Source organism: Henckelia pumila, chromosome 4 (assembly GCF_033568475.1).
Source record: "Henckelia pumila isolate YLH828 chromosome 4, ASM3356847v2, whole genome shotgun sequence".
NCBI classification, from domain to species: Eukaryota; Viridiplantae; Streptophyta; class Magnoliopsida; order Lamiales; family Gesneriaceae; genus Henckelia; species Henckelia pumila.
In genome coordinates this window covers 43,750,888-43,822,976 of record NC_133123.1, presented here as the reverse complement: position 1 = coordinate 43,822,976, position 72,089 = coordinate 43,750,888, and the positions used below count along the sequence as shown (strand labels likewise).

The 72,089-nt window shown below is 37.6% G+C and overlaps 6 protein-coding genes across 8 annotated transcripts; 4 read left to right on the top strand and 2 right to left on the bottom strand.

The window, feature by feature from the left end:
- Window positions 1-27,438: 27,438 nt before the first annotated feature.
- On the bottom strand, window positions 27,439-30,654 carry LOC140864031 (probable receptor-like protein kinase At5g38990). 2 transcript variants are annotated; one of them, XM_073267909.1, is made up of 2 exons: window positions 27,830-30,654; window positions 27,439-27,640 (listed from the first exon to the last, which is right to left on the bottom strand). In XM_073267909.1, the coding sequence occupies exons 1-2, from the start codon at window positions 30,417-30,419 to the stop codon at window positions 27,492-27,494; spliced, it is 2,739 nt and encodes a 912-aa protein (XP_073124010.1). In that variant the 5' UTR covers window positions 30,420-30,654; the 3' UTR covers window positions 27,439-27,491. The 2 variants fall into 2 exon arrangements, with proteins under 2 accessions (XP_073124010.1, XP_073124011.1); XM_073267910.1 differs by having other exon boundaries at window positions 27,439-27,625.
- Window positions 30,655-33,898: 3,244 nt separating this feature from the next.
- On the top strand, window positions 33,899-35,663 carry LOC140866297 (pentatricopeptide repeat-containing protein At5g61800). Its single transcript, XM_073271266.1, has one exon. The coding sequence runs from the start codon at window positions 33,945-33,947 to the stop codon at window positions 35,556-35,558; it is 1,614 nt and encodes a 537-aa protein (XP_073127367.1). The 5' UTR covers window positions 33,899-33,944; the 3' UTR covers window positions 35,559-35,663.
- An 836-nt stretch (window positions 35,664-36,499) lies between these two features.
- On the top strand, window positions 36,500-38,699 carry LOC140866067 (inositol polyphosphate multikinase alpha-like). Of its 2 annotated transcripts, none has more exons than XM_073270936.1 (2): window positions 36,500-36,638; window positions 37,171-38,696. In XM_073270936.1, the coding sequence occupies exon 2, from the start codon at window positions 37,180-37,182 to the stop codon at window positions 38,089-38,091; it is 912 nt and encodes a 303-aa protein (XP_073127037.1). In that variant the 5' UTR covers window positions 36,500-36,638; window positions 37,171-37,179; the 3' UTR covers window positions 38,092-38,696. The 2 variants fall into 2 exon arrangements, with proteins under 2 accessions (XP_073127037.1, XP_073127038.1); XM_073270937.1 differs by having other exon boundaries at window positions 36,519-36,638; window positions 37,095-38,699.
- Window positions 38,700-39,613: 914 nt separating this feature from the next.
- LOC140865665 (ARF guanine-nucleotide exchange factor GNL2) lies at window positions 39,614-43,946 on the top strand. The gene is made up of 2 exons (XM_073270378.1): window positions 39,614-40,647; window positions 40,765-43,946. Exons 1-2 carry the CDS (start codon window positions 39,623-39,625, stop codon window positions 43,844-43,846), a joined length of 4,107 nt encoding a protein of 1,368 aa, XP_073126479.1. The 5' UTR covers window positions 39,614-39,622; the 3' UTR covers window positions 43,847-43,946.
- Window positions 43,947-46,489: 2,543 nt separating this feature from the next.
- On the top strand, window positions 46,490-49,418 carry LOC140865366 (uncharacterized). The gene is made up of 3 exons (XM_073269980.1): window positions 46,490-47,302; window positions 48,711-48,865; window positions 48,944-49,418. Exons 1-3 carry the CDS (start codon window positions 46,705-46,707, stop codon window positions 49,196-49,198), a joined length of 1,008 nt encoding a protein of 335 aa, XP_073126081.1. The 5' UTR covers window positions 46,490-46,704; the 3' UTR covers window positions 49,199-49,418.
- A 1,660-nt stretch (window positions 49,419-51,078) lies between these two features.
- On the bottom strand, window positions 51,079-55,672 carry LOC140860947 (receptor-like protein EIX1). The gene is made up of 2 exons (XM_073263947.1): window positions 52,889-55,672; window positions 51,079-51,330 (listed from the first exon to the last, which is right to left on the bottom strand). The coding sequence occupies exons 1-2, from the start codon at window positions 55,670-55,672 to the stop codon at window positions 51,079-51,081; spliced, it is 3,036 nt and encodes a 1,011-aa protein (XP_073120048.1).
- Window positions 55,673-72,089: the final 16,417 nt, after the last annotated feature.

Sequence of the window (72,089 nt, the reverse complement as noted above, 5' to 3'; positions counted from 1 at the left end):
AGGATGTCTCACCCAAATCCTTCATCGAGAATCTACCTGATAACCATATCTTTGTTGACTGCAACATCCCTACATCATTCCCAATGAGTGGGATGTCATCAACATAAAGTACTAAGAATGTCACAGCATCCTTAACTACCTTTTTGTACACGCATGGTTCCTCCGGGTTCTTGATGAAACCAAAATCCTTTATTGTTTCATCAAATTTCTGGTTCCAACTTCTTGATGCTTGTTTTAGACCATAAATTGATCTCTGAAGCTTGCATACCTTATGCTCGCTTCCCATGGATGTGAACCCCTCAGGCTGCTTCATATAGATTTCTTCCTTAATGTCTCCATTAAGAAAAGCAGTCTTCACATCCATTTGCCATATCTCATAGTCATACCATGCAGCTATTGCAATAAGGATTCTTATGGACTTGAACATTGCAACTAGTGAAAAGGTTTCATCATAGTCAACTCCTTGTCTTTGAGTATAACCTTTCGCCACCAATCGCGCCTTGTAGGTCAATACCTTACCATCAGGCTCAAGCTTTCTCTTGTAGATCCATTTACACCCTATTGGAACAATTCCATCGGGAGGATCTACCAAAGACCAAACTTGGTTTGTATGCATCGAATCTAATTCCGATTGCATAGCTTCAAGCCATAAATTTGAATCCGCATCAGAAATTGCTTCCTTGAAGTTTCTTGGATCCCATCCAATGTCGGGTTCATCTTGACCCCTTCAAGAAGAAGACCATATCGAATAGGAGGTCTAGAAGTCCTCTCGGATCTTCTGGGTACAGGCGTGTCCAGCAATGGTTCCTGAGGTGTAGGATCGTTATTTTGTATTTCGGGTTCTTCTCGAACTTCTTCGAGTTCCATCATCTCGCCTTTCTTATCCAATAAGAACTCCTTCTCCAAGAAGGTGGCATTCCTTGAAACAAACACCTTTGTTTCAGCAGGATAATAGAAATAAGATCCGATTGAATTTTTCGGATACCCTACAAAATAACATAAGCTGGATCGACTATCCAACTTATCTCCCACTGTCCGCTTCACGTAAGCAGGACATCCCCAAATCCTTAAGTACGAATACTTAGGAGCTTTTCCATTCCATAACTCGTATGGTGTTTTGTCCACTGCTTTAGTGTGGACATTGTTCAACAACAATACCGCCGTTTCAAGCGCATAGCCCCAAAACGAAGGTGGAAGTTCAGTGAAGCTCATCATAGATCGAACCATGTCCAACAGAGTTCGATTACGACGCTCAGATATACCATTAAGCTGTGGTGTCATAGGAGGAGTCCACTGAGAGAGAATCCCATTCTCTTTTAGATAGTCTAGAAACTCGGTACTTAAGTATTCTCCACCTCGATCCGATCGAAGTGCTTTAATACTTCTACCTAGTTTGTTTTCTACTTCAGCCTTGAATTCTTTGAACTTTTCAAATGCTTCAGACTTATATTTCATTAAATATAAATACCCATACCTTGAATAATCATCAGTAAAGGTAATGAAGTAGGTGTGGCCATATTGAGTCCCAACTCTAAATGGTCCACAAATATCTGTATGGATCAAATCCAACAGATTTTGACTACGCTCAGGTTTCCCTTTAAAATGAGATTTAGTCATTTTTCCTTTCAGGCAGGATTCACAAGTAGGTAGAGAGTTAATATCAGACATATCAAACATGCCCTCTCCCACTAGCTTGTTCATCCTGCTTGAGGAAATATGACCTAGCCTAGCATGCCAAAGGTTTGCCGGGTTTTGACTATCGATTTTCCTTTTGTTTGTTGTTGCCGATTTATCAACATAATTTATTGGAACGTCTTTTAGTTTTAAGTTGTATAGATCGTTTTCAAGTTGTCCATTTCCAATCAAACATTCATTCTTGTAAATATTGCAAATCCCATTCACAAAATTGCAAGAATAACCATCTCTATCAAGCATAGAAACAGAAATAATGTTTTTAATTAAATCCGGAACAAATAAAACATCTATCAAGAGTAACTTAAAACCGTTCTGCAAAATTTAATAAATATTTCTCATAGCTATGGATTTCACTCTGGAACCATTCCCGAGCCTTGACTGGGTCTCACCCATCCTTAGCCTATTACTTCTTATCATCATTTGCAACTCATTGCAAATATGAGATCTACATCTGGTATCCAATACCCAATAAGTAGTATTAAGAAAAACATTTATTTCAATGTAAAACATACCCTTTGCAGTTCGCAATTGCTCGAGGTATTCCTTGCAGTTACGTTTTCAATGACCGGGTTTCTTGCAATGATGGCAAACTTATTTAGACTTGTCCAATTTTGCATGTAACATTTGGCCTTGAGATCATGGTCCAACCATTTCTCTAGTTCGGCCAACCTTTCGGCAGTTACATCAGCCGGGGCTGTTTTTCGGAGAAGCCTTTTCTAACACTTAGAAAATCTTTTTCGAACTTAGGACAATCTTAACTTATGGAATCATTCTGTATTGTTTGCGCCAATGAGTTTGTTTTGTTGGAGAATAGAAACATGTGGATTACTGAGATGAAACAGACAATTATCGATGATTGTTTAATTAATTTACTAAGACATAAAATAGGCGAAATTTATTTTATGAATCTCACTCCCACTATTTTAACGATTTCACTACCCTCTAGTGAAAACAGGAAACTGTTTTCCTTAGTGAGAACATTGAGTCCAATTGACAAACTTATGGTCCCGAATAATATCAGCCAACCATAATTTTCAAAAGGTAGAGCCCAATTGCTTCCAAAGCAACCTCCATGTATTTACCTCATGTCCAATAAGGGCCCAATAATATGACGCCGATTATTGTGACATGTCAAGATGACCCATCAATATTAAGTTGTGATGGACGGTCGCCATGTGGATCCCCCAATAATATGAGCCGATCCCATGGGAGTTCCACCCAACTTACAACATGTGTCGATCCAATGTACAGCTTTCCGACGAACGGGCCCCCCCAATAATATGAGCCGGACCGTATCCGCGGGTAGCATCTCATACATTGATCGTTGATGGAAGGTAGGAACATTTAAACAAATTTAAATTTCCTTTATTTATCTTGATATCAATTTTAAATCATATTTAAAATGAGGGATTTTTATTTATGAAAATTTGTCTCATCATTTTTCAATTATTGCATGCTTGCCGGATTCACACAATTATTTCTAAAACATGCATACAATCATAATATCATATATTATATAGGATGATCGATTCCATTTCTAATTGACACGTGGTTGCCAATCACGAGTCTTAGTCCAATCCTAGGTAATATGCAGTATGCAATGCAATCCTATTACATTAGCTTCCAATTTACATTTCTTCGTCTTTATTGTCTGCTGGGCCCACCTCCATCTTCAAATCTTGATCTCCCACTATCTAATGTATTTACAATAAATAACAATGACAAGCAGGGGATACATTTTTAGGGGTGGGAACGGGCCATAAACCAAGCCCACTTTTATTACATATGACATTCATATTGGGCCATAAACCAGGCCCATTAATAAAAGCAACAACAATAAAACAAATGTAAATTCCTAACATACACCTACAAAATTGGTTATGGCAATCGATCATCCTTATCCAATAACATTTAATTCAAAATTAATTTATTGGATAACATGCATATGGCAATTTAAATATAAAAGGATAAAATCATATTTTATATATAAAATCTTATTTTACATACAAAATCATATTTTACCTTTTATCAAATAAAATCATATATTATCTATAGAATCCAATTTTATAGATAAAATCATATTTTATTCAATATATCATAAGATCATATCTTATCATCAATTGTACCAAAAATAATTGATTTCAAAATTCAATTTAAGGATAAAATATTAAAATTTTCCAAAAATTCAAATTTATCCAAAATTCAATTTTAAAATTTTTGGACTCGAACAATTCGATCCGATGCCTCGTGGACCAATCAAAAACAATTTTCGATCGGACCAAAAATAGAATTTTAACATATTAAAATTAATTTTAAAAAAATAAAAATAATTTTTCCCGCGGGCCGCCCGGGACGTTCCCGGGCTGCCCGCGCCCCAGCGGGCCGGGCCGGGCCGGGCAGCGCCGTGCGCTGCCCGGGGCAGCGACCATCGCTGCCCCACCGGGCAGCGATCCAATCGCTGCCCGGTTTTTTGCCCGAAAAAAATTATTTTATTTTAAAATATTTATTTTGTTTCAAAAACCGAGACTCAAAAATTTTTGTACAATCGATTAATTTAATCGTTTGATCTGAGAAACCTGGCTCTGATACCACTGTTGGAAAACCGCGGCATTCAGATCAATCAGGATTAATACCCGGTGCAGCGGAAGTTTAAAAAATTAATATGGAACGATTCCATAGTGTGGGTATCAAACCTTACGATTAAATTATGTGTGTGTAAAAATTAAATAACGTTTATTAAATTTTTACCTTCAATCTCGAATCGAGATTTATGGACACCAAACAGATTTCTCTGCTCTTGTTGTATCTCCCTGGAACTGATGGTCGAACATTTCTTCAATCAGGTCCACGAATAGAGGTTTAATCCCTCTGATAGATTGCACTAGAAAATCTATCAGAAGTTTTCTACGAAGAGAATAACGAATTTGATTCGCTATTCCAGACTGCAATTCAAAATCACAGACCGGAATATCTCAGGCAGAGAAGGGAGGGGGGCGGCGGCCACAATGAGTGTGAGGGCTAGGGTTTTCGAAAAACCTGATTCAATTATGACCTGTTGTATGTAATTTCTGTACTGCAATAACTTATTTATAATGTAGGCCACTAACAGCTTAGGGCCCATTAGTCATAAGTTCAGGCCCGACAAGCAAAGCCCGCATGTTCAGAAATTAATATAAAATTCATCGTGACTCCGATTGATGAACCGATTTCACCAATGTGCACAGAAACCATTTCTGCACCTTTTAAAGTCAAGATAAATTTTTCTGAATCCGAATTCAATGGTTTCCAAAAATGTCCATCCCTATGTCATTTTAGGAAATCTTACTCCCTTACTCTTAATTAAGAAGTCCAACTTCTTTGTTCATTAAATTTAACTCTTTAAATTTAACTATCTCAACGGGGATTAAAAATCCATTACACTGTGTGACCCTCAATGGTTCAGGGATACAGCTAGCCGTGGGCTCACAACTCTTTGTGACTCGGAACAACAATTTCCGACTTGCCCATCGAATCATGGTAGAGCGCCTAGCAACATCGCCCCATGATTCCCTAGGTATCACTGATAGTGCCTACAAGAACCAGTAGATTTTGGTTAGCGTACAGTACGGTCCCTTCATCCATATATCCCGATCGAATCAACAACCATTGGTATATCGAGAGTCGCTCAAGATTCAATAACTATGCAATACATCTTGAAGATCAAATTAGTGACATCGCATGTGCTACTAAGAAACCATTTCTTAAATCACATCAAGTACTCTGGCCAGAGATTCGTCACACTAATATCTCCTCAGATCGCATAGGATATCCACACTCGCAAGTATGTGGTGAATCCTTGACAACAATGCATCGACTCCTATATGTGTTGTAACTGTACCCAATCCCGACACCTGATGACCCCAATAGAGTCGGTAAACGAGTCAAAGCACAGTACTAGCATATAGAGTCTCAATGATGTTTCAAGTAGTAAGGACTAATGGTGTACAACCAAAACCGCGGACTTTATCCACTCGATAAGTGATAACCACTTGGAAAGTCCGGATAGGGTAGTTCGATCATTCATCATATGATTATCCATTTGCACGCTTCGAACATCTCCATGTTCCTTACCAATGAAATGTGGTACTCTGCATCGCAAATGCTAGTCTCAAACTCGAGCGATCCTTATCCTTATTATCGGACAGCTCAATCGACTAGGAACAGTTTAGAATATACAGTGACTATAAGATGTGTTTCATGATAGACATCCCCATGTTCTACCACATCTTACATACACTATAGTATATTCAAGGTCTTTATCAAAACAACAATAGTATATCACAATATAACAATATGAAGAAAGATAAAGTCATTGCCTTTAATAAAAGTGTAAATTATATTAAACAAAAGATTGTTTATACAAAGAGTCATCAAAGCCCATAGCCACAAGTTGGCTCACTGGGCACCCACTCTTTCATATCCTCGGAAATCTGGATAATCACATCTGATAGTCCACTAATCAGAGGATGGTATAATGAAATCTCATACAACCAAACACTCAGAACATGACAATCAATGCCACAATCTAGAAAACAAATCTATAGTCTCTATCTCGACAATAGATTTCAATAATTCCTGTAATCTGATCATCTTGCTAAATGCATAACCATTATCTCTTTATGTTTGTATCATGTCTAATACAACATATTTGTGAATCTGTCAAAATCTACTATACTTTAAATCGCAAAATCATGACGATTCTAGTAGATTCAAACTAAAGTCGTTCGCAAAGTTGATCTTATTTCAACTCTTCTGTAACTAATCTGTTATAAAAACCACTTGGGTTCTTCTTTTCTGCTTCTTTTACTGGAATTTTAGTATTGGTACTGTCAATTCTGTCGTATCTGCTTTCAGTTCTTTCACCAATACTGATTTCTAAGTAATGACTATATGTAAGTCATATATGTTTAGACAACTGAATGGATATGTTGTCATATGCCTCTTTCAGAATCTGATATTCCATATCTAGAATATCTGGCATAATCAAACGATTATTCACCGCAAAAATTCATCTTTTCTTCTCTACTGTCTTCTCTTATCGTACTCTAGCATTCTCAATCAATATTCTATTGCTTGATCTAAGATCAATGTTGCTTTTATCTTTCCAAACCAATCGAATTTAGCTTGGATCGCAACGATTCTGATCATTTATGTATCTGTCAAGCATAAAAATTCAACAAGTACAGATCTGTACCCAATAAATCCAGTAATTAGCTAAAACCCATAGTATTCTGAATCTGAATTTCTATCAGTTACGAGCCAAATACTTTAAGATACACTGAATAAATACATCAAATAATCAAAATTCTCAAATCTCAGCTCAAAGGAACTTGCTCAAATCAAGATCATCCAAAATTACATATTCTGAATGATAAAATCTGCTAAGTGATACCATATTACTTGCATCATAAAAATCAAGAAGAATGAATCAAATCAGACTCTAGTAAAAAAAATAAGAGTCCATCAAACTCGATCGAGGTCGAATACAAAAACCTCATATCGATATCAAGAAATTCAAGAATCATGATTTCTATGATGTAATACTTTCAGCAAAATTGAAGATAACGCTCATCTGTAACTGATTTTTCTTATTCTTTATTGACATGAGTTCAGTTATTAATTCTTAGCTGATAATAGTCGAATATAATCTTTTCGACGTAACTTATTGTCATAGAATTAATCATCATTTCGATACTACATAACTTTTTTCTACTCAATCTGCTAGCTGTTTCTGAAGTTCTTCAGTTTAAGTAATGTTCTTCTATACAAGTTGTCATAATACCATTGTACTAGACACCACTCTATAGAGAACTGCATTCATGTTGTAAAAATGTCGAAATATGTCATTGAACTATTTCTGTACATTCTAAACACTGACATAGCTGTCAATTCTAGGTTAATTCTGTACTAGTTCAATATATCGGCTAGACTTCTACTGACATTCTTCCACGGTCATCGTGATATAACCAGTACCGAAATAACAAAATCTAATGTCTGAAACTCATGTCATAAATTTCTATTCATTTCTATTTCTTCATCAGTGCACGGATTCAATCAACGAGTAACTGGTACTCAGTTATTGCATTAATATCTCTAATGCATTCTAGCTTACTATCTCACGCCTGATATCAGCACATTCAATCTTATTTCCTCAATTCTGTATTTCATCTGCTATGACTACTCTTACAAATGTATTCCATCTACTCAAAGGCAAAATCTCAGCAAATTCAAATTAACTTACTTACCTGTAATATTCTTATCTGATACAACTTGAGCCTTTCAGTTAGGGGAAACTATGCTTATATCTCTTCATTTGCTGGCATTTAGAATGACTCAATCTTTGTTGTTATTGTCACTATCGCTTGCGTCATAGCTATACTGCTATGAAAATTATAGTGAAAGTGATGATAATAGGTTTTCACAATTACTGAGGCGTGAATAAAACTTGAACTCTGGATCGTATTACCGGTTCATGATTTCTTTCTTCTATTACTGGCTTGAAATCAACTTATGCTTCTATTCTGCAAAGTTTACTGTTCTATCTTCTTAGCATATACGGAAAGAAACAATTCTGTTTACTTACCTGCCAACAATTCCAGTAATTCTTCTGGCAACTCCACCAACTTCTTGCTAAGTCCTGGGCACCGCATTGCAGATTGTCCAGAAAACCAGGGCAAAGTAACTGAGGCAAAAGGCAGTTCTGCTTCGAATAAAACGAAGGATAACAAGCCGAATGAACGAGTTTTTGCCATAACCCAAGAGGAGATCGAGAATGCAAATGACGTTGTAGCTGGTACCATTATAATCAACAAAACTTATGCTTATGTGTTGTTTGATTGTGGTGCTACACATTCGTTTATATCTAAGAGGTTTGCTAAGAAGTTAGGACTTACTCCTGAGATACTTGTGGAACCTTTTTAGAGTAGCAACTCCCACTAGCAAAACAATTGAAACACACAGGATTCACCGAGATTGCGTAATTAACATCAGTGAACACGCATTTCAAGCTGAACTCATTCAACTAAACATGGTAGAATTTGATGCCATTTTAGGAATGGATTGGCTAGCAAATAACCATGATTTAGTAGATTGTCACATGAAAAATGTCAAATTGAGAGCTGAAAACCTCGACGAAGTCATTTATCATGGCAAAGTCAAGGAGCATAAGTCTCTTTTATCTGCTTCTCAAACTTGGAAAGCTATGAAAAGTGGAGAAGAAATATACCTAGCTGTGGTAGGCAAGGTAAAGGAAGAAGTTACACTTTCATTAGAAGATATTCCGGTAGTTCAAGAATTTTCGGATGTGTTCCCTGAAGAACTTCCTGGGGTAATTCCCGACCGCGAAGTGGAATTTAAAATTAATCTGGTACCTGGTGCTGCACCTATCTCGAAAGCACCATACCGAATGGCTCCAGCAGAGTTGAAAGAATTAAAAGAGAAACTCCAAGAATTGTTGGATAAAAAGCAAATACGACCAAGTGCATCTCCTTGGGGAGCCCCGGTCCTATTTGTGAAGAAGAAATATGGGAGTATGAGGTTGTGTATCAACTATCGAGAACTCAATAAGATCACAATCAAGAACAAGTATTCTCTTCCAAGAATTGATGATTTGTTTGACCAACTCAAAGGAGCGATAGTCTTTTCAAAGCTCGATCTAAGGCTCGGCTATCACCAATTGAAAGTCAAGACAGAAGATGTTCCGAAAACAGCTTTCCGAACAAGGTATGGGCATTACGAGTTCATGGTGATGCCTTTTAAATTAACCAATGCACCGGCAGCATTCATGGACCTCATGAACAGAGTATTCAAGTTGTTCCTCAACAAGTTTGTAGTGGTTTTATTGAAGATATTCTTGTGTATTCACCAAGTGAAGAAGACCACAAAGAGCATCTCCGGCTCATTTTCCAGACGCTGAGAGAGAAAGAACTCTATGCCAAATTCAAGAGGTGTGAATTTTGGCTAAATAGCGTCACTTTCTTGGGCCATATAGTATCCAAAGATGGAGTATCTGTGGATCCCAAGAAAGTGGAGGCAGTTATGGATTGTTCTAGACCAAAAACGGTAACTGAAATTCGAAGCTTTCTAGGTTTGGCTGGTTACTATCGAAAATTTGTGGAAGGTTTTTCCTCGATAGCTATATCTCTCACCAAACTCACACAAAAGAACTCTAAATTCAATTGGGATGAAACGTGTGAAAAGAGATTTGAAATTTTGAAGAAAAAGCTGGCATCTACTCCAGTATTGACATTACCGACTGAAGGCAATGATTTTACCATCTATACCGATGCGTCAATGGGAGGATTGGGATGCGTGCTCATGCAAGATGGAAGGGTAATTGCTTATGCTTCAAGACAACTAAAGCCGTATGAGCAAAACTACCCCACTCATGACCTCAAACTTGCCGCAGTGGTCTTTGCACTAAAGATTTGGAGACACTATCACTATGGTGAAAAGTGTGAAATATTTACTGATCAACAAAGTCTCAAGTACTTGTTTACTCAAAAAGAGTTGAATACAAGACAGAGAAGGTAGATTGAACTATTGAAGGATTATGACTTTACAATAAGTTACCACCCTGGAAAAGCAAACAAGGTAGCTGATGCTCTAAGTCGGAAGAACATGGGTAAAGTGATCTTAGCCTCACTCTCAGTGAAACCGTGTCTTCGGGAAACAGTCAAGTTGAAACAGAACCAAGATCCTTCTTTAGCAAAACTCAGGGAGCATACAGGAGTAGGAAAGGCACCAAATCTTGAAATAGATCAAAATGGAGTTATGTGGATGAAAAGACGACTGTGTGTACCTGATATTGACAATCTTCGTCAGGAGGTACTGTCTGAAGCACACAAATCAAAATTTTCAGTTCATCCCGGAAGCACCAAGATGTATCGAGATTTAAAAGGAAATTTTTGGTGGAATGGAATGAAAAAAGATTTCGCTGAATTTGTGTCTCGATGTCAGGTATGTCAGAAAGTTAAAGCTGAACATCAATGACCTGGAGGATTACTTCAACCTTTGGAAATTCCAGAATGGAAGTGGGAACACATTTCTATGGATTTTGTTATCGGCTTACCCAAGTCAAGGCAGAGTCATGACGTAATATGGGTGATTGTAGATAGACTTACAAAGACAGCGCATTTTCTACCGATCTGTATGAACTACAACATGGATAAGCTAGCTACCCTGTACATGGACAATATCGTAAGATTACATGGCGTACCAGCTAGTATTTTGTTAGATAGGGACCCGAGGTTTGCGTCCAGATTTTGGAAAAGCTTTCAGAATGTCATGGGAACCAAGGTCACTCTCAGTACGGCTTATCACCCTCAGACTTATGGCCAAACAAAAAGAATGATCCAAACATTGGAGGACATGCTGAGGGCTTGTGCTTTAGACTTTAGTGGCAACTGGAGTGAACATTTGCCTTTAATCGAGTTTGCTTACAACAATAGTTACCACAGCAGTATTGGAATGGCACCATACGAAGCCTTATATGGGAGAAAGTGTCACTCACCTTTATACTGGGATGAAGTAGGAGAGAAAGCAATCACTGGACCTGAACTGGTTCAAAAAACGGTAGAAAAGGTAACCATCATCAAGGAAAGACTCAAAGATGCTCAAGATCGACACAAGAGTTGGGCTGATATGAAGAGACGACCGTTGGAATTTGAAGTAGGTGAAAAGGCGTATGTAAAAATCTCACCCATGAAAGGAGTTGTTCGATTTGGTAAAACGGGAAAATTGAATCCCAGATATGTTGGACCATTCGAGATTCTAGACAAAGTAGGAAACTTGGCGTATAGACTGGCCTTACCACCAGATATGTCAAGGATTCACAATGTTTTCCATGTTTCTCAATTAAGAAAGTACATCCCAGATCCCAGCCATGTCCTTGAAATTAAACCTCTTGTAATTGAAGGGAATCTGAATAAGGAGCTCAAATATGAACAGGTTCCAATTCGAATAGTTGATACTAAGGATCAAATTTTGAGACGAATGATCATTCCATATGTAAAGGTCCAATGGTCTAATCACACGGAAAGGGAAGCCACTTGGGAATTAGAGGAGAAGATGCGAAAGCTATACCCATTCCTCTTTGAAGAACAAGCAAATCCAAGTTTCGAGGACGAAACTTCTCCCAAGGTGGGAGGAATGTGAAGCCACATTTTTGTCATAGTTACATGTACTATAAGCAAGAATTGTAACAACCACAATGAGTATGCAGATTAATGCTGCATGTAACAAAAAAGGAGTGTAACAGCCACAATGAGTATGCAGATTAATGTCAAGGATTGTAACAGCTAGAAACCAAGAGTTGTAACAGCTGAAATAATGAGGAATGATGGCTGTTAGTGGCCATGAATGGGAGGCCCTTCAACTGCTGCTTACACCTATAAGTAGTGGCAGATTATGAAGGGAAACCACATCATTTTCGAGCAGACTTCTGTTCAAATTCGAGCATACTTCCTGTTCCAGTTGCAAGCAATCACCTACAACAAGCTAAGCCAAGAAGCTGACCGAACTTGATCCAAGAAGCAGTGCCAAAGTTGATCAGGGAATTGCATTTTCTGTCCAGGACCAAGCAACTCATACTTTTGCACGATTTTCTTACAAAACACTTAAGGTAAGAGTGCTTATACCTATATATGTTTTAAAAACGTTCATGATCTTGTTTGTGAAAGTTCAATCGTACATCTCCTGGTTCATATTTCTTTGAATTTCGTACATGTTTATTCCATAAAAACTCCTTGTTATGCACTGTTAGAATTCGACTTAAGAAGTGGTAAGGAATTCCGAAAATATGATAAGATATGATATGTGAAATAGTGGGTGCCCAGTGAGCCAACTTGTGGCTATGGGCTTTGATGACTCTTTGTATAAACAATCTTTTGTTTAATATTATTTACACCTTTATTAATGGCAATGACTTTATCTTTCTTCATATTGTTATATTGTGATATACTATTGTTGTTTTGATAAAGACCTTGAGTATACTATAGTGTATGTAAGATGTGGTAGAACATAGGGATGTCTATCATGAAACACATCTTATAGTCACTGTATATTCTAAATTGTTCCTAGTCGATTAAGCCGTCCGATAATAAGGATAAGGATCGCTTGAGTTTGAGACTAGCATTTGCGATGCAGAGTACCACGTTTCATTGGTAGGGAACATGGAGATGTTCGAAGCATGCAAATGGATATTCATATGATGAATGATCGAACTACCCTATCCGGACTTTCCAAGTGGTTATCACTTATCGAGTGGCTAAAGTCCGCGGTTTTGGTTGTACACCATTAGTCCTTACTACTTGAAACATCATGGAGACTCTATATGCTAGTACTATTCTTTGACTCGTTTACCGACTCTATTGGGGTCATCAGGTGTCGGGATTGGGTACAGTTACAACACATATAGGAGTCGATGCATTGTTGTCAAGGATTCACCACATACTTGCGAGTGTGGATATCCTATGCGATCTGAGGAGATATTAGTGTGACGAATCTCTGGCCAGAGTACTTGATGTGATTTAAGAAATGGTTTCTTAGTAGCACATGCGATGTCACTAATTTGATCTTCAAGATGTATTGCATAGTTATCGAATCTTGAGCGACTCTCGATATACCAATGGTTGTTGATTCGATCGGGATATATGGATGAAGGGACCGTACTGTACGATAACCAAAATCTACTGGTTCTTGTAGGAACTATCAGTGATACCTAGGGAATCATGGGGCGATGTTGCTAGGCGCTTTACCATGATTCGGTGGGCAAGTCGGAAATCGTTGTTCCGAGTCACAAGGAGTTGTGAGCCCACGGCTAGCTGTATCCCTGAACCATTGAGGGTCACACAGTGTAATGGATTTTTAATCCCCGTTGAGATAGTTAAATTTAAAGAGTTAAATTTAATGAACAAAGAAGTTGGACTTCTTAATTAAGAGTAAGGGAGTAGGATTTCCTAAAATGACATAGTGATGGACATTTTTGGAAACCACTGAATTCGAATTCAGAAAAATTTATCTTGACTTTAAAAGGTGCAGAAATGGTTTCTGTGCACATTGGTGAAATCGGTTCATCAATCGGAGTCACGATTAATTTTATATTAATTTCTGAACATGCGGGCTTTGCTTGTCGGGCCTGAACTTATGACTAATGGGCCCTAAGCTGTTAGTGGCCTACATTATAAATAAGTTATTGCAGTACAGAAATTAGACACAACAATTGGTCATAATTTGAGAGACTGAAATTCGAAAACCCTAGCTCTCAAATCAAAGTGGCCGCCGCCCCCTCTCCCTTCTCTGGCTGAGATTTTCCGGTCTGTGATTTTGAATTGCAGTCTGGATTAGCGAATCAAATTCGTTATTTTCTTCGCAGAAAACTTCTGATAGATTTTCTAGCGCAATCTATCAGAGGGATTAAACCTCTATTCGTGGACCTGATTGAAGGAAATCTTGTTCATCAGTTCCAGGGAGATACAAGAAGAGCAGAGAAATCTGTTGGTGTCCAGAATCTCGATTCGAGATTAAAGGTAAAAATTATATAACAGTTATTTAATTTTTACACACAATAATTTAATCGTAAGTTTTGATACCCACACTATGGAATCGTTCCATATTTAAATTTTTAAACTTCCGCTGCACCGGGTATCAATTCTGATTGATCTGAACGCCGCGTTTTCCAACAGTGGTATCAGAGCCAGGTTGCTCAGATCAAACGATTAAATTAATCGATTGTACAAAAATTTTTTGAGTCTCGGTTTTTGAAACAAAATAAATATTTTAAATAAAAAAAAAAAAAATTTTCGGGCAAAACCCGGGCAACGATTTGATCGCTGCCCGGTGGGGCAGCGATGGTCGCTGCCACGGGCGGCGCACCGACGCCGCCCAGGGCGGCGCTCGGCGCCGCCCAGGGCAGCCGGGCTGCCCCGGCCCGACCCCACGGGGGTGCGGGCCGGCCCGGGAGTGTCCCGGGAGGCCCGCGGGAAAAATTATTTTTTATTTTAAAATTAATTTTAATATGTTAAAATTTTATTTTTGGTCCGGTCAAAAATTGTTTTGATTGGTTCACGAGGCTTCGGATCGAATTGTTCGAGTCCGAAAATTATAAAATTGATTTTTGGATAAATTTGAATTTTTGGAAAATTTTAATATTTTATCCTTTAATTGAATTTTGAAATCAATTATTTTTGGTACAATTGATGATAAGATTTGATCTTATGAATATATTAAGTAAAATATGATTTTATCTATAAAATTGGATTCTGTAGATAAAATATGATTTTATTTGATAAAAAGGTAAAATATGATTTTATATGTAAAATAATATTTTATATATAAAATATGATTTTATCATGTTTAAATTTAAATTTCCATATGCATGTTATCCAATAAATTAATTTTGAATTAAATGTTATTGGATAAGGATGATCGATTGCCATGACCAATTTTGTAGGTGTATGTTAGGAATTTACATTTGTTTTATTGTTGTTGGTTTTATTAATGGGACTGGTTTATGGCCCAATATGAATGTCATATGTAATAAAAGTGGGCTTGGTTTATGGCCCGTTCCCACCCCGTAAAAATGTATCCCCTACTTGTCATTGTTATTTATTGTAAATACATTAGATTTAGTGGGAGATCAAGATTTGAAGATGGTGGGCCCAGCAGACAATAAAGACAGAAGAAATGTAAATTGGAAGCTAATGTAATAGGATTGCATTGCATACTGCATATTACCTAGGATTGGACTAAGACTCGTGATTGGCAACCACGGGTCAAATTAGAAATGGAATCGATCATCCTATATAATATATGATATTATGATTGTATGCATGTTTTAGACATAATTGTGTGAATCCGGCAAGCATGCAATAATTGAAAATGATGAGACAAATTTTCATAATTAAAATCCCTCATTTTAAATATGATTTAAAATTGATATCAAGATAAATAAAGGAAATTTAAATTTGTTTAAATGTTCCTACCTTCCATCAACGGTCAATGTATGAGATGCTACCCGCGGATACGGTCCGGCTCATATTATTGGGGGGGCCCGTTCGTCGGAAAGCTGTACATTGGATCGACACATGTTGTAAGTTGGGTGGAACTCCCATGGGATCGGCTCATATTATTGGGGGATCCACATGGAGACCGTCCATCACAACTTAATATTGATGGGTCATCTTGACATGTCACTATAAACGGCGTCATATTATTGGGCTCTTATTGGACATGAGGTAAATACATGGAGGTTGCTTTGGAAGCAATTGGGCTCTACCGTTTGAGAATTATGGTTGGCTGATATTATTCGGGACCATAAGTTTGTCAATTGGACTCCATGTTCTCACTAAGGAAAAAGTTTCCCGTTTTCACTAGAGGGTAGTGAAATCGTTAAAATAGTGGGAGTGAGATTCATAAAATTAAATTTCGCCTATTTTATGTCTTAGTAAATTTCTTAAACAATCATTGATATATGTCTGTTTTTCTTTTCAGTATTTCATAAGATGAATTCGCGTAATCCATTTTTCTCGATCCTCGAACAAAACAAGTTGACTGGCGCAAACTATACGGAATGGTTCCGGAAGTTGAAGATTGTCTTGACTTCGGAGAAGATGCTCTACGTGTTAGAGAAATCTCCTCCGAAGGAAGCACCAGCTGACGTAAGTCCAGAGGAGTTGGCCAAACTTGATGCATGGTGGGACCATGACATCAAGACCAAATGCTATATGCAAGCCTCGATGTCTGATGAACTCCAGAGGTGATTTGAGGACACCGTGAATGCTGCTGACATTCACGCTCAACTCAAGGAACTTTTTGGGGCTCAATCGAGGGCTGAAAGGTTCGCTACTGTTAAGGATCTGATGACGTGTCGCATGCGTGAAGGGACTTCGGTCCGTGATCATGGGGTACGAGTGATTTGGCTCATACAAAAGTTGGCAACCCTTGATTTGGTGTTGGAGCATGAACTCAACGTGGATTTACTGCTTCTGTCTCTTCCTTCTTCGTTTGACGGATTTGTGGTAAATTTCAATATGAACAAGATAGAGGCCACCCTTGAAGAGATGGTCAATATGCTTGTGACATATGAATCCACATTAAAGAAGGATAAACCAGCTTTCTTGGTGGGCTCCTCATCTTCTGCTAAGAAGGGGCCAAGTATGAAGGGTAAGAAACGTTCTGCCCCACCCAAGAAAGTCGAGCCCGAGAAGAAGCACAAGACAAAGGCTTCAAAAATGGAAAAATCCAAGGATGTTTGCCATTACTGCAAGAAGCCCGGTCATTGGAAGCGCAACTGCAAGGAATATCTAGAGCAGTTGGGAACTGCGAAGGGTATGTTCTATATTGAAATAAACATTTCACTTAATACTACTTCTTGGGTATTGGATACCGGATGTGGATCTCACATTTGCAATGATTTGCAGGTGATGACAAGAAGTCGCAGGCTTAGAATGGGTGAGACCCAGCTGAGGCTCGGGAATGGTTCCAGAGTTGAAGCTACAGCCATAGGAGATGTTTGTTTAATTTTGCAGAATGGTTTTAAGTTATTTTTAAGAGATGTTTTATTTGTTCCGGATTTAATTAAAAACATTATTTCTGTTTCTATGCTAGATAGAGATGGTTATTCTTGCAATTTTGTGAATGGGATTTGCAATATTTACAAGAATGAATGTTTGATTGGAAATGGACAACTTGAAAACGATCTATACAACTTAAAACTAAAAGACGTTCCAATAAATTATGTTGATAAACCGGCGACAACAAACAAAAGGAAAATCGATAGTCAAAACCCGGCAAACCTTTGGCACGCTAGACTGGGTCATATTTCCTCAAGGAGGATGAACAAGCTAGTGGGAGAGGGCATGTTTGATATGTCTGATATTAACTCTCTACCTACTTGTGAATCCTGCCTGAAAGGAAAAATGACTAAATCTCCTTTTAAGGGGAAACCTGAGCGTAGTCAAAATCTGTTGGATTTGATCCATACAGATGTTTTTGGACCATTTAGAGTTGGGACTCAATATGGCCGCACCTACTTCATTACCTTTACTGATGATTATTCAAGGTATGGGTATTTATATTTAATGAAATATAAGTCTGAAGCATTTGAAAAGTTCAAAGAATTCAAGGCTGAAGTAGAAAACAAGCTAGGTAAAAGTATTAAAGCACTTCGATCGGATCGAGGTGGAGAATACTTAAGTACCGAGTTTTTGGACTATCTAAAAGAGAATGGGATTCTCTCTCAGTGGACTCCTCCTATGACACCACAGCTTAATGGTGTATCGGAGCGTCGTAATCGAACTTTGTTGGACATGGTTCGATCCATGATGAGCTTCACTGAGCTTCCACCTTCGTTTTGGGGCTATGCGCTTGAAACGGCGGTATTGTTGTTGAACAACGTCCACACTAAAGCAGTGGACAAAACACCATACGAGTTATGGAATGGCAAAGCTCCTAAATATTCGTACTTGAGGATTTGGGGATGTCCTGCTTACGTGAAGCAGACAGTGGGAAGCAGACAGTGGGAGATAAGTTGGATAGTCGATCCAGCTTATGTTATTTTGTAGGGTATCCGAAGAATTCAATCGGATATTATTTCTATTATCCTGCTGAAACAAAGGTGTTTGTTTCAAGGAATGCCACCTTCTTGGAGAAGGAGTTCTTATTGGATAAGAAAGGCGAGATGATGGAACTCGAAGAAGTTCGAGAAGAACCCGAAATACAAAATAACGATCCTACACCTCATGAACCATTGCTGGACACGCCTGTACCCAGAAGATCCGAGAGGACTTCTAGACCTCCTATTCGATATGGTCTTCTTCTTGAAGGGGATCAAGATGAACCCGACATTGGATGTGATCCAAGAAACTTCAAGGAAGCAATTTCTGATACGGATTCAAATTTATGGCTTGAAGCTATGCAGTCAGAATTAGATTCGATGCATACAAACCAAGTTTGGTCTTTAGTAGATCCTCCCGATGGAATTGTTCCAATAGGGTGCAAATGGATCTACAAGAGAAAGCTTGGGCCTGATGGTAAGGTATTGACCTACAAGGCGCGATTGGTGGCAAAAGGCTATACTCAAAGACAAGGAGTTGACTATGATGAAATCTTTTCACCAGTTGCAATGTTCAAGTCCATAAGAATCCTTATTGCCATAGCTGCATGGTATGACTATGAGATATGGCAAATGGATGTGAAGACTGCTTTTCTTAATGGAGACATTAAGGAAGAAATCTATATGAAGCAGCCTGAGGGGTTCACATCCATGGGAAGCGAGCATAAGGTATGCAAGCTTCAGAGATCAATTTATGGTCTAAAACAAGCATCAAGAAGTTGGAACCAGAAATTTGATGAAACAATAAAAGATTTTGGTTTCATCAAGAACCCGTAGGAACCATGCGTGTACAAGAAAGTAGTTAAGGATGCTGTGACATTCTTAGTACTTTATGTTGATGACATCCTACTCATTGGGAATGATGTAGGGATGTTGCAGTCAACAAAGATATGGTTATCAGGTAGATTCTCGATGAAGGATTTGGGTGAGGCATCCTATATTCTTGGGATACAGATCTATAGAGATAGATCTAAGAGAATGATAGGACTCACTCAATCAACCTACATCGATACCATATTGAAACGGTTTTCAATGGATGGGTCCAAGAGAGGACATCTACCCATGTGTCATGGAGTTTCTCTATCCAAGTCTATGTGTCCCAAGACTGATGAAGAGATAGAGAATATGACACATGTACCATATGCGTCAGCTATAGGTAGTATCATGTATGGGATGATATCTACCAGACCGGATGAAGCATTTGCTCTGAGTGTCACGAGCAGATATCAAGCTAATCCCGGTCAAATGCATTGGAAAGCCGTGAAGGACATTCTTAAGTACTTACGAAGGACTAAGAATATGTTCATGGTATATGGAGGAAGAGATCTGAAATTGGAAGGCTATACCGACTCTAGCTTCCAAAGTGACGTGGATGACTCGAAGTCAACCTCTGGATTTGTGTTCATGCTCAATGGCGGTGCTGTCTCTTGGAAGAGTTCCAAGCAGGACACCACAGCGGATTCCACCACTGAGACTGAATACATTGCAGCATCAGCTGCTGCTAAAGAGGCAGTTTGGATGAGGAATTTTGTCCAAGAGTTGGGCGTCATTCCTAAAGTTGTTGGTCCAGTCTCGGTGTACTGTGACAACACGGGTGCCGTTGCTCAAGCAAAGGAACCAAGGTCTCATCAAAGATCCAAACACGTACTGAGGAAATACCACATCATCCGGGAGATTGTGGAAAGAGGAGACATCACTATCGAACGAGTGGCCTCTGCAGACAATATCGCTGATCCACTTACCAAGCCCTTGCCAGGACCATTGTTTGACAAACATCGCGAAGCAATGGGTCTACGTAGTATGACTAGTTGGCTATAGGGCAAGTGGGAGATTGAAAGAGTGGGTGCCCAGTGAGCCAACTTGTGGCTATGGGCTTTGATGACTCTTTGTATAAACAATCTTTTGTTTAATATTATTTACACCTTTATTAATGGCAATGACTTTATCTTTCTTCATATTGTTATATTGTGATATACTATTGTTGTTTTGATAAAGACCTTGAGTATACTATAGTGTATGTAAGATGTGGTAGAACATAGGGATGTCTATCATGAAACACATCTTATAGTCACTGTATATTCTAAATTGTTCCTAGTCGATTAAGCCGTCCGATAATAAGGATAAGGATCGCTTGAGTTTGAGACTAGCATTTGCGATGCAGAGTACCACGTTTCATTGGTAGGGAACATGGAGATGTTCGAAGCATGCAAATGGATATTCATATGATGAATGATCGAACTACCCTATCCGGACTTTCCAAGTGGTTATCACTTATCGAGTGGATAAAGTCCGCGGTTTTGGTTGTACACCATTAGTCCTTACTACTTGAAACATCATGGAGACTCTATATGCTAGTACTGTTCTTTGACTCGTTTACCGACTCTATTGGGATCATCAGGTGTCGGGATTGGGTACAGTTACAACACATATAGGAGTCGATGCATTGTTGTCAAGGATTCACCACATACTTGCGAGTGTGGATATCCTATGCGATCTGAGGAGATATTAGTGTGACGAATCTCTGGCCAGAGTACTTGATGTGATTTAAGAAATGGTTTCTTAGTAGCACATGCGATGTCACTAATTTGATCTTCAAGATGTATTGCATAGTTATCGAATCTTGAGCGACTCTCGATATACCAATGGTTGTTGATTCGATCGGGATATATGGATGAAGGGACCGTACTGTACGCTAACCAAAATCTACTGGTTCTTGTAGGCACTATCAGTGATACCTAGGGAATCATGGGGCGATGTTGCTAGGCGCTTTACCATGATTCGATGGGCAAGTCGGAAATCGTTGTTCCGAGTCACAAGGAGTTGTGAGCCCACGGCTAGCTGTATCCCTGAACCATTGAGGGTCACACAGTGTAATGGATTTTTAATCCCCGTTGAGATAGTTAAATTTAAAGAGTTAAATTTAATGAACAAAGAAGTTGGACTTCTTAATTAAGAGTAAGGGAGTAGGATTTCCTAAAATGACATAGTGATGGACATTTTTGGAAACCACTGAATTCGGATTCAGAAAAATTTATCTTGACTTTAAAAGGTGCAGAAATGGTTTCTGTGCACATTGGTGAAATCGGTTCATCAATCGGAGTCACGATTAATTTTATATTAATTTCTGAACATGCGGGCTTTGCTTGTCGGGCCTGAACTTATGACTAATGGGCCCTAAGCTGTTAGTGGCCTACATTATAAATAAGTTATTGCAGTACAGAAATTAAACACAACAATTGGTCATAATTTGAGAGACTGAAATTCGAAAACCCTAGCTCTCAAATCAAAGTGGCCGCCGCCCCCTCTCCCTTCTCTGGCTGAGATTTTCCGGTCTGTGATTTTGAATTGCAGTCTGGATTAGCGAATCAAATTTGTTATTCTCTTCGCAGAAAACTTCTGATAGATTTTCTAGTGCAATCTATCAGAGGGATTAAACCTCTATTCGTGGACCTGATTGAAGGAAAGCTTGTTCATCAGTTCCAGGGAGATACAAGAAGAGCAGAGAAATCTGTTGGTGTCCAGAATCTCGATTCGAGATTAAAGGTAAAAATTATATAACAGTTATTTAATTTTTACACACACAATAATTTAATCGTAAGTTTTGATACCCACACTATGGAATCGTTCCATATTTAAATTTTTAAACTTCCGCTGCACCGGGTATCAATTCTGATTGATCTGAACGCCGCGTTTTCCAACAATATGGCCCTGATGCGATGGGTTATAATAACCGTTTAAGGCCTCGCCCCCTTAGAGGAGTAAAAATTAGGGACTGATCAGTAGCCATGCTTAACAAGATGAATAACAGTGCTATGTCTAAGTTTATGTTTCAGTCATGATATGTGTTGATACTCAGTTTCAAGTTTTGCCTTGTATTGATTTATGTTGCGACATGTGTTGGAACATGCTTCCCTTGTTCCTATATATATGTATATTCGACATTTGCATGTACGATTGGCCCCCTCTTGCTGAGTGTTTCCCAAAACACTCATCCCCCTTACTTTCCTTCCCAGATACCGAAGAGCAATTGGATGATGATGAGCAACACACTTTCTAGGGTTGGTGATCAAGTCTAAAATTATGGAACTGCTAGCAGTCTTACTAGTTTTATTATTTTTTATATTTCGCTTCCACTACTGTCATGTTTTGATATTGTAAAAATATTTATGGATTTGTAAAAGACTGGTTCAAGGCTATTTTTACACTACATGGTTTGTTGTTTTACGATTTAAAATTGTTAACAATGCCGATGCTGCGTTCCGATCTTGGGGCGTGACAATGAAAAAACCATCGACAAAAGGAACTGGAGAAGGACCCCAAACATCCGTGTAGACAAGATCAAGAGGTCCTTTACTAACTAAATTAGACTCACCAAAAGGTAAGTGGTGACTCTTATTACACAGACACGGTTCACAAACAAAACAAACAAAATCAGAAGACTTAGACTTAAGACTTAGACAAGATCAAATTTTTCTTAATGGATGGTACACAGAGAACGTTTGATAAGTTAAAAGAGGGAGTGAGTGAAGAAGAACCAGTGTGGGTAATTTTCAAACCTGAACCATCACCGATTTGGATGTCGTCGGGTCCTTCATATGGCTGATGAAGAGAGAGGTTCGAAATGTGAGATGTGACATGGTGAGAAGCTCCGGAGTCGATGATCCATGGAGTGGATATCGAAGAAGACATGTTGGCATGATTGGCCGAGGGATGTTGAGGGCGAAGATGCGAAAAGAGTTTGTAACAGCGTTTCGCAATATGACTTGGTCTTTCACAGTATTGGCAGGTGATTGGATTTTCACTCGAGTTGTGGGATTTTAACTGTCTGGGACCAAATGAAGGAGTTGGGAGTAAACCTGGGGCATGTGAATTTTTTGTATAGCGGGTAGAGGACGGGTGGTTTCTAGCCACATATGATGTTGGCGGAGTAGGTTTGGTGTTGTGTTTGTCATTGTGAAGGAGAAATGTTTCATAGTCGACAATCTTATCAAACAGTTCTTTGAAAGGAACAATGGAGTCTCGTGTTCTCATGGCCGTTACGAGTTCTTTGTATGCTGGACCGAGCCCACGAGTTGCATAAATTAGGAGATCGGCATCGCTTGGAGGATCACCAAGAGCTGTGAGTTCATCTGCAATTTGCTTTATAGAGACAAGGAAGTCAGTTACAGATAGTGATACTCGAGTGGTTGTAGTGAGCTTGTCCATGAGATATATCATGTGAGTGGTTGATCTTTTTGAGTAGAGCCGAGAGAGGCGAGACCAGACATCATGGCTTGAGGTGGCAGATGATACTAATGGGATGACAGGTTCACTGAGAGAGGCAAGAATGGCGTGAAGAATGAGTTGGTCTTGTCTGAGGCAGACAGAGTACTTTGGATTTGGTGTTGTAATTCCATCTACAGTTGTTGTAGCTTCTGTAGTTGGAAGGGTACCATCTAGGTAACCAAGAAGATCAAGACCACAAAAGAGGGCAATGAATTGAGATTTCCAGGAGATGAGGTTTATGGACAGATTTCGTGGTTAGGATGGTGGTAGTATTATTGGGGTCAGAAGCCATTAGGAAGATTGAGAAGAAGGAAAAAAAATTAAGCTCGTGAGAGAAGGGCTCTTGATACAATGAAAGTGTGGGGACTCGGGTTGCTAATCTCATCTTAAGGGACAATAAACGATTAATTAACAATTAATCATACAATAAAAAAATATTCAAACCAAGAGCTAAATTTTTTTTTTTTTTTTAAATCTTAGCACCTCGCTCGATCGGGCAAACTCAGCCGATCGAGCGAGCTAAAATTCTAAGCTCTCGGGTCTGCAACAATTTTGGTCTCGCTCGATCGGTGAACTTCAACCGATCGAGCGGGCAAGAAAAATTGACTTCTCTATTTGCAAAATACAAGCCTCGCTCGATCGGTGAAATTCACCCGATCGAGCGGGCTCCAAATTCTGGAAATTCTGCTGCAACATATTGCTGTCAAATGAGGAATATCAAGACATCTAGTCATATATAATCTACAAAATAATATACATGAAATGACAAATAAATCCTAACACATAAATATATCAATTCATGAGTATAAACTAGGATTTACAGAAACATGTACAAGATACCTTGTCTTCTAACATGTTTATATACAATACATATCAGCTGCTTAAAACCCGAGTCACCACTTCTACTCTGTCAATCTTGAGCTATCCAAGTCATGTCTAACTTGCTTATGCCCCAACCTGATGCAATGCACACATACAAACAAAGCAACAGCCGGATAACTCCGGTGAGAATAAATCTCAGTATGAAAGACATGAATATACATCATGAAAGCATATGAAATCTATATGCCATAATAATCTAAAATCATAAAACATGTAATAACATGTAAATCATTGAATCATCATCGACTCTTAAATTCTTAACACATAATGATTCATCTAAAGCAATAGCATATAAAGCATAATAAAACATTCATATCTAGAATGGCATATCACAACATGCTAACATTTTTAACTGCATATTCTAAACCATAGAAATCTCTAGGTTAATGTATAAATGCAATGCATGTGCCAAGGAATAGTTTATCAAATCTGATATCAATAAATTGTAGTTCTGGGATCCCGAGAAAATAAAATCTTTAATCGACACCGACTCTCCCAATCGAGGTGGTGTTAAATATCTCAATTCTCCTGACTTTGGTGCAACTATAGTGAGTCATCTAGCTCTGGAAAATAAATCTATATTCCGTGCCATTAGTCATCTGACTCTGGAAGTAAATATACATTCCATGTCACTCACTACAGTTCTCCAAATATCATCTGCACTCTAGGCCATTCTGCCCTCTGTGCTATTCAGGCTGGAGTTCAAAATGAATACAACACAATCTGTATGCACTAAATATACATAAGTTAAAACAACATCTTGAACACATCAATCAAATAATCATTCATAGCAACAAAAGTAAGTAAATCACATAAGAGCACTTAAACAACTAAGTATGTGATTTCAGGATAACTCGAAAACCACCACGTTCTCGAGTTATTCTACCTGGCAAGAATAATGTCAACTCATACCTTTTATCGCGATTCAAACATCTTGAATCTGCTGCCAATGCTGATCAATCTCAAACTAGTCTAATCGATCATAAAATTCTACTCATTTCAATCAGTGCTACTTGAAGGTGTTTTGGATTCAACTTCAAATACTTCAAGTCATTCGAACTCGAACTCGTCGATTCAACTTCGATAATCTTCAATTAACATCTGAAATAGAGTATAACATATCTAAAAATCAATTTTCAATCTGAATCGATGTTTCTTTACAGCTTATACAGTTCAAATCTCGCTAATACAATCGGAATTCAAACCGACGTTGCCACTATTTGAGTTCGATAAATCTTTTGATTCAAATATCATTATATCTTCATTCTCAACATCATCACATATTCAATTCATCCACAATAAGCTTAAAGATCAGCTCTAAACATTCATAATGCATATCAACTCAAAATCTTGAAACGGCGGCGTAACGGTACGAAACCAGAATGCCAAATGCATTATCATTATTAATGCAACCATATAAACCAATATTCATCACTAATTCAGCAGTACATACACGTACAAATATTTCCCCAAAATTCAGAATTTCGATAATTCTTTCAAAAATCGAAATCATGTTCAAACGACGATCTTTTCTCGATCCGTCTGAAATAAGCTATCGTCGTATATGTTAGAACATGTTTATACAATCAAATCTTAATTCTAACAATATCATAAAATTAAAACATGGTAGAACTTCATAAAACTTACGTCAAAACGTAGCACTCGGAGCTGTGATCGCAAAGATATGCTCAATCGAAAATTCTATCGGGCGGATTAATTTTTATCGGAGCTTGAAATAATAGAAAATGGCGTTAAAGAGGTTTCTGATCTTCTTCCCCTCTTTCTCACTTGTAATCTGATGAAAAATCAAGTGGAAGTTGTGATATATATTAGCATATTTGCAGTTTAGTCCCTAAACTTTGGCCTATATGCAATTCAGTCCCCGGACAAGCGATTTAATTCAATTTCAATCCTAAATAATTTAAGAATATTAAAATTTAATTTTAAACTCTAAATATTCTCAAATTAAATATTCTCAAATTAAAATTAAATCATTTCGGACTTTATCGCATTTTAGTCCTTGAACTACTCAATATTTGCAAATGAGTTCTTGCTCGGATTTCATCCTCAAATTACATCCTTGATATTTATCATCTTGGAATTCACATCTTAAATTTCATAAATATAAATTTAAATATTTTTAATATTTTAATTTAAGAATTCCGGATATTAAAATCTTAAAATCCGAAAATCCTCAAATCAAATATTTCTGACCCGAAATTGAAATCTTTAATTTCCATACATTCTTACATTCATCTTTTCTCTCTTATACGGAATTTAAATTTTAAATCCCGTCACTAAGAACTTAATATTTTAGGGTCTTACAAAAAGAGTTAAAAAAATGCTGAAGAACCTCTTTTCATTATTAACTTTAACGTGTGTATACAAAACATATATATAGAATTTCTGTAACAACCTATCTACAAATCAAAAATATTGTTAAACAAATCGGGAAAAATAAGTTTTATGGTTCAGTAACTTTACCTTTTTTGGGTTTTGGTCCATTAAATTTTTCGATTTTGGTTTTGGTACACTAACTTTGCATTTTCAGTGTTTTTTGGTCCAACTGCATACTTGTCAGCTTCTGATTGGTCCACATCATCATTTTGGACCAATAAAAAATTGACACGTATGCAGTTGGACCAAGAAACACTGAAAATGCAAAGTTAGTGTACCAAAACCCACATCGAAAAAGTTAATGGACCAAAACTAAAATATGAACAAGTTAATAGACCAAAAAACTTATTTTTCCCACAAATCGTGCAGATAAGATATTTATTTGGATGGAGTGTTTGAATTTTGAGCTTGATCCAAATCTTTATCATCTCTTAGTTACGTAGAAAAGTGAAAATATTGATCAAATTTATAGTTAAAATCCTTGTATAAACATTTTATACAATAATTACATATAAATCGATTATTATATGTAAACGTGTATCTACATCAAATGATACATTTCCAAAAGGCAAAATATTATAAAGAAAATATTCTTGAAGAATCATTTTGGGCGTGTCCCCATAAAGACAGTAGTGTTTCCTGCATTCGCCCACATGTCCCATTCGAATTTGATTGTCGGCTTTCTATCAGTCTCTCGATCCTTCTCTTTTCCGGCCACTATTTTTCTTTGAGTTCCTGTAATGTAACGGACTTGTTGGGAAAAGTTTATTACATTACATATGTTAGAGAAAGAGATAGGACGTGTGTATTTGAAAAAATTCACCATTCAAACTGTTTATATTATCCGAAAGTATATTAGCATACTTAAATTTTCGAAATTAAAATGACGTTCGTTGGAGTAAATGTTTATGGAGAATAGTTTGGTGATCTGCACCATACCTCGCGTTGGCATTTCAGTTTTCATGTGTGATTTTTCCAATGGGCCATGTGCTTCTGCGGTTCTTACTGATGAAGCCTCTGCGATAGCCATTTTGCTCATGTTTTCGTTCTGACCAGTTGCGACTGCTGAAGGCTCCGCTATAGCCATTATGTTCATGTTTTGGCCGTTTCCGTGACCAGTTGCGACTGCTGAATGCTCTGTTATAGCCATTATGTTCATGTGTTGGCGGTTTTCGTTCCGACCAGTTGCGAGAGCTTTCTCTCCTACTGATGAAGGCTCTGCTATAGCCATTTTGCTCATTTGTTGGCGGTTTTCGTTCCGACCAGTTGCGAGAGCTTGCTCTCCTACTGCTATAGCCACTGATGTATTTTTTGCATCTTTACTTGTCTCATTTTTCACCAAAGTTCGCATGCTCTCGTGCTGCGCAATTACCGACTCTAGTTGTAGCACAACCTGGGCCATTGTTGGCCGTTTCTCGGGTTCATCATGCATGCAGCTTTGAGAAATTTTGAGAAATGACTCTAAGCTACCCGGGGAAATTTCCTGCCTCAAACTTGCCGACACAATTTGATCAAATTTCCCCTTACTTATCTCATCTCTAGCCCACTCGGTTAGAATATGTTCGTCTTGTGCTAACCTTGGATCGAATACGGGTCTCCCACATAGTACTTCCAACAACACTACACCGAAGGCATAAATGTCACTTTTTCTTGTCAGCACACAGCTGCTTAAATAATATGGATCAATGTAGCCAAGTGTGCCTTTTATGAGACTGCTGACTTCAGTTTGTAAATCACTTCCATTTTCATGTCTGGCTGTGCCAAAATCTGAGAGCTTGGCCATCAAATTGTCATCTAAAAGGATGTTTGAAGCTTTGACATCTCCGTGTATGATTGCACAACCCGTGTGAAGATAGTCTAATCCTCTTCCGGCACCCACGCAAATGCCAAGGCATTGCTTCCAGGTGAGCGAAGAAAGGTAATTTTTCCCTTTTGCGAGGTTGTACAAGTGCTCAGACAGCGTTCCACCGGACAAGTACTCGTAAACAAGAATCATTTCTCCGGGCTCGTTGCAGTAGCCTATCAGAGACACCAGATTGAGATGTTTGAGCTCAGAAAGTGTCTCGATCTCTGTCAAAAACTCCGTCGCCCCTTGATTGGAGCTTGGTTTCAGCCGCTTTATGGCCACTGTCTTTTCCTCCTCCTTGTCAATGATGCCTTTGTAGACATTACCAAATCCACCTTTACCTATTAAAAGCTCTTGAGAGAAATTTCTAGTCGCCAATTGTATCTCTTCCAGTGAAAAACGACGACAGAATCGTTGAGCCCTGGCAGATGGCTTGTTCTCCTCTTTTTCTTCATTAGCTTCCCGAATTTCTCGCAATTTATAAACGATGCTGCAAACCAAAGCAATTACCGTAGGAATTGCATTTCTATGGACAAGAATTAAGAACAAACTTTGGATTGTCCACAATGGCGAACTCGGCTCTAGAGGCATAGGATTTGGAGAAGCAAGGCTATTGTCATGGTTACTGATCTTGAAAATCTCGAATCCCACGAGGGGTCGTTCTCCAAGCGGAACTCTGTCTTTTGGTTGAAGGTATATCAATAGAACACGCTTTTCTTCTTTGCACCCTGTCATCAACACCAGGTAATCTCTGTACCCCAGGATACCATTTTTATCCCTTTCCACAACTATGTCTGCATTCATTTCTTTACCAAGGACTTTTAACATCACATCTACGGTCTCTGTCATGTCGATTCCCAGATGAGAGAAATGAAGCCTGACCAAGTACCTAAATCCAACACTCACAGGTATTTTCCACTTGATTTTGTTACTTCGGTTTGGTTTCTCTTCCGGATGAGTCTCCCACATCCCAAACACGTCACTGGAATCATCGTGCGGTACTAAAAGAGTACCCTGCTTCACTTTTTCTCTATGAACCATCTCTAGTGCCGTGCTTTGGCCAATGCCAACACCGTGCAAGTAAGAGTGTGGTGATGGTACAGATTTGATCTCAATCCCATTTATAAAAGCGTAAGTATCTTGCGATTGACTAGAGAAAACCATTTCGAGTTGTTGGTTTTCTTGAACGTTTATGCAAAATTCCTTGACAAAAGATTTCACACCAAGAGCACCAGCAGTCAGTGAAGCACTAAAGTTGTGTAGTAAAGTGAAAGAAGCGGCCTCAACCGTGAACAAGTCCTTGTACCTCTTGAAACCTTTATATGTTGTAGGATTAAAGTGAAGGCGGATAAATTTCTGACCTGGTTCGGTATGGAACGTGTAGGAGAACATGGAACGAGAGATTCGGGCGTTCTTGTAAGCAATTGGATCAGCTGAAATGCATTGACTGATGGCACTCGATATGGTGGATGAGCCCTTTATTTGTAGAGAGGTAGCAATCTTTGGATGTGTATCCCCGGCCCATTCTCTGCCATTATTTGCTGCAGATGTTTCTTTTGAACCGCAGTTGATCGAAACATCACCTGTGAGGTATGCTGAAGGGCTATCGACACTGGCTTTGAATGTTATAAGGAAGCAGAAACTCAGCCAAGCAATTGAAACTGAGTACAAGTATATAATCATGCCTTTTGATTTGTGCTGTGTTGCGTGGGGATTTTGGATTGAATAAATGTTTGATAGCTCCTGATCTTTCTTTTGTTCAGGCTACTTGCCATTAAAGTATTAGAAAAGTCTTCTACGTCAACACAACGGATGAAACACTAATAATTCATTAGCTACAAACCACTAGCATTTGCTCTCATTTGAGCGTGTATTTAATGTATTTTGTTGTTTGACTGGAATTAAATACAATAATTGTTTCTTGCAACGTACAGTTAAATACCTCCGTCGTCATAAGACTATTTTAATTGTACAATCATTTTCTTTTGCATTTCAATTCGATCCAAACGCTGTGGTTAGTCGTACACTATGACATCATTTGTTGTGAATGATGAGATTCAACGTCGTTACATCATTTCATGCTTAGCTCAGTTGGAAATAACTATATATATTTATTCCACAAGTCTAGCGATGTTTTATCCTGGGTAGACAATGGATTATTAGTGTTAATTTCATCCATTGTGTTGACGAAGTCCTAATGAAAGTCATCGTACGATCCAAGCGATGTCTTCATTATCTTGTGTGTTTTTTTTATCGTTTTCCTTCGTAATGTTAGCTAATTCAACTGTAATGGATTTATTCGATGGGAGAAAACACGATGACTTTTGCTAAGAGTTGAGACTTGAATTAGTTGAATTTTTGCTGGCTTGTTAAGCAGATCGTTTCAGAGTGGACTTTGACATTGTGTAATACATACGAACCTAAAGTGACAAAGTGGTCATTTTAATAAGGGAAATGTAATTTACATTCGTTTACAACCAAAATTTTAATATTTTATTTTGGGGTTTTTTAAAAATTAAAATAAAATTTCAAAAATAATTTAAGTGATGATGTTTTACAAAAATACCGTAAAACGTCATCACTAACAGCAGACGCTGGTATATATTATTTTTGTTATCAATCTTTATAATTTTTTTCTCTAAAAACTTTCAATTTCTTATTTTAATTTTTGACTCGATAATCAGCTAAAAATTATTAGGAAGAAACAAAAATAAAAAAAAATAATATAATTTTTAAAAATATATATATAATTACAATTGACACAAAAAGTAGAAATTGTTATTACTCTTGAATCTATTCTAATCAAATGCATGCATTATCAATTATAATATAACAAATATATCTTGTTGAGTGAGTCCGGAAACAAAAATATTTTATTTTGAAATTGTGTTTTTTTAGTAAAAGTTATAATAATTTTTCATGTAGATAAATATACTACAATAAGTGTTTTTCTAATTTTATTTTATCTTTAAAAAACACTTATATTTATTTAAAGGTAAAATTTCATAATTCGGATCGTGTCAAGAGTATTCTAACAAAATTAGGGATGTAAACGAGCCGAGCCGAGCTTTTGAATGTTCAAGCTCGGTTCATTTATAAACGAGCCGAGCCTGAGCTTATTTAACGAATATATTCATGACTCACGAGCTTATTAGAGCTTTTAACGAGCCTAAACGAGTTTAACATATTTAAACTATAAATTTAAATATTCATTAAATTAATTAAAACTAAATTATATATTTGAAAAAAAATAATATTATTATTAAAATTTGTAATTTTATTCTAATAAATTAATTTTTATAGATTTTTCAATATTTTTCATAAGTAAAGTGTAAATTTATAAATTAAATATCAATACTATTATTTTTTCGTTTGAGAGATGACTTACGAACTTGTTAACGAGCATGTTCACGAGCTAATGAGCCGAATATTGTAAAGCTCGAGCTTGGTTCGTTTTTCTTAACGAGCCTCATTAAACGAGTTCGAACGAGCTTTTAACGAGTCGAGACCCGAACAGTTCGCGAATTGTTCATCTCATTTACATCCCTAAACAAAATTATTTCATTGGATTGTCCTATATAAGTTTATTTGTAAGGTACGGGTAGGTGGGGTATATATATATTTTTTTTAACTTCGGTCAATTTTGAAAAAAATGAACTCGTCAAGTGTATTTCTAATCATTTGAGAAGGTATTTTTTTTAAAAAAAAAAAAAATTGATAAAGTCTATATACCCAAAGTGGACTCTTTAATTCGTCACTGAACCAGTCGGCTTTCCCTAATGAGAAGTGGTGGTCTTTCCTGTGGAGTCTGTGCTTGTCCTTATGACTCTACTTGCCACTCGTTATTTCGATGTCCTGTTATAAAACATCTTTGGAAGCACACTCAGTTTGTTTGCACACCTTATGAACAATGGCAAAGTCAGGATTTCAGCTCCACACGAGCTAAAATTTTTTAGCCAAAAATCCAAAACACATGGAAGCTAAAAACACCGATTTTTGTAGAAAAATGGTAAAATTTTTTATTTAAAAGAACCAGAAAAAATCGTATCAAAATTAGTTACAAAAAAAATAAATATTTCTCAACGTATATACAAATTTCATAATTGTTTGGTCGATATATACTTTATAAAATTGGGAGAGCATTATAATGTCAGAGAACTTTATAATTAACACAATAGTAGATTTGAAGAAAAACTCATTTTTTAATTTTTTTTTTGGGACTAATTTTGAGAACTAAGAGATGGGCTACTTCATTTGGCTAATATAACATTAACTCCAAAAATAACACTTAAAATTCATTTTTTAAATTTTTGGGCCATATAAAAATTTTAAAAAAAAATTGGGCCACCCGGGCTTCGGCATTTGCTTATGGTTGACAGAGCAGTTGAGTAAAACTGAGTTTGAGAATTTTGCAATGCACGGGTGGGCAGTTTGGAAGGAGGCAGAATTATATTCATGGAGTGGGTGGAAAGCTACTGTCGGTAGATGTTGCATGGTGTGAATCTTTGCTTGCAGATTTTCGGAAGGCCAGAAGGGAGATCGACATTCAGGGAGCAGATTCAAGGGGCCATCGTGAAACTCACTGGGAACCTCCGGCGAAAAGCACACTCAAACTGAACACAGATGTTTGTGTTAATGAGAAATTGAATCGGTATGGAATTGGTGGAGTGATACGTGATCGTCAGGGACGACTCTTACTTTGGTAAACAAATCAATCAACCCTTTTCGGTTGTTCATGGTGAACTACTTGCTATTATGGAGTTGGTGGACTCGTTTATGGTAAAAACTTTCAAGACGTTCAGGTTGCTACAGATTTTTTATTGGCAGTGTAGGCAGTAACAATCATTCAGAAAGATCTAGATACTCGGGAGCATGTGTCACATAGATAAAAAAAAAAAAAAAAAAGATGCAGGAGTTTGCAATTTCGGATTTTATTCATGTTTTTCGATGGGCTAATTATGTATCACATCATATTGTTTGTTTTTTGCTTTTTTTTCTCACTCATATTTTATTTGGATGAATGATGAGTTTCTCTCGTGATTGATTCAACTTGTAACGAATGATTATATTCAACAAATTTACAAATTTTACGTAAAAATAAAAAATAAAAATCCGCCTACAGGTGCGTTATTTTTTAAAATCCATCGTCAAAGCTTGAATTGTTTAATGAATGTAACATCCAAACCATGATGAATCCCAAAAATACCAATGCAATTAAAATGCATACAAACAACGAATCTCACAAATATCTTACGAAATCACTGCAAAACCATTGCCCAAATCCATCAAGTTCATGCACAGGCAATCACAAGAGGGCTTTTCTCCCTACACCCGGTTCCTCTCCTCACTAAAATCCTTCGACTTCTCACGTTCTTGCCAGCCCAATCCCAAACCACGAAGATTTCTTACTCCATTGATGGATACGCCACCAGGGTTTTCGATCTCATTCCCAATCCTTCGACTTTTAACTACAATTGCATCATCAGGACGTGTACTTTCTTGTCCCCCTCTTCTGGTGTTGCTTTGGTTTTTTTCAGAAAAATGCGCCGAGAATCGGTCTCACCTGATTTTCACACCTTCCCTTTTGTTCTTAAAGCTTGCGGGTTGTTGGGGAGGGTGATGGTTTTACTCGGGGCGACCCTTCATTCGGAGTTGCTGAAATTTGGGTTCTTGGCTGATGTGTTTGTTTGTAATTCGTTAGCGTGTGCTTACCTTAGATTTGGTGATGTTGTTCATGCCTATAAAGTGTTTGATGAGAGTATGTTTAGAGATGTGGTGACTTATAATGTGATGATTGATGGGTTTGTGAAGGCGGGTGAGATTGAGAGGGCGAGGATGGTGTTCGATCAAATGCCTGATAGAGACTCGGTTTCTTGGGGTACCCTTTTGGCGGGGTATGCGAAACTAGGTTATTGTGTTGAGGCAATAGATTTGTTTGATAGAATGATTGGTTTGAGGATAAATTATGACAATGTAGCTCTGGTTTCAGTACTTTCAGCCTGTGCACAGGTCGGGGAGCTGAAGAAAGGAAAGCAAATACATGATCAAATTGAGAGAGATGGGATTGGATTAGATTCATATCTGGGGACTGGATTGGTAGACATGTATGCGAAATGCGGTTCCATCGAGTTTGCTAAAGACGTCTTTGATTCCTGTCTTGTAAAGAACGTATCTTTATGGAATGCTATGCTTTTTGGGCTGGCTATGCATGGAAATGGCAAATTGTTACTTCAATACTTTTCAAGAATGATTGAAGATGGTATTAGACCCGATGGAGTGACTATATTAGGGGTTCTTGTGGGCTGCAGCCACTCGGGGCTTATAAATGAGGCTAGAGTGATTTTTCGGGAAATGGAGAGTGTTTACAATGTACTACGAGAATTAAAGCATTATGGCTGCATGGCAGATTTGCTTGGACGTGCCGGGTTAATCAAGGAAGCCGTGGAGTTGATACAGGCGATGCCAATGGGCGGAGATGTGTTTGTTTGGGGAGGATTGCTTGGAGGGTGTAAAATACATGGGAATCTTGAGGTGGCGGAGGATGCGGCCAACCGTGTGATGGAGGTAAAGCCAGAAGATGGTGGGGTGTACTCGGTTTTGGCTCATATGTACGCGAATGCGGAGAGGTGGGAGGATTTGACGAATGTGCGGAGATTGAGGGATTGTAGATGGGGGATCAACAAGATTGCTGGATGTAGTTTGATTGAATTGGATGGGATTAAGCATGAGTTTGTCTCTGGTGATAGTTTGCATCCGAGCACAGATGAGATATACTTTGTTTTGAATGGATTGGAGATTCAACAATACGAAGCTTTTTTTTAAGCATTCTTAAATTGTACATTAGTTGGTTTTGGAGGTGAAATATATACACTTTGAAAGCTACAAACCATATGTTTATAAAGTTTACTTAATTTTACTTTCAGTCTATATACGAACACACGTTTAAAGCTATAAATCAAGTTTATACAGTTAATTTACTTAATTTTGCAGATAAAAATTTTGTAATAAAATTAATATTTTTTTGTATCTTAGTTCTGAATTTTTATCCTTCATTTCCAGAGTAATATTAAATCCTGATAATAACGAATGTACTATTGATTTGATAATACAAAGTTTATTATGATTGTAATAATGTATTATGGTATTTTCCTGTTGTTGTATCATATCATAAAAAAACTGCTAATATTAATTTGTCTAATAAAGAATGTCACTAATATGTACTATCTATACTATAATATATTATTAATTTTGTTACACATAAAATAAATTACTTTTTTGTTATAGTGAATTTTTTAAAATACCAACAATACCTGTGTAAATTATAAAGTACTCTATTTTCATTTAATAAAAAATTATTACGAAAATCTATTTTAATAAATCTGTACATTCTCCATCATTATCAGAGTTACTTTTCAATGTTTTTTAAAACTACTAATATATTTTTGGTAAAAAAAACTACTAATATATTTTATCGAAAATTTGAATTTAATAAATTTTTTATACTCATTTTATAGATTTTTTTTAGTAAAAATCTTAATTTTAATTTTTTTTTAACCCAGAAAATTGGTTGATTTGATACAAACAAAAATAATCATATATTTCGGCTTGTTTGATTTTTTATTTTATCATTAAATTAGTTCTTCTGGTACTTTTGATTTAATTGAATTGAACTTTTTAATGATATTTTGGTAAAATAATTAATGTTTTTTTATTACTGAAATAAAAACCCTTGTGTTTAAATTGTTCCAAGAATTTTACAGAGTCGCCTAAAATCTTCCGTGGGAGCAGTAAGCTGCCACCACAGGAGAAATGCCACAAACTACGTACGCGAAGATCAACCAGAAAAAGGAAGAATTTTATGTTGCGAGCACCTAATTTCCTCTGATTTTGTAGAAAAATAAGGTAAGAATTGGGATCTGTAGAACGCCTTCCCTTCGTCGAACAATTTTGCTTGCTTGTTTTTTATTTTTTCATTGCTCTGAATCTTTTTAAGTCTTTTCCTTATGCATGTTCTGTGTTGTTTATGGGATGGCTTTACAAATGTTTATTTAATTGCTTGAAACTGATTAATGACTTATTTTTAAGTAATTATTGGTTATAGTCATTTCATATTAATCACTTGAGTATTTAAGAATGTAGAATTGCAGTCGAGGGTATAGTTTCTTGAAATTTCTTTTTTCTTTTTCTTTTTTTTTTTAATCCGTGAATGTTTCTTGCTTAGTATGAAACTATGAATTAAGCATGGGGATATATTTTAGACAGTTGAATTGTAGTCTTTACTGCATTCGACGATAGGATGCTTGGAATGTTTTCAGTAAAATGTAGGACGGTGACGGATTTGTTATTAGTATACTGCAGGTCATTTATGCAATTGAAGTATTTTGGAGGTTATATTGAGTTGATTAGAACATATATGTTGATAATTTCTTTACAGTAAGCAGTCATGCTCCAGATCCCAAAGAACCAAGTTGCAGGACACCGTGCTGATGATGGGAAGCTAGGTCCCCTTATTGATGATTCGGGCCGTTTCTACAAGCCTCTCCAAGGTGATGAACGTGGATCTAATGAAGTTATTTTCTATACCTCATTCTCTTCAAATACCAAGATTCCAGATCACATTCGCAAATTCTTCCCCAACTTCCATGGCACACAGCTTGTTGAGGCATCCGATGCATCTGGCTTGAAACCTCATCTTGTTTTACAAGATCTTAATTTTGGTCGAAGTAATCCATCAGTAATGGACATTAAGATAGGTTCAAGAACTTGGGCTCCACAAGCACCAGAGCACTATATCCAAAAGTGTTTGAAGAAAGATAGAGGGACTTCAAGCACTCCACTAGGATTCAGGTTATCGGGGTTGCAAATTTACGAGACTCAAAAATCTGGAATGTGGAAACCTGGGAAGAAGTCCGTCCAGTCTCTTTCAGCAGATGTTGTTAAGCTACTTCTAAGGAAGTTTGTTTCCTCCAATGCATCCGGAGTGTTGGATTCAGAACCAGATTGCTCTTTTGCTTCAATCGTGTACGGTGGTTCCTCTGGCATTTTATCGCAGTTACTGGAGTTAAAAGCATGGTTTGAGGATCAAACAATGTATTGTTTTTATTCATGCTCGATTCTTATTATGTTTGAAAATGAGCTCGCATCAAATGGAAAAAACCCACGAGCAGAAATCAAACTTATTGATTTTGCACATGTTTTCGAGGGCGAGGGTGTTATTGACCACAACTTCTTGGGTGGGCTATGCTCTTTGATAAAGTTCATCCGTGAGATCCTTGCCCTTCCAGATTGTGGTGCTGAAGTTTTGCTAGACGATGTTCAAAAGAAGCACATTTACCCGGAAAATGGCGCGACTTAATGTAGCCCAATCATCCCTCTCTCAAGGTCAATCTGAATCCCATTTCCTTTATTCTGCATTTTGATCTTGTTTAAACATGGGAATGGCAATAAAGTTACTCACAGACCATCATGCATTTTGATCGTGTATGAGGGCCGATAGCTAATGTGAGTTACTGCGAAATTCACAGTGGATTCTATGCTAACAACTTGATTTGAATAATAACAGGAACTTTGGTATTATAGTTTTTTTTCCTTGGGCTAGATGGTATTTGGAATCCTTATATATGTATGTGTTTGTCATTCATCTGGACAATGTTTGTTATTTTTCTAGCCATTTGAGAAAAGTTCTAACATTTGTGTAAGTCAGAATCACCGAAAAAAGGGCAATCGAGCGTTACCTCTGGGACATAATACTGAAATAACGCAAAACATGAAGGCAAAGATCTAAACCCGAAAAAAGAATAATCGTGTTGATTATCAACATCGTTGTGAAAAATTCGAAAGAGTTACCCATAGACTTCATATGCAAGTTGAAGGAGGATTTCAAGAACAGATGTTCTAATTGCAAGTTGAAGGAGGATTTCAAGGATTTGGCCATGCTAGAGTATGATTCATTGGGTCAGTTAGCCTACAGAATATTGCTTTGACAAATTATTTATCCGATTTTTAAAAATATTTTGTCAAATTTTCGGAATTTGGTTGGGATTTTATTTAAAATAACATTTAAAATTTATTTACAACAAATTACGTACTTGTGTTAAATCTTACAACTTCGTCTTACATATTTTATAATAGATTATTTAATTATTATGGGTTATGTTCTTATTTTTCATTATAGAATTATAATATAATTAAATTTTTTTTAATCAATTTCACGTATTCCCCACTAATAGTGTAGTGTGCCTTCATACAGTTCAAAGGTCCATTATTCTTTGTTTCTGTATTTTGATCATCAATTTTTCTCATTTGACGTTTTCCAATTTTATGAAAATAATTACTCTAAGAAGTGATTAATTTTTAAAAAATAAAATTTTTTATGAGCTTTTGAACGAGAAAATTGTTTAATATATTTTCTAATCATTTATCTATTTCTATTCTATATAATAAAATTGTGAAGCATGGTTAAAATTTTCGTTGTGAATTTTCAAATTTATCTTTCATTTATATATATTTTAAAAAAAAAAAAACGTTGAAAAATTAACGGAATGTTTTCGTAATTATAGGACCAAAATAGAAGAAAATAATCATAGTCCCAATCAGCCACTTCTTTTATGTTATTTAATAAACTCGTTTTCTTGCCGATGTATTTATTTATTTATTTTTATTTTTTAAAAAAAAATTAGTAGAATAATTATTAATTATGCAATTATTAAATCTCTGCCACAAAATATATTAATAATAAATAAATAATACAAACAAATAGCATTCTATGCCTTGACATGCAGATCGGACAAAGCCAAAATTCTAGTCATTCTCTCGTGTAACAAACTTAACAGATTTTGTGTTGCTAACAACGTTGTCTTCCCCAGAGAATAATTGAACACTGATTCATGGATAACAAAGAACACAATGAAACCACCAAATCCAACATGACGAAAGCCAAAAGGAAAGAGCTGGGAGTATCTTGCATGCTAAACACAGAGATCGGAGCTGTTCTAGCCGTGATTCGTCGTGCCCCGGATCCGAATACCGGGATCTACCACCATCCAGATGAGAATTTCGACGCGTCCATTTTACAAGCTTTGAAATCTTTGAGAGCCCTTCTATTCAATCCGCAACAAGAATGGCGAACCGTGGATCCCTCCCTGTATCTTTCGCCTTTTCTTGATGTGATTCAAAGTGATGATATTCCGGCTGCTGCCACAGCCGTGGCCCTCCAATCAATCTTGAAAATCCTTCGGCTCGGGGTGTTTGATGAGAAAACTCCGGGGGCCAAAGATGCTATAAATTCGGCCGTCACCGCAATAACAGGTTGTCGTCTGCAGAGAACGAATCCTGCAGCAGAAGAGGCTGTGATGATGAGAATTCTGCAGGTCTTGACCTTGATTATCAGGCACCGAGCCTCCGTATTGCTCACCGATCATTCTGTATGCACGGTCGTGAATACGTGTTTTCAAGTGGTTCAACAGTCTACAGGCCGCGGAGATTTGCTCCAACGCAACGGTAGGTACACCATGCACGAGCTCATACAGATCATATATTCCAGGTTGCCTGAAATCGAGGTGAATGATTGGGAGAATTCGGAATCAGATACAGAGGACAATAGTATGGATTCTGGATATGGGATTCGTTCCGCGATTGATATCTTCCACTTCTTGTGCTCCTTACTAAATGTGGTGGAAATAATGGATTCAGATGTCTTCACATCAGATGAAAATATTCAACATTTCGCATTGGTTTTGATCAATTCTGCAATAGAATTGAGCGGAGATAGCATAGGCAAGCATCCGAAACTTTTGAGGAAGATACATGATGATTTGTTTCACCATCTAATCCATTATGGCGCAAACTCGAGTCCACTCGTTTTGTCCATGATTTGTAGCACCGTCCTCAACATATACCACTTTCTACGTAGGTTAGCACTCAAACTATGACATGCCCCCACGTTGTTGAAGGGCGCTCTGCCATTTAATAAGCTTATAATTAATTCTTGAGTTTTAGCTTTGCTCTCATGCAACTTTCTGAATTACAGGTCTATTCGCCTCCAACTTGAAGCTTTTTTTTCGTATGTGTTGCTTAAGGTCCCCAGTTCAGGTAGTCCGCTCCAACTCCAAGAAGTAGCACTCGAAGCGGTCGTGAACTTTTGTAGGCAGCCTTCATTTATTGTTGAAGCGTATGTGAACTATGACTGTGATCCAACTTTTAGGAACGTGTTCGAGGAGACAGGAAAGTTGCTTTGCAAGTATGCTTTTCCCACTGGTGTTGCCTTAACCAGCATTCAGGTGCAAGCTTTTGAAGGCCTCGTAGGTATTTTTCACAATATTGCTGATAATATTGATAAAGAGGAAGAGTCCATCCCTTCGGGAATGCACCTAGTTGAGATTTCTGGGTACAGACCTTTTTGGGAAGAGAAGCCAAAAGAGGAAAATACAGACACTTGGGTGGATTATGTGAGGGTGAGGAAGCTGCAAAAACGGAAGATATTGATCGCGGGCAGCCATTTTAACCGAGATGACAAAAAGGGATTGGAATATCTAAAGATTTCTCGGTTGCTATCTGATCCACCGGATCCCAAAGCACACGCTCTCTTTTTTCGGTACACTCCAAGGCTAGACAAGACAATGATCGGAGATCACCTAGGTGATCCTGGTGATTTTCACATCCAAGTCCTCAAAGAGTTCACAAACACATTCGAGTTCTCAGGAATGATTCTTGACACCGCTCTTCGAACCTACTTGGAAACGTTTAGACTGCCAGGAGAATCTCAGAAGATACACAGAATTCTTGAAGCTTTCTCAGAAAAATTCTATGATCAGCAATCCTCAGAAATCTTTGTGACCAAGGATGCAGTCTTTGTCCTGTGCTATTCGCTCATTATGCTAAACACCGATCAACACAATCCACAAGTGAAAAAGAAAATGACAGAGGAAGAATTCATTAGAAACAATAGAGCAATCAATGGTGGAAGCGATCTCCCCCGAGAATACCTTTCTGAGCTATTTCATTCCATTGCAACCAATGCCATCGCCCTTTTTAACCAATCCGGAACACCAGCAGAAATGAATCCAAGTCGATGGATTCAGTTGATAAATCGATCCAAGATCATTCAACCCTTCATATTATGTGATTTTGATCGTCGAATAGGAAGAGATATGTTTGCTACCATAGCCGGACCCTCAGTCGCGACCCTTGCAGCAGTTTTTGAACACACTGATGATGAAGAAATCCTCCATGAATGCATTGAAGCATTGTTTTCAATCTCTCGAATAGCTCAGTATGGACTCGAGGACACCCTAGATGAGCTTATTAGCACATTTTCTAAATTCACGGCATTGCTAAATCCTTATGCAACAGCTGAGGAAACACTATACTCTTTCAGCAATGACATTAAACCAAAAATGGCAACTCTGGCAGTTTTTACAATTGCAAATACATTCAAAGGTTCAATTCGAGGGGGGTGGAGAACCATTATTGATTGCTTATTGAAGCTCAAGAGGCTCAAGCTACTTCCACAGTCAGTTCTAGAACCAGAGAATGATTCCGATATAGCCAACTCCCACTCACAAGATGAAAAACTTGATTTTCCTAGTCATGTTCCTAAAGTTGCGCACTTTCGCCGTTCTTCCGGCATAATGGGTAGATTTGTTAATATCCTGTCAATGGAGACAGTAGAAGAAGCTCTGAATCTTGGCTTGAGTGAATTCGAACAAAACATGAAAATCATTCAACATTGTCGTATTGGAAGCATATTCACCACTAGTTCAAGCCTACCTGATGATTCTTTACTTGATCTTGGGCGTTGTATTATATTTGCTGCAGCTGGGAAAGGTCAAAAGTTCAGCACCTCAGTTGAGGAGGAAGAGACGGTGGCGTTTTGCTGGGACCTAATCAGTTCCATTTCGTTGGCAAATATGCACCGATTCACGAAATTCTGGCCTCAGTACCATGAGTTCTTCTTGGAAGTGGCACAGTTTCCGCTTTTCTCACCCATCCCATTTGCCGAAAAGGCCATATCATGCCTGATGAAGATGTGCCTCAAGCTTCTTGCTTCGGATTTTGAGGGTGTCGAAGAACTCATCTTCAAGTCCATAAATTTGATGTGGAGGATGGAAAAGGAGATTCTTGATACTTGCTGCGAATTCTTGTTACAATCTGTGAGCAAAATCATAACAGAGTACCCTGAAAAATTACTTACACAATTGGGTTGGATGTCTGTCCTAAATCTTTTATCTGTCACGGGACGTCACCACGAAACGTACGACCGCGGTGTCGAGGCCCTAATCGGTCTGATGTCCGATGAGTTCCACCTTACTCGAACAAACTATTCCTACTGCATTGATTGTGCATTCTCCTTCGTAGCACTCAAGCATAGCCGAGTCGACTGTAACGTGAAAATAATGGACTTACTGGCGGAATCCGCGAATTTGTTGGTCGAATGGTATAGGACAGGATATTCTGATCCTGGAAGTTGCATGAGCATGGCAAGCAACGCAAGCATCTCTTCGATAGAAGAAAGTACGCGGGTTTACAACCCCCTAAGCTTCTTCCAGAAACTCGGAGAATCCCTCAGGAAAACAAGCTTAGCAAGAAGAGAAGAAGTGCGAAACCATGCCGTCACATCCCTACAAAAGTGCTTCATATTAGCCGAGGATATCTTATTCACACCCATGAACTGCATCAACTCTTTCTACAACATCGTGTTCGCTATGGTCGACGACTTACACGAAAAGATGCAGCAGTACTCCAGGCGAGATAACGCCGAGAGGGAAACAAGAAGCATGGAGAACACGCTTAAGCTTTCGATGGAGGTTTTGACACAACTATACTTGCACTTCTTGATGCCTATTTCCGAAAGTCCCAACTTCAGGACTTTTTGGCTGGGAATTTTGAGGAGAATGGATACTTGCATGAAGGCCGACTTGGGCGCCTACGGGGAGTCGAAAATCCCCGACACCATTCCGGATTTGTTGAGGAAGATTGTGCAGAGGATGAAGGAAAAGGAGATTCTAACTTTGGATGGAGAAGATGACTTGTGGGATACAACTTTTTATCAGATTCAATGGATTGCTCCAGCCTTAACAGATGAGTTGTTTCCTGAAGGATCCAAAAAATAGAAGTTATAATATATAGTGTAATGTAGCACTAGAAATATATCTGTTTTTTTTTTCTTTTATGCATTCTTTTAGTTGTGTATGTGATTAAGGTCTTAGAATAGTGATATGTCAAATACATACATACTTCATTTCTTGTGATACTATATGAGATTCTTTCTATATATATATACTAGTGTCATGCATTGCGTGTTTGAGATTATTTTGTTATAGTTTGATAATAATGCAACTAAATTAAATATGTAGCTAGATAATATGCATGTGAATGTTTGAATTTTAGAAGGTAAATGATATATGGAACATTAAACTTTCTTTACATATACTGGCCGTTAGCTCCCACGTGTTGTGTGAGTATGATTTTTCACCATATTTTTCATCTCAAAATTAATATTCTAGCATAAAAATGATCATAATAATATTTATTTTCTTTGAACATAAAAAACAATACCTAGAAAAGGATAGTTTAAAGCATACCTCAAAATTTTTAAAATACGGCACAATAGACTGATAGAGACATAGAGTCGATGTCTAAATTTTCCGAGAATATAGTTTCTTTTGGTCGACTTGTTAAGTTTTGAGTTTTTATGTTCAAAGTTTTTAAATTTTGATTTTGATACACTAATTTTTAATTTTGATTATTCTGATTCATTAATTACTAACGTGACATCGAAAAATGTTGATGTTACACTGAGAAAACTGATGACTTCGAAAAATACCGACTTATCGAAATGTCACGTCACCAATTGAACCAAAATAACTAATTGAACCAAAATAACTAAAAATTAAAAATTAGTGTACAAAACCAAATTCTAAAAACTTAATATCAAAACAAAAAAAGTTGGATAAGTTAATTAAAATATCGAAAAAATCATCTGTCTCAAATTTTTCGAGAAAAAAATAGTCGCAATATAATAGTCATATAACTTCCTTCATATAGATCATAGTTTTACATAGTTTTATTTATTTATATGTATACACACACACACACATTTGCAACAACCTCAATAATTTGATCTCTTTATTACAACTTTTAATTCTATATACACAATTTTACTTTTCCATTGAATAAGAGAGGCAATGAAATTCCGACAAGCATGTGCATGTAGTTGTTGTAATATTTATAACTGATAATTAGTTGTTGGCTAAGCTTTAACTTAAAGGTATCGTTGTTGGACCTTTTTTAATGAGCAGATAACTTCCACACCAAGTACAAATCGATTCTATTCCATCGGACACAATAAAGCCAACGTGATATTGATCACTAGCAATGGGGGAAAAATGAAAGAAAGAAAGAAAGAAAGAGGAAAAAGGGTACCAAAGTGGAATCCACCATATCTCTCTCTCTTTTGGCCAAAAAGTTGAGGAATTTAATGGTGAGTATTATTTTCTTAATGGTCATCCAATGATATAATAATCTTCCATAATTATTGAAAAATAAATTATATATAAATTTTCTATTTCATCTTTATTTGATTTATTTTCAAATAGTTACACGTTTTTAAGATAGTTAATAGGATATATTAGTAAAAGAATAAAAAAAAATTGTTAAAATATATTATACAAGCTTATATATTTAAGATAAAAAAACGTGATCTATGTATAAATAAGATGTGACTCGTACTACACTAATATAATAGCTGAACACTTGAGATAGAGCAAAATCGAATAATATATATATATATATATTATAAATTCAAAATTTTTATTAAATAAATGTTTTATTCAAGAGTTTGTTTTAAAAAACTTATTTTATTAATATAAATTCATTAAAATTACATTACTACAAACTGTTTTTGAATCGATGTATTTCGACTTATATGTTTATTTTCATGTTAATTAGGATCAATTTCAAGTTCCGATCAACAATTGTATCATTTGAATCCATTATATTATCATGCATTGACAATGTGTAAATAAATAAAACAAGATTTAAAAGTTGATATTTTGATAGAATATAAATAATCAAATCAAAATCAAAACCTAACACTGTGTTTGGTAGACTGGATTTGGTGGGATTTGGATTTGCAAATACTGTTTTGGTATTTGGCAAAATGAAATTTTAAAACAGAATTGTTATTTGATGAAATTTCATGAGATTTCATTTAACTAAGTTAAATCCTTACAAAATTGGTCGGATTTCATGGGATTTCATGGGATTTGAGCTTATAAAAACAATAAAATTATTTTTAATAATAAATTTATAAACTTTAGTTATAAATTTAAGTTTTTCAAACTTTTTTTTTACAAAATATTACTTTCCTAAAATTTATGCTAGTAAATTCCAATATGTATTTTAACTTTTTCTAAATACCAAAATGAAACTTAAATTTCATGAATTTAAAATCCAAATCCAATTAATTTCAATTCCAAAAAAAATTTAGTAAGATATATTTGATTAAAAACAAAGTATTAATAACTCCAAGATTCAAGTTTGGAACGAGTGATTGAATTCGATATTGATTGATATCATCATATTTAAAGTGTAATCGGATCTAAGTTTAGAACAAGAAGTTGAGTTCGGGTTCGGTTTGGGTTTGGGTTTGGGTTTGGGTTTGGGTTCGGGTTCGGGTTGAAATTATGACGTTACACTCGATATTATTATAAATTATAATAATAGTTTGTTAAGATAGCGGTCGCCCTCGTTATTGTTGATCATATCATTGACTTGAGGTCGAAGCATTTATCATTTCCTCTCTCTACGATATCTGCTAAGAACAGTAAGCAAGCAACCCAAAATCTTCCCCCAAGCTTTGATAATTTGTTCTTCTTCGTTCAATCTACTGAAGATAATGTGCCGAATGTGTTTTTGCGGACTTCCGTCCCAATTTCTCTAGTCCTACAGCTTGGTGTCGAGTTGCAGAATGGGGAACTGCATCGGAGCTGCAAGAAAGTCGACGGCGGAGATTGCGCCGTCGGAGCTGGTGAAGCCACCGCCGGTGATCAAGCTCTACGGCCCACCCGACAGTTTCGCGACTTCCCACATCAGATTAGCTCTGCTCTACAAGCCCGTCAAGCTGCATTTCATCCCTTCGGAAACCCACCAAACCCCCGTCCTCATGTATCAGTCTGACATTGTCTCTGGATCCGTGGAGGACATCCTCCGTTACCTCGACTCCAAATTCCCCGATCCCGAGGCGGCAGCGGCAGCGGCAACGGTCACCTCTGCCGCTGATACTAGTAGTAACATTTGGGGGTGGTGCGGTGAAGCGACGCCGGTGGTGGTGTGGGTGGTGGTCCTGCAGCACAGGAGCATCAACTGGCACTTGGAGAAAATGGTCAAGTGGGCGGAGGACCTGTTGGCGCGCGGGGGGAAGGCACGGGGAGATCCCTCCATGGGTAGCCCGAGAATGGAGGTGAAGAAGTTCGGGAAGAGCTACTCTCAGCTGCAGCAGGTTATGCTCGAACACGCGCAGATGGAGGAGACCGTGCTGTTTCAGATCCTTGAGTCCGCTGATCGAGGTGCTAACTGATTTGATTTGCTTTCTCTTTTCTTGGATTTTCAGCTTTTTAGTCTTTACAGTGTCCCTTGATTAGAAAGCAGAAACCAAATCTTGTTTCACTATGTTCTTGTTTAGTGGTTCTCGACTGCTTAATTTTTCAAGTGTTGGTTGGGCATATTTTTTCATTGTTGAAGAATATCGTGGGTATAAAGTCAATATCTTGTGGACTTGCCATGGATTGATTTCAACCTAAGGAGATGTTTATATATTTTCAATTTCTGTGTAGGGGAATATTTATTGTCTTCCATAATGAGACATATTTAGCATGGCCTATTGCTGGATTGTACTTGTGTTGGGTCATAAGTTTTAGAGAGGACACCTGAACTTAGAAGCCTAACCTGTTAGTTGGGATCCTCCCAAATTTATGTTATTCAGTCGAGAATTTGATGCGAGTCATTATGACATCGTAGCACTTTTGAGAAGTCAATACCCGAGTTCATTTGTTCTCGATGGCTCTCATTCATCTATTGATATTCCACGTCATAGCACTATAATACTGCATATACAATGAATACATGCCACTTTACCAACAATTACCTGGAGTAACTATTTCTCTCAGATTGTCCTTGTTGGGTTGATTCACAATTAAAGCGCCGATGTTTGGCTAAAAGTATGAGAGGGAAGCTCAAACAACTAGCCTATCAGGTTGGAGTCGCAGTCTTATTAGCGCCTTCATAACTTGGATGCCATATAACAACAAATTGTTTGTTTAATTGAATCCATAATCCATATTTAAAGTGATCAATTAAGGGAAAGGGACAACTGGGTCAAGTTGTGACATAATGTTTCTGCATCTGTAGTGTATAAATGATTCAGACTTCAAGTTCAAGTGTGAAACAAGAATAAGTTTTCAGAGATGTGATATCATCGTCGTATAAATTAGAAGTAAAAAGAGAGCAAAGGATTGCAACGTGGTGCTAAGGCATTGTAAGCACCCACGTTATATTTTTAGGATTTTTGTTTCGATCTGATTTCAACATTTAATGCACGGGCAATATTATATTGTAAATGTAATTCAGCATGGAGATGAAAGCTCATGTAATCCTAGCCATCAGTTCCACGGGCTATGAAAGAACTGATGGTGTTAACTTTAACTCAACCCTGCTCCATCTCTGCTGTTAAAGAAGCAACGCCACTTTCTTATGTTAATTTTTATATAGTATGGGTTTTGCCGTTTGATCTCGATTTCGATCAAAGAAATTTTGTGGTGCTACTTGATTAATTTACTTTTCCAATGAAAGATGATTGCTTTCTTTTTGTTGCACACTTGCACAAACTCACATTGTGCTTCGAACTCTACCAAGCGGTCCAATAACTGCAGCAATTTTATGACTAGCTATTGATTATTTAGCTCATAAAATATGCAGGATTGTGCAAGGCTGCAAATGAAGAACATGCAAGAGACTTACCTATTATGAATGGGATCAAAGAAGAGATAAAGACCATAGGAGTTATGAATATAGGGAGCCCTGACTACCTAGAGGTCCTATCCAACCTTTTGTCGCGGCTTAAAAGACTGAAGGCAAGTTTTCTGAGTCCCATTCACTGGCCACGAAATAAAAAAGATGGGCGATTTTCTAAATATCTTTGTGCCTCACAGGAAAATTGCAAGCAACACTTCGAAGAAGAGGAGAGAGAGCTAATGCCATTGATGGAGGCCATGGAGCTGAACAAATCACAGCAAGAGAAAGTATTGCAGCAATCTTTGGATGTAATGCGTGAGACACACTCTAACCTTTTCCGCTTTTTTATGGAAGGGCTGCGACCAAATGATGCCATGAAGTACTTTGAAATGATCAAGAGATACTGCGATAAAGTCCGGGTATCTCTCATGCTGCACATGATGATTGATTAGAAATATTAGTCTATGTAATAACACGCGGTTGTTTTGATGTTTTTCGGATTTTAATTTACGGTTTGTGATAGTCTAGACCGACGATTTCTCTCGTTCGAAAGATTGGACAAACAGAAATTTGACTGGCCATGTTTGTTGTAAATTGTTATGTTGTTGCTAGCTACTGAGCAGTGTAAAAAATGATGTCAAATTACACAGGTTTTTAAGACCATTTCCATTTCTTGATTTTTGTTATTTTGCACATACGATGCACATCTTTTCTTGTTCTGCGAAATGCCCACTATATATATATATATATATCCTCTTCTTGTCGCATAGGTCAATGGGCCTCTGACTCATGTGGAATGGGGTTCCCTTCGGAGTCGACCCTTTCATTTATATATCCTCTTCTTGTCTGGACATTAATTTCACAATGTATGTAAATGAAACATACTTTTTTTAACTCTATTTATTTTCATAGCAATATGCACTAAATATTAAAATTAATTTATATACGTTTTGGTTTTTTTTTTTTTTTTTTATCGAAAATATGGCACCGATTAATTTGATATAAATTTTTTTAATAATAATAATTTGACAGAAACACAGAGACAAATAGCTACATTCATTAGTTTTGCATTAATATTATCAAGAAATACAAAATTTTTAATAATAATAATTTGATAGAAACACAGAGACAAATAGCTACATTCATTAGTTTTGCATTAATATTATCAAGAAATACACACACACACTTCTCACTAGTTTTGAGAACGTCTCCTTAGACGGGCATTGATGAGCTCTGCTCTTGAGCATATAAAGTCTTCAATGGTATTCAACCATTTCAGATGTGTAAATCTTGTTGAATTGCTGAATAATACTGTTCCAAAGATCCCCCAAAATCCAATTACAAAACCAAGTCCCGTACTGATGAAAAATCCCGCAGTGATGAACTTGTCTTTTTTGTGGTTCATTTCTGTAACACCCGGAAATTTTAATACGTAAATTCGCATGCATAATTAGGAGAAATTAATTTTAAAATAAGGGTTAAATGAATTTATGTGTTATTATGTGATTTATATGAATGATTTAAGTTATTTTAGCATTTAACCCAAAATTAGTGATTTTTGTGATTTATGGAAATTAATTGGTTTTGATCGCGTAGACGGGACCGTGGACGGACGAGATGCCAAAATATTTAGCCAAAAATATTTTATGAGTTTTTGAGCCTTAAAATATTATTTTAAGATATTTTGTCAAGAAAAATTTAGTATTTAGTTATATATTTATTTAATAATTGATTTTTAGTCAAAATAAGTCATTTTATTGACTTTTATTAATATTTAAAAATTCCCAAAGTTATTATTTCGGGATTTTGGTTTAATATCAGATTTATTATTAATTTTATTAGTTTAAAAATTTATATTTTATGTCATATTATCTACCTAACTATATTATATTAATTAATATTCTATTTTTATTCTATTTAATCTATTTAAAACCTAAACCTACCCTACCACTATATGATTGAGCCGATAACTTTTTCTTCCACCCTCTCCTTCACGCCTCCATCATCTTCCTTGGCAGAAAACTCCATAGCCGATCCAACCAAGCTCCACCTTTGAAGGTTTTCGGTCCGTTCGTCGTCCCGGAGTCCCGTAAACGCATCAATCGTTATCCAATAATTATCAAAGGCATGTATATTTCCTTATTTTGGCCACCATATGAGCTATTAACCAGACATGATGTTTTCTTCTCAGATTCCATATGAATGTTTCGAATTTATGCTAGTTTATTTATGGTTGATGCATGATCGTTGATTGTTTCATGTCATGGTTCACGTTTCTGTTGCATGGTTCGGTCCAGAGGTTGTGGCTCGGTCAAGGGGTGTCCTAGGGTGCCTAGGGTCGAGCTGGGTCCAGGGGTTCGGGCTGGTTCACGGCTGGGTTCAAGCTGGTGCAAGGTTTGGTCATGGGAGGCGACAGTTTAGGGTTATGGGGAAAAGGGGCTCGGCTGGTCATGCTAGGGCATGAACCAGCCGAGCACCTGTTGGGTTCGAACCGGCAGGACCCTGGGAAGGTCCTGCCGGCGGCGGTCCGGCCAGTAGTGGCCGGACCGAGGCGGCAGCAGCCCCTGAAAGGCTGCTGCCCGAACTGCACGCGCAGCATGGGAAAGGAGAGGAGAGGGGATCGGGTAGGTGGGTTCTGGGTGGTTCCGGGTCGGGTCAGGGTAGTGGGTCGGGTCAGTAGGGTCTAGGGTCGGGTCAGGTAGGTCCGGGTCCGGGCTAGGTGGGCCGGCTCGAGTATTTTAATTTTAAAATGTTTAATGGTTTAATTGGATTTTTGGGCCATTTAATTAGAAATAAAATTATTTGGGCTTCCAAATAATTTTATTTGGGCTTTTTAAATTATTTTTAAGTTAACCCAATAATTTTATGGGCCCGTGGGCCCATCGGAATTTTTGGGCTAGTCAGTGATTTTATTGGGTCAGTCTAGGAATTTTTATGAATTAAATTAGTTATTGGGCCTAAATATTTTTATTTAAGCCCAATAACATTTAAGTATTTTATTTTAGTAAAAATTATAATTTTTAAAATTAGTTATTTAATTATGGGCTTTAAGTTAGTTAACAGGCTTTAAGTCAGTTAAGGGGTTTAGTAGAGAGACCAGCAGTCTGGACCAACCCATGAAAATAAACTAAGTCCGGAATATATATTTAATTATTTTTATGCATGAAGTCTATTTTAAGTAAAAGTATATTTATTATTAAAATTAATTAAATATATATTACGGACATATTTTAAGTGCATGCATACATGAAATATTTTATGATGTGTTTATGATTAAGAATTGAGCATGAAAAATATTTTTATGGAAATTGAAGTGATGTGACGCCCGGGGCTGAAGAGGCGGGGAGTGATCGCCGGTGCCAAGAGGTTGCACGGACAATGAGCGGCTCCTGAAAGGCTTCTAGGCGGAGGGAGACATGAATGAAGCGATCCTGCCGGAATGAGAGGGGATTCTGAGACTGTGTAGGTATGGGACTGCATAGTTGAGGAGAGCTTAAAAGATTTCATATGTACTACTCATATCAAGAAGGTGCATCTTCTTTTCGGAAGCTCATCACATAAGAACTCCAAAGTTAAGCGTGCTTGACTTGGGGCAATTATAGGATGGGTGACCCCCTGGGAAGTTTCTCAGGGTGCGTGTGAGTGAGGACATAAGCACGCTGAAAAGACCCGTCTTGATACAGTGGATCGTTACAAATGGTATCAGAGCCGACCTCTCTTAGTACGGTATGGTTCGGGGACGAACCAAGCGGAAGCTGGTGGGCATGTGACGCCCGGGGCTGAAGAGGCGGGGAGTGATCGCCGGTGCCAAGAGGTTGCACGGACAATGAGCGGCTCCTGAAAGGCTTCTAGGCGGAGGGAGACATGAATGAAGCGATCCTGCCGGAATGAGAGGGGATTCTGAGACTGTGTAGGTATGGGACTGCATAGTTGAGGAGAGCTTAAAAGATTTCATATGTACTACTCATATCAAGAAGGTGCATCTTCTTTTCGGAAGCTCATCACATAAAAACTCCAAAGTTAAGCGTGCTTGACTTGGGGCAATTATAGGATGGGTGACCCCCTGGGAAATTTCTCAGGGTGCGTGTGAGTGAGGACATAAGCACGCTGAAAAGACCCGTCTTGATACAGTGGATCGTTACAATTTCATTGGAATTGCTATTGAAGTTTGGATTTTGATGATTGATATCATCATCTCCAGGGCAAGATTGATTGAGTACAGGACGTCCACATAGCCCAGAATTTCCCGTATAGGAAGATTCGTCGAACTTTAGTTGAGGCGGAATTCTGCCATACAAGTTATTGTAGGACAAATCCAATACTCCCAGAAAGCTCAATTCAGAAAGGCTGGTTGGAATGATACCTGAGATCTGGTTTCTTGAAAGATCGAGAGAATCCAATGACTTCATGAGGCCGATATCTTGAGGAATGTATCCCGTCAAGTTGTTTCTTGAGAGGTTCAACTGATCCAGGGCTACAAGTTTTGTGATTTCAGAAGGGATGTCACCGATTAAAACATTGTTTGACAAATCAACGAGTCCGATGAATATCTGACGGTTCACGTAAGTGACTTCCTTTCCTTTCCACATGAAGTATGCACCATACTGCAAGCTGTAATATGATGTGTATGATGTCCCCATCAAATTTAAAATGAGTAATGTGTTCACTGGAATCATCCGCGTGGGTTTGCTGACCTCGGTCATGGCGATAAAACTATTCAAGCATTTTGGTATGACTCCGGATATCTTGTTTGAAGAGAGGTCCAAGACCTGGATCCTTTGTAGATTGCACATGCTCGAAGGTATTGTCCCATGAAACTCATTGAAACGTAGGCTGAGAACGATTGGCAATGATAAGTTGTCTCCTAGCCAGGTTGGTATGTTGCCAGTTAGCCTATTTTCTCCAAGATCAACCATTTCCAAGTTTGTGCAATTCCTCATAGATGTGGGGATTCCACCCGAGAAACTGTTGTTTCTCAAATTCAACAAAGATAGCACATGTAAAGAGCCAAATGAACTTGGTATTTTCCCAAAGAAAAGATTATTGGCCACATTAAGAAATTGCAAAGAGGTAGAGTTGGCGAAGCAATCTGGCAAGCGGCCCGAAAATAGGTTATTCGACAGGTCGATCAATACCCATCCTTGATTGTGGCACAGAAAAGTTGCTTGACCTGTAATTTTGTTTTCAGATAGATCTAGTATTGTCCCGATTTCGTTTTCTTTTGGAAGGGTAGAAGTAGAGGATGAAATGCTGGGAAAGATGCCATGTATTTGGTTATTTGATGCATTTAAGTTTATGCGCTTAGAGACTAGATTGCCAAACCATTGAGGAATGGTGTCAGCTATACGAGAAAATGAGATATCAAGAAACGATAGATTTGTCTGGGATTGAAGCCAATGGGGAAATTGTGGTCCTATTTTACATTGGGAGAGACTTATGGATCTCAGCTGAAATGGAGGAATCCAGTGTGGACTACAATTTACGACCAGCAGCGAGTTGAAAGACAAGTCCAGTACTTTCAACCGGGATAGATTGAATAAATGTGACTCTGTGACTACACCTTCTAAGTTATTTGATCCCAGAAATAGAGCATCTGCCTCAGACAGGCCCCCAATGCTCTCTGTCAAGGCTCCATTGAACATGTTCTTGTTGAGATATAAAGTTTTTAGAAACGGGGAAAACCCAAGATCGGGTATCGTACCAGTGATATTGTTGAATGACAAGTCTAGATCAATCAGAAGTGGAATACTTAGGTAGCCCTTTGGAATTGAACCGTTGATTTTATTCCGCGTGAGCAAAAGTTGCTTCAACTTGAAGAACCTCGAAAAATCAGGTATGGAACCACTTAAACTGTTATACCTCAAGTTTAGATACTGCAAGTTCTCCTCCGCCAGCCCAGACAAGTTGTTCATTAGTCCGGAAAGTTGAGCAGTCAAACCGTTACCGAGCAGACTCAAGTGTGCTAAGCTGCTCATGTTTCCAAAGGATTTGGGAATGCCATGTTCAAGTCCACTGTAAGAGAGATCTAGATGTACAAGGGACATTTGGTTGTCGAAAGCATTCGGCAGGGGACCCGTGATGGAGTTAAACGAGAGATCGACAAAAGTTAGGCTATGGCTGAAGTTCAAGAACCAAAGGATTGTGGCGTATGAGATGTCAGCGAAATTTCGCGAGAGGTCCAGGACAGCAAGTTGAGTGGAAGCATTGATCGAGGGCAGGGAAGTGTAGAGGATGTTCGGAAACAAAGAGTTACTCAAGCGTAACTCTACGATGGAATTTAACTTGCTGATTGATTGCAACCAGTTGGTTGCATTCTGGAGGAACACTCCGCCGAGGTTAAGGTACTTGAGCGAACCAAGATGGGAGAGCCAACCAAGATTGTCACTATGGAACCCATTCCAGCTCAAATCAAGATATACCAACTCGGAGAGGTTTCCCACACTCGGAGGGATTGATGATTTGCTGAAATTAGTATTAGACAGATTGAGGTAGTTTAACTTGTTAAGTGAAGTAATGAGTTCTGGGAAACGGCTACGGCCAAAATCGTTGTGACTGAGGTCCAGGTAAGTCAAGTGCTTCAACTCGAGCAACGAGGGGCTGATGTTACCTTTCAGAGGAGCAATGGGTGCGTAAAATTTGAATCCAGGAGGACCTCTCAGGTTCAGTCGTGTGACGTGATTAGTTACGTTGTCGCAACGGACACCCGTCCAGTTGCAGCACTCCCTTTTGTTCTTTCCCGCTCCCCAAGAAGAGAGCCTGCCATGTTCATCAACGAGCTCGTGCTTCAACGCGAGAAGAGCTCGTCTCTCCCTCTCGGAGCATCGGATGTTACTCGAAGCCTGCTGCCCCGAAACACGTCCCAAACACTCTGAAACAAGAATAGCTAGTGCAAGAAAACGAGTCAAGATTGTATTTCCAGCGATCATAATGACTTCCCTATGCTCAAATCAAGCATACAAGTTTATGTAATACATGCAAGATTTGAGTGTCTTGCCACCATGCTGCTGCTCATTCATTATGTAAGCTACATGAATGTATGGAAAATGGCACACGGTTTGTGATAAGAAGATGTCGTTTGGTTTGGTTTTTGGTTTTGTGAAAGTGAAAGTGAAATGCAAATTATATAATCGGCTACCGATTCCGGTCCTCCGCCGCTAGCTGATTGGAGTTAATTAGTCTTCTTATGTTTATTTATTTATTGTATGTCTTTTTTAGTTGACTTGGCGTTAAATTGTTGACGACTGTTGAAATGAATACGGGGACGGACGGACGAATGTTTTTCAATTTGAGTAATATTTCTGATAGACGGTCTCATTCGTGAGACGGATCAACTCTACCCATATTTTTAATAATAAGTAATATTTTTGACATAAAATGTAATATTTTTTAATAAATAACCCATATAAGAGACCCATTTTAAAAAAATGACCCTTAAGACCGTCTCATAGGAGTTTTTGTCTTTCAACTTTTACATGCAATTTTCAAACATTTATAAAATACTAGTACGGTACACGTGTGATACTTCAAATTTTTGTAAACAAATCACTTCTGGTGATCTCAAGGAGTTGCTCTTAGTTTATTGCAAGATCATCTCATAAATTTATTATGATTGTGGCCAAGCTATTAGAAAAATCGGAGTTTGTAATATCATAATAATAATTATAATATTATTTTAAAATAAAAATACGTACGATTGGTGTATTAGACTAAATTATTAATTCTAATATTGCTCTTATTTATTTCACACACTAACTAAATTTACCCATATTTATTCCTCACACAAACCAAAGTACTAATTTCTAATTTATTAAATTATTTGCTCTTATTTATTGCACACACTAACTAAATTACTAATTATTTGAGTTTTGATCCTTATTTATTCCACACATAATAATTAAATTTCTAATTTTTAAATACATATTACTTGAATATATAATCCATATGTATATATATATATATATATACATACTCATATTCTGATTTGATTATTATTAATATGATTATTAAATTAAAATGTATGTTTTATTACATGCTAACTCCTTATTTATTCTACACAATAACTAACATTTTCCCCTATGTAATTACTAATTTTCCCCCATTCCACACACTAAATAAATTTATTAAATTAAATTCTATTTATTCTATACACAAACTAAATTAGTAATACCTAAAGTACTCCTTAATAATTTTTCCCTTTTTATTCCACATACATACTAATTAAATTAAATTTCTAATTTTCAAATATGTTGACTTGAAGTTGAATATATAATCTCAATATATACTCGTATTCTGATTTTATTATTATTAATATGATTATTCAATTACAAACTTTGCTTTATTACACACTAACTAAATTTATTGAATTAAATTAAAATACTATTTCACTCCAATAATTTATTCCAAACACTAACTAAACTACTCATTTCTAATTTACTAAATTATTAATTCTAATATTTCTCCTATTTATTTCACACACTAACTAAATTTACCCATATTTATTCCTCACACAAACCAAAGTACTAATTTCTAATTTATTAAATTATTTGCTCTTATTTATTGCACAGACTAACTAAATTACTAATTATTTGATCCCTATTTATTTCACACAGCGTTTGTGAACTTTTATTTCCCAAAGTTTTTCGTTCAAATTTTGGACTTGGAAATACTTTGACTTCAAATTTGACCTAAACTGTTGGGCCCAAGCGCGCAGGGAGTAATTTGTTAATTTTGGGCTTTTGTTAATTAATTTTGGGCTTTTGTTAATTTCGGATCTTATATGTTCCAAATATAAAAAACATGTTTAAAATTTATTATATTGTAAATAATAACGTTAGATTCAAGAATATGACCGTTTGGAAAGTTTCTGGACACTTTCTGATGTTGAAACGGTCATATTTGAGTTGCTGGCAATTTTCTGAAATTGAGCTGATTTTACAGTTCATCGGTCTGGTTTGATTGATCTAGTCTGGTCGAACTTTGATATGGTATCGTCCAACTGCGATCTGGTCTAGTTCACTTGATTTGGTCTAGCCACATTTGATCTGATCTGTTCACTCGATTATAACTCTTGATACACTGATTTTTGGGCAAAGTGGTAAACATCAAAATTGTAGCCCTTTGTCTTGAATTTTCGTGGAATCAAGAATCACTCGATTTAGAGTTTTTATGATAAAGATATGATCAAAATACTTAGTTGTGCAAAACCAGAAACTTCATCGTGCTTTCTCAGCTTCCTACAATCCGATTCAGACTTTGACTTGTGAAGATTATTTATAGATCTTTTTCTTAGCTTAGCAACGTATACTGAATCGTTCCATTTGGATAATCGATGTGGAATATATGACCAAAATACCAGAGCTGGTCATGTTTGATCTGGTTACTGTAACGAATGCATCCAGCTTGATATTACGACCACCATTTTACCTAGATAACTTCCGATTCAAACTAAGCTGGTCGAATATAACTTGTAGAAATTTAAGTAGGCTTTCCTACTATTTTGGCCTCAAGTCGTTTGGATCACCGAGCTATGAATATGTTCAATTCAATCAACTGCACTAGCTTGAGTAACTTGAGTTCCAGCTCAAAGACTTCCAACTTTGATCTACTAACTATAACACTTGATAAATATGTTAAAAACACAATAACAAATTTTGTTATCTTCAAAATCAAGATTGCTTGTGTTTCAGAACCCAACAGTGTGGTTGGGATTTTTATACAACCAAGAGTGGTGGGTTTACGTACTGCCGAACTGATAGGGATTTTTGAGACAACCAAAAGTGACGTGAGTTTACGTGATAACCACGAGTGACGTGGGTTTACGTGATAACCACGAGTGGCGTAGATTTACAAGGTGCCAAGCTGGTCGAGCTTTTGACAACCACAAGTCTTAAAAATGTCGAGTCATTGATTGAGCCTTATTGCTAGATTACAAGCCCGATATCCTAGAAATAAGGTCTTACTGCGAGATTACATGCCCAAAATAGTAGAATTAGGCCTTACTGCGAGATTATATGTCCGATATCTATAAAAAAAAATACCCAAACAAAAATATAAGGTAATAGAAGTTCAATACAATATTTGGTTAATTAAGCGTATGGACTCACATAAAAATGAATTTATTTAGAGATATCCTACATCCGATATTGATCAACTCCCAAGCATGTGAAAAATGAAGCAAATAAGAAAGAATCCAAAATAGAAATTATTTGAATGTGTGATGAATCATAATAAATTTATTATAGCATACCCTCGTCCGAGCAATGTTATAATGTTAAACGCATGAGACTTGTCATAACTGGTGTGATACACAAAAAATAAAAATATATGATAAAAATATGCTAAATTAAATTGCGAGGAGAAGAAATTCAGAGGTTTTGGAAGAAGTAAGCGAGGTTGGCTAGCGACCATCTCAAATACCAAAAATTTACGGTCTACATAATTCTTAAATAGTGCACAAATGATATGGATGAATACAAAATGTCCAGAACCAATACTACTGCATGGTTTGATGGCAAACTTAAGTCGAGATAGGGGTGTCAAGTATCATGGGCCCGGACCTAAATATTATGCAAGCTTGGACCCTCATCATTCTAATGGATCCTTGAAATTATTTTACTGGGCATGGGTACTAAATTAACAACAGGCCCTTCGAATTGACTATAAATCTACATATGGTATTATTCCGAGCAGACTTATGGAAAAGATAATAATAATTTTTAAATATTAAAATTTTGAACATCAACTTATCTTTATTTGCAGAGTGGTTGTGATTTGCGATCTCTTTGAGTTGGGAATTATTGCGCCTTTTTTTTAATTGTTGTTTGAGCACCGTTAGGAATGCAGAATCGGTTTTCCACTTTTCCCCTCGATCACCATATATGCAAAACTTGTTCATCCTTGTGAAATGTTGCATTATTTTTCTTCTCTTGCAAGCACACGGGTCAAATTTTAATAAAGATGAGTACAGTATCGTCCCACAGAGACTGAATATTTAATATTACACTGAATATTTGTAACTAGTCAAATTAATCCTATTTAGAGCTACGAAATTTCAAGATTTTATACTACTAAAAATATGCTAACAAAATCAAGGATAAAGTAATAACGGCGATCAATAAATGAGAGAATTCTAGAGGTACGACTTCGTTCAACCTTCCACCATGTTTAATTTCTAAGACATTTTATATTATGAATTCCTCAATTCATTAGCCTAGAATTCAACTATTATCTATCCTCTTTCCCAAGTGATGATAGATATTAATTATCTAATATAGATCGATCGTAATATTCCTATTAACAATCTAGTATTAAATAATATGATTGACACAAAATTTTTCAAGGCTTCGATAGTGTTATACGCCTTCCAGCAATATAATTACTAACGATGTATTTTTCTATGTCTTGTTTATAATTTCTTCTCTCGAGTGATGAATTTAAATAAATAAATCTATCAACCTATGGTCAGTAGAGTTGAAAGGCAATCAAATCAGAAAAACACAAATAAATTAAATGAAGAAATCAAATAATAATATCAAAAATCCTAAACATGATTTTCAGTATCTCTCCGTCGACCTCTAGATAAGGGAATTAGTTCATGGCGTAATGTAAAATAAAATAAAATATAATCTAAAAATATTCCATCTCAGCAAAAATATTAATTAAGAAGAAGAAGAACACAAATCTATGTAGAGGATGCGTCTCCGTTCCCGGATGGAAGCAATCTCCATCTTGTATTGTGTTCTCCAACCTTCAAGCGTTTTGTTCTTCTTCTTTTCTCTCGTTCCCCTTTCCACGCCGCCTCTCCAAAATATGTTCTAAAACGTGAATCCCTAAAATATGCAACCAAACCTTCTTTTTAAGTTAAAAGTTCAAGATTCTAAAAAGTCTTTATTTAAATGGCGTCGCAGTGATTTTTTTTTTTTGCGTAGGTGCACTAGTTGTGCTGATTTCTAGCGTTCCAAACATGTGAGAAAGTGCAGGGGCGCAAAGTTCTGCGTGGGTGCACTGGTTGGGCTAGTTTCTGCATTCCAAATATCACACAGATGGCGCAGGGGCGCAAAGTTCTGCGTGGGTGCACCTCTCTTACTGACTTCAACGTTTCTGCCTCAAGATACAATAGTGCAGGGGCACTATTTTTCTGCGTGGGTGCACTTGTATTGCTGCCCCAATTTTCTCCAGTTTTTCTCTTCTCCTTTGTTGCACGTTTCACCACCATATTTGGTCCTTTTATGCTCCATAATGCGACATAAAACATCATAATCACCTCACCTCCTACAAGCGACAAAAACACAACCAAAACTGTAAGGAAATAATGGTTGCACATAAATAGTTTGAGGTGTTGTCACAAGGTGTTGACAACACCTACTATAGCACCTTGAGTAATTTGCAGCGGAATATAATTTTAAGCGTGAATAAAAGTTAAGCAACCAAATAAATACACTCAAATGAATTAAGCAAGAGTATAAAATACTCTTGCAGTGCCTCAGGGCAAAACTTCACTAGAAAACTTTCAAAGAGTTTTACAAACCCTAAAACTAGTGATTATTGTAAAATTAAATTTCTCAAAACAAGTGAGAAATAAAGAGTAAAAATTCTCCTAAAATATTCTATATGAAATAGAATAACGAAAACATATTAAGGAGAAAAACTCTTGAAGCCCAAAACACGTGAGTAGCACACTTCTTCGATCAACACTCTTCGAATGTTCTTCACGGCTTCAAGCATACACGACCGTGACAAGCTTCAGAAGATCTTCCGTACGTATCTATATTTCTCTAAGTAAATCTCATGGTCTCTCTCTTTGTCTCTTCCTTTTCCTTGTGCACGCATATCTCCAATAAATAGACCAAAAATCATTCTTTAGAATGTTTCCTTGTAGGCGTAGGACTCTAGATCTTGATCAAGACAAATCTACACAATAAAGAATTAAATCAATAGATATACGATAATACCATAATCTGATAAACTTAATCATATTTCAAATCAAGTTAAACAAAGAAATAAATAACTTCATGTTCAAGAAAGGCAAAAGATAATAAATAAAATCTTTTTCAAAATAGGATGATTTTAAGGAATAAAATATTCCTTTCAATCTTCCCCTTTTTGCCTTTCTGGACAAAACACAACAAAACTCCCCCTTAATCAAAACTCCCCTTGAATAGATTCTCCCCCTAAGTATAAGCAGAGGTGTTGTCATAAGATGTTGGCAACATCTAGCTATGACACCTCAAATCAGAAAACATAAGTGCAAGGAGAAATAATCATACGAAACAATAGAGCAAACACCAAAACAGTTTTGATTAGGGTCAGAGCAGATCAGAGCAAAAGCAACAATACTTTTAACCTAAAATAAAAACAAATAAACTAGTAAAACCAAAAACTACGATTAAAATTGATTGCTCTCTGAGTCAACTTCTTCACTTTTTTCTCCCTCTTTTTGTTCAGAAGGGCCAGCTCCACTTAAAAGAGACTCATAGTGAGCCTTTAACTCTTCGTAGTAAGCAAGGTCAGCCTTTGCTTGTGCAATCTTCTGCTCAGCATGCACCAATTGAGCTTGAATGAACGTCGAATCAACATCTTGAGCAGCAGAAGGGGGTACAAAAACAGCACTGGCAGAGAGAGTGTTGGCAGCACCTCCCACAACACCTGCGTAATCAGCAGACTCAGACCATGAAAGGTCTATCCTCCGATTTCCCTTGAGTAAAGCAGGTGCGATCTTTAGCAACTCCCCAGGCTCAGTAAGTATCTCATCATCATCATTTTCTATCTCTTGAGACAGCAGCATAGAATATATTAAGGATGGATAGGGCAGCTTCAAAGTTGGTTGAGCACAATCTGCAAAGGCCATTACAGTATCAAAGACAAGCCGGCCATAATTGAAATTTTCTCCTGTGCCAATGGCGTACAAGACAGGAGCCTGATGTTTGGTAACAACAGTGGAATTCCCAGATGGGGTCCATGTCTTGACAGCGGTCTTGTGCAAAACAGAGTAGAAGAAGGTGAGCTTGGCAGCCTGAAACTTCTTCGGGTGAGAGGGAAAAACAGTAACTTGACCATCTGTAATGACAGAGGTCATCTCATCCATAGAAGGAAGTGCAGCATCATCAACAGTCAAAGTATGGAGGAATCCATTGATCATAGCAGGACTAAAGGCAAAAATCTGTCCTCGCACATACACCTTTCCATACTTGACATATCTCGGGTCCTTCACGGCTTCAGTGAGATTGCAGTAGAATTTTCGCACAAGTTTTCTATAGTAAGGACCAGTAGTAGTAACGGATGAAATCATGTTCCTTACCTCAAAAAATCTTACCATTTTCTGAGCTCCATAGCTCTCCACATCAATGTTATGTTCCTCCAAGAATTCTCGATCAGCATATTTAACCCAGCAATCTGCAATCTCCTTAGTATAAAAAGTAGATGAGTAGGACGAGTTTACCCTGTATTCTTCACCTAAGGTGTTGTCCAAAGTGTCGGAAACACCTTCCTCAGCACCTTCTTCTTCTTCTTGAGAGTCATCAGTATCTGACTCTTCTTCCAACTCATTCTCAGTATCTGAATCTTCACTCGAATCAGAGCTAGAACTATCAGAAGGTTGAGGGCGGTTATCAGCAAATTCAGTGAGCATCTCCTCATCTGGTTCATCATCAGATTCTGGAACAGGAGCTGTTGTACCATGCTTCTTGCCTGTTGACTTCTTCATTTTAGCCATGAACTGGGCTATTGATATCTCCTCATCATCCGATGGAACAAGAGGAGCAGTAGATGATGGTTTCTCAACAGTACGAATGGATGCAGATGCATCTTTTTCATCAGCAGCAACAGTGTCTTGAGTCTCGGAGGAAGATGATCCATCATCTTCAGAGCTTGAATCCTTGTCAGATGCCTCAACAGTAGCAAATGGAACTGGGATAGCATGTCCCGAAGGTTCCATCACAGAAGCTTTTCCCATTTTTCGATGCACCAGTTTGTAATCTTCATCATTGCTTGCATCTCCTGAAGAATACTCTGTATCTATCATAGAAGGCATTGATGATTGACCCTTCCCACGGAATCATTTGGATGCAGTGTAATCTGGATTATATCCAGCTTGTCTCTTGGATCGGCGGGTTAAAGGTTTCGTGGAAAACACCCTGTTCAGCACACTCATATCTGGCATATTTTCCACATCGATGGCATTGCCAGGCTCTCCTGGAGCGATGGAGTCCAGAGGCACAGGTTCCTCAACAACAGGAACGATGGCTTGCTCAACCACGGGGTGTGGTGATGTAGGTGCTGTGACACCTTCCGCAGCATCTTCAGTGTATCCCATCTCAGATCGAATATCATGAGAATCAAAATTTTTTTCTGCCATTTGAATACGTGAAAACGAAAGACAAGGAACGACAACTAGGGCACAAGAATCAGAGAGTCAGAATATTGAGGTGCAAGACGAAACAAGGAGATAACTTATTTCCAAAGACAGATAAGAACATAAATATAAAAGGTACCAAATCTTTCCTATTCTTACTCAGAATCTGAGTAGGCCCCAACGGTAACAAAGTTCCTAACAGTAACAAAATATTTAATTAGGCAATAAATCCCTTTGGTTTCCTTCGATAATTTTGGCCCAAATATTTCACCAAATCTTTCCAATTTTAACTCCTCATCAGAATATAACACCACTGAAACAAAATCCAATCACATTCAAATTCAAAAATTCAGAGGATAGGGCAAAAAATCACAAATTTTGTTCGATCGGAATTCATAACCTTTTGGCCAAAGATATTCACAAATCAAAGAATGCATGTCCTAATTATGTCTAAAACAGAATGAGACATAAACTTAAGGCGCAATAAAATGCTCAATAATATGTTGACAAGCGAGGTGTTATCCATGATGTTGGCAACATCTTCCAGCAACACTTCAAGATTCAAAAAACTTAACTTACTCTTTCATTATTTTACAGAAGTGGTAGCCTGCATACTAAAGGAACGATCTTCAAATGGATCCCTCTAGGTAGCTTTTTCCATTTGCTTCTGATTATTAACAAAATTTGATGATTGATTTAATTCAAGCTTAATCATTTCGTTCTTTTGTTATTCTGATATGTAAAGTCACTTTTCATTTGGGACATGATCATGGAATACACGAACGTCCCTCCACTACTACGTGACTTAGTCAGAACTTTTCTTCAATTAATCCATATTAAGCTGTAAAATAATTTGCACAGAATCCTGAGTGAAAACCAGTCAATGGTTACAAAGTATCCAACACATCTCTAAACAGAATGAATGCATGTATGCAAAAATGCCTAAGATCCTAAGAGTGCTCATGCATGAAAAGGTGTTGTCGTAGGATGTTGGCAACACTCCTAACAACATCTCGGTCCTGTCTATAATGCACACATACTGAGAGACTTATTTAGACTGGAAAATCTCTCGAAATCCAAAGCTTTTGTGAATATATCAGCTCATTGATTATTTGTTCCAACAAACTCAATTAAGATCATGCTTTTCTCAACCAAATCTCGAATGAAGTGATATCTAATGTCAATGTGTTTGGTTCGAGAGTGTTGTACTGGATTTTTGGATATATCAATGGCACTAGAATTATCACAGTACACAATAGGAGTATCACTCTTAACATCATAATCATTTAGCATTTGATTCATCCAAAGGAGTTGAGAGCAACAACTTCCTACAGCAACATACTCAGACTCGGCAGTAGACAATGAGACACAATTTTGTTTCTTGCTATACCATGATACTAAATTATTCCCCAAATAGAAACATCCTCCCGAAGTGCTCTTTCTCTCATCTAAATCCCCAGCCCAATCAGAATCACTAAATCCTACCAAATTCGAATTGATTTCTTTAGTGTACCACAAACCCAAGTTCAAAGTTCCAGCCACATATTTCAGTATACGTTTTACGGTCTTCAAGTGAGTAATTTTTGGATTAGACTGGTATCTAGCACATAGTGAAAGAGTGGGTGCCCGGTGAGCCAACTTATGGCTAAGGGCTTTTATGACTCTATGTATAAACAATCTTTTGTTTAATATAATTTACACTTTTATTAATGGCAATGACTTTATCTTTCTTCATATTGTTATATTGTGATATATTATTGTTGTTTTGATAAAGACCTTGAATATACTATAGTGTATGTAAGATGTGGTAGTACATGGGGATGACTATCATGAAACACATCTTATAGTCAATGTATATTCTAAACAGTTCTTAGTCGATTGAGCCGTCCGTTAATAAGGATAAGGATCGCTCGAGATTGAGACTAGCATTTGCGATGCCTAGTACCACGTTTCATTGGTCTGGAACATAGAGATGTTCAAAGCATGCAAATGGATATTCATACGATGAATGATCGAACTACCCTATCCGGACTTTCCAAGTGGTTATCACTTATCGAGTGGATAAAGTCCGCGGTTTTGGTTGTACACCATTAGTCCTTACTACTTGAAACATCATTGAGACTCTATATGCTAGTACTGTACTTTGACTCGTTTACCGACTCTATTGGGGTCATCAGGTGTTGGGATTATTGGAAAACTGGCGAGTTCCCAGACCAATTACGATTGATACCCGGTGCAGCGGAAGTTTAAAAATTTTTCATGGAACGTTTCCATGGTATGGGTATCAACCGTTCATCGATTGAATTACGTGTGTGTAAAATTTAAATAACAATTAAATAAATTTTACCTCAAATCTCGCAACGAGATTAATGGACACCAACAGAACAATTCTGCTCTTGTTGTCTCTCCCTGGAACCGATGAACGCCTTCAATCAGGTCCACGAACAGAGGTTTAATCCCTCTGATAGATTGCACTAGAAAATCTATCAGAAGTTTTCTGCGAAGAGAATACACGAATTTGATTCGTTATTCCTTACTGCGATTCAAAATCACAGACCGGAATTTTCTCTGACAGAGTAGGGAGGGGGCGGCCAAAAACGTTTTGAGAGGCTAGGGTTTTCGATTTTTGCTTCTCAAAATAATGACCTGTTGTGTGTAATTTCTGTACTGAAATAACTTATTTATAATGCAGGCCACTAACACCTTAGGGCCCATTAGTCATAAGCTGGGGCCCGACAAGCAAAGCCCGCTCGTTCAGAAATTAATATAAAATTCATCGTGACTCCGATTGATGAAACGATTTCACCAATGTGCACAGAAACCATTTCTGCACGTTTTAAAGTCAAAATAAATTTTCCTGAATCCGAATTCAGTGGTTTCCAAAAATGTCCATCCCTATGTCATTTTAGGAAATCCTACTCCCTTACTCTTATTTAAGAAGTCCAACTCCTTAGTTCATTAAATTTAACTCTTTAAATTTAACTATCTCAACGGGGATTAAAACTCCATTACACTGTGTGACCCTCAATGGTTCAGGGATACAGCTAGCCGTGGGCTCACAACTCCTTGTGACTCGGAACAACACTTTCCGACTTGCCCAACGAATCATGGTAAAGCGCCTAGCAACATCGCCCCATGATTCCCTAGGTATCACTGATAGTGCCTACAAGAACCAGTAGATTTTGGTTAGCGTACAGTACGGTCCCTTCATCCATATATCCCGATCGAATCAACAACCATTGGTATATCGAGAGTCGCTCAAGATTCGATAACTATGCAATGCATCTTGAAGATCAAATTAGTGACATCGCATGTGCTACTAAGAAACCATTTCTTAAATCACATCAAGTACTCTGGCCAGAGATTTGTCACACTAATATCTCCTCAGATCGCATAGGATATCCACACTCGCAAGTATGTGGTGAATCCTTGACAACAATGCATTGACTCCTATATGTGTCGTAACTGTACCCAATCTCGACACCTGATGACCCCCTCAGAGTCGGTAAACGAGTCAAAGCACAGTACTAGCATATAGAGTCTCCATGATGTTTCAAGTCGTAAGGACTAATGGTGTACAACCAAAACCGCGGACTTTATCCACTCGATAAGTGATAACCACTTGGAAAGTCCGGATAGGGTAGTTCGACTATTCATCCTATGAATATCCATTTGCATGCTTCGAACATCTCCATGTTCCCTACCAATGAAACGTGGTACTCCGCATCGCAAATGCTAGTCTCAAACTCGAGCGATCCTTATCCTTATTATCGGACGGCTCAATCGACTAGGAACGGTTTTAGAATATACAGTGACTATAAGATGTATTTCATGATAGACATCTCCATGTTCTACCACATCTTACATACACTATAGTATATTCAAGGTCTTTATCAAAACAACAATAGTATATCACAATATAACAATATGAAGTAATATAAAGTCATTGCCATAAAAGTGTAAATAATATTAAACAAAAGATTGTTTATACAAAGAGTCAACAAAGCCCATAGCCACACAGTTGGCTCACTGGGCACCCACTCTTACAATCTCCCACTTGCCCTATAGCCAACTAGTCATACTACGTAGACCCATTGCTTCGCGATGTTTGTCAAACAATGGTCCTGGCAAAGGCTTAGTAAGTGGATCAGCGATATTGTCTGCAGAGGCCACTCGTTCGACACTGATGTCTCCTCTTTCCACAATCTCCCGGATTATGTGGTATTTCCTCAGTACGTGTTTGGATCTTTGATGAGACCTTGGTTCCTTTGCTTGAGCAACGGCACCCGTGTTGTCGCAGTACACCGGGACTGGACCAACAAATTCAGGAATGACGCCCAACTCTTGGACGAAATTCCTCATCCAAACGGCCTCTTTAGCAGCAGCTGATGCTGCAATGTATTCAGCCTCAGTGGTGGAATCCGCTGTGGTGTCCTGCTTGGAACTCTTCCAAGAGACAGCACCGCCATTGAGCATGAACACAAATCCAGAGGTTGACTTCGAGTCATCCACATCACTTTGGAAGCTAGAGTCGGTATAGCCTTCCAGTTTGAGTTCTCGTCCTCCATAAACCATGAACATATTCTTAGTCCTTCGCAAGTACTTAAGAATGTCCTTCACGGCTTTCCAATGCATCTGACCAGGATTAGACTGATATCTGCTCGTGACACTCAGAGCAAATGCTACATCCGGTCTGGTAGATATCATCCCATACATGATACTACCTATAGCTGACGCATATGGTACATGTGTCATATTCTCTATCTCTGCATCAGTCTTGGGACACATAGACTTGGATAGAGAAACTCCATGACACATGGGTAGATGTCCTCTCTTGGACCCATCCATTGAAAACCGTTTCAATATGGTATCGATGTAGGTTGATTGAGTGAGTCCTATCATTCTCTTAGATCTATCCCTATAGATCTGTATCCCAAGAATGTAGGATGCCTCACCCAAATCCTTCATCGAAAATCTACCTGATAACCATATCTTTGTTGACTGCAACATCCCTACATCATTCCCAATGAGTAGGATGTCATCAACATAAAGTACTAAGAATGTCACCGCATCCTTAACTACTTTCTTGTACACGCAAGGTTCCTCCGGGTTCTTGATGAAACCAAAGTCTTTAATTGTTTCATCAAATTTCTGGTTCCAACTTCTTGATGCTTGTTTTAGACCATAAATTGATCTCTGAAGCTTGCATACCTTATGCTCGCTTCCCATGGATGTGTACCCCTCAGGCTGCTTCATATAGATTTCTTCCTTAATGTCTCCATTAAGAAAAGCAGTCTTCACATCCATTTGCCATATCTCATAGTCATACCATGCAGCTATGGCAATTAGGATTCTTATGGACTTGAACATTGCGACTGGTGAAAAGGTTTCATCATAGTCAACTCCTTGCCTTTGAGTATAACCTTTCGCCACCAATCGCGCCTTGTAGGTCAATACCTTACCATCAGGCCCAAGCTTTCTTTTGTAGATCCATTTACACCCTATTGGAACAATTCCATCGGGAGGATCCACTAAAGTCCAGACTTGGTTAGTATGCATCGAATCCAATTCTGATTGCATAGCTTCAAGCCATAAATTCGAATCCGCATCAGAAATTGCTTCCTTGAAGCTTCTTGGATCACATCCAATGTCGGGTTCATCTTGACCCTCTTCAAGAAGAAGACCATATCGAACTGGAGGTCTAGAAGTCCTCTCGGATCTTCTAGGTGCAGGCGTGTCCAGCAATGGTTCCTGAGGTGTGGGATCGTTATTTTGTATTTCGGGTTCTTCTCGAACTTCTTCGAGTTCCATCATCTCGCCTTTCTTATCCAATAAGAACTCCTTCTCCAAGAAGGTGGCATTCCGCGAAACAAACACCTTTGTTTCAGCAGGATAATAGAAATAATATCCGATTGAATTCTTCGGATACCCCACAAAATAACACAGGCTGGATCGACTATCCAACTTATCTCCCACTGTCCGCTTCACGTAAGCAGGACATCCCCAAATCCTCAAGTATGAATACTTAGGAGCTTTGCCATTCCATAACTCGTATGGTGTTTTGTCCACTGCTTTAGTGTGGACGTTATTCAACAACAATACCGCCGTTTCAAGCGCATAGCCCCAAAACGAAGGTGGAAGCTCAGTGAAGCTCATCATGGATCGAACCATGTCCAACAAAGTTCGATTACGACGCTCCGATACACCATTAAGCTGTGGTGTCATAGGAGGAGTCCACTGAGAGAGAATCCCATTCTCTTTTAGATAGTCCAAAAACTCGGTACTCAAGTATTCTCCACCTCGATCCGATCGAAGTGCTTTAATACTTTTACCTAGCTTGTTTTCTACTTCAGCCTTGAATTCTTTGAACTTTTCAAATGCTTCAGACTTATATTTCATTAAATATAAATACCCATACCTTGAATAATCGTCAGTAAAGGTAATGAAGTAGGTGTGGCCATATTGAGTCCCAACTCTAAATGGTCCACAAACATCTGTATGGATCAAATCCAACAGATTTTGACTACGTTCAGGCTTCCCCTTAAAAGGAGATTTAGTCATTTTCCCTTTTAGGCAGGATTCACAAGTAGGTAGAGAGTTAATATCAGACATATCAAACATGCCCTCTCCCACTAGCTTGTTCATCCTCCTTGAGGAAATATGACCTAGTCTAGCGTGCCAAAGGTTTGCCGGGTTTTGACTATCGATTTTCCTTTTGTTTGTTGTCGCCGTTTGTCAATACAATTCACTGGAACGTCTTTTAGTTTTAAATTGTATAGATCGTTTTCAAGTTGTCCATTTCCAATTAAACATTCATTCTTGTAAATACTGCAAATCCCATTCACAAAATTACAAGAATAACCATCTCTATCAAGCATAGAAATAGAAATAATGTTTTTAATTAAATCTGGCACAAATAAAACATCTCTCAACAATAATTTAAAACCATTCTGCAAAATCAAACAAACATCTCCAATGGCCGTAGCTTCAACTCTGGAACCATTCCCGAGCCTCAGCTGGGTTTCACCCATTCTAAGCCTGCGACTTCTTGTCATCACCTGCAAATCATTGCAAATGTGAGAACCACATCCGGTATCCAATACCCAAGAAGTTGTATTAAGTGACATGTTTATTTCGATATAGAACATACCCTTTGCAGTTCCCAACTGCTCAAGATACTCCTTGCAGTTGCGCTTCCAATGACCCGGCTTCTTGCAGTAATGGCAAACATCCTTGGATTTTCCATCGTTTGAAGCCTTTGTCTTTTGCTTCTTCTCGGGTTCCACTTTCTTGGGTGGGGCAGAACGTTTCTTGCCCTTCATACTTGGCCCCTTCTTAGCAGAAGATGAGGAGCCCACCAAGAAAGCTGGCTTATCCTTCTTAAGTGTGGATTCATATGTAACGAGCATATTGACCATCTCTTCAAGGGTGGCCTCTATCTTGTTCATATTAAAATTTATCACGAATCCATCAAATGAAGAAGGAAGAGATAGAAGCAGCAAGTCCACATTGAGTTCATGCTCCAACACCAAATCAAGGGTCGCTAACTTCTGTATGAGCCAAATCACTCGTACCCCATGATCACGGACCGAAGTCCCTTCACGCATGCGGCACGTCATCAACTCCTTAACAGTAGAGAACCTTTCAGCCCTCGACTGAGCCCCAAAAAGTTCCTTGAGTTGCGTGTGAATGTCAGCAGCATTCACCGTGTCCTCAAATCGCCTCTGGAGTTCATCAGACATCGAGGCTTGCATATAGCATTTGGTCTTGATGTCATGGTCACACCATGCATCAAGTTTGGCCAATTCCTCCGGACTTATGTCAGCTGGTGCTTCCTTCGGAGGTGCTTTCTCTAACACGTAGAGCATTTTCTCCGAAGTTAAGACAATCTTCAACTTCCGGAACCATTCCGTATAGTTGGCGCCAGTCAGCTTGTTTTGTTCGAGGATCGAGAATAAAGGATTTCGCGAATTCATTGTATGAAATACTGAAAA

What these genes read in the sequence shown, in the direction of transcription:
- LOC140864031 (XM_073267909.1), bottom strand. Translation starts at nt 30,419, where the DNA reads ATGATTATATACTTGTACTCAGTTTCAATTGCTTGGCTGAGTTTCTGC. An exon ending in AACTGAAATGCCAACGCGAG is followed by an intron (nt 27,641 to 27,829) that starts GTATGGTGCAGA and finishes TTTCCCAACAAG; the next exon opens with TCCGTTACATTACAGGAACT.
- LOC140866297 (XM_073271266.1), top strand. Translation starts at nt 33,945, where the DNA reads ATGCAATTAAAATGCATACAAACAACGAATCTCACAAATATCTTACGA.
- LOC140866067 (XM_073270937.1), top strand. Translation starts at nt 37,180, where the DNA reads ATGCTCCAGATCCCAAAGAACCAAGTTGCAGGACACCGTGCTGATGAT.
- LOC140865665 (XM_073270378.1), top strand. Translation starts at nt 39,623, where the DNA reads ATGGATAACAAAGAACACAATGAAACCACCAAATCCAACATGACGAAA. An exon ending in ATATACCACTTTCTACGTAG is followed by an intron (nt 40,648 to 40,764) that starts GTTAGCACTCAA and finishes TCTGAATTACAG; the next exon opens with GTCTATTCGCCTCCAACTTG.
- LOC140865366 (XM_073269980.1), top strand. Translation starts at nt 46,705, where the DNA reads ATGGGGAACTGCATCGGAGCTGCAAGAAAGTCGACGGCGGAGATTGCG. An exon ending in CCTTGAGTCCGCTGATCGAG is followed by an intron (nt 47,303 to 48,710) that starts GTGCTAACTGAT and finishes TAAAATATGCAG; the next exon opens with GATTGTGCAAGGCTGCAAAT. An exon ending in CGCGGCTTAAAAGACTGAAG is followed by an intron (nt 48,866 to 48,943) that starts GCAAGTTTTCTG and finishes TGTGCCTCACAG; the next exon opens with GAAAATTGCAAGCAACACTT.
- LOC140860947 (XM_073263947.1), bottom strand. Translation starts at nt 55,672, where the DNA reads ATGATCGCTGGAAATACAATCTTGACTCGTTTTCTTGCACTAGCTATT. An exon ending in ATAGCAATTCCAATGAAATT is followed by an intron (nt 51,331 to 52,888) that starts GTAACGATCCAC and finishes CTGCGCGTGCAG; the next exon opens with TTCGGGCAGCAGCCTTTCAG.